A 72,089-nucleotide genomic window follows, 5' to 3' on the forward strand; every position below is an offset into this window, starting at 1 on the left:
TTCATAAAGAAGATAGGAGAGTTGTAGTCTGATCAGTTTGAGAGAGTTGTAAAATTCTCTGTGCCCAAGTTTCTAAGTACCACTTTTCCCTTCAGGGAACTTGCCCAGTTAATCTACGGAAAGAGGCTGAGAATTTGAGGAGAGGGTTGCTGCTAAGAGTCACAGAATCGGAAGACTTTACAGCAACCCCATATGACTGGGAAGCAAAACTTGCATTTCTGGTCAAGGCATCCAAGATGCAAGAGCCCAACATCCCAGAAAGAAGGGAAGTGAGAAGTGAGTGCAATATTTTTGGACTCTTTTTCTCTAAACAGTTGCTGATACTTAAGTTTCCCAGGGCAAGAGGCCCTAGAAGCTTTTCAGACAATGGTTGACAAACAGAGCACAATTTCAGCAGTCTCACAGTGCTGGGGATTGAAAAAAATAGAGTACAGATCCCGGCAAGAAGGGACCCAATATATCCACCCAGTTCTCATTTGGAATCCCTGGTGGATTAACAATAGAGTTAAATCAATGTAGAAAGAGTCTTATCAGTACTGCAACTCTTACACAATACTAAATGAGAACACAGTTGGAAGAGCGGCATTACCTGATGTTAAGACTTACAATAGGGGAGACCTTCAAGATGGTGGAGGAGTAAGACGTGGAGATCACCTTCCTCCCCACAAATACATCAGAAATACATCTACATGTGGAACAACTCCTACAGAACACCTACTGAATGCTGGCAGGAGACCTCTGACTTCCCAAAAGGCAAGAAACTCCCCATGTACCTGGGCAGGACAAAAGAAAAAAGAAAAAAGAGAGACAAAAGAATAGGGAAGGGACCTGCCCCTATGGGAGGGAGCTGTGAAGGAGGAAAAGTTTCTACACACTAGGAAGCCCCTTCACTAGTGGAGACGGGGGGTGGCAGAGGGGGGAAGCTTCGGAGCCATGGAGGAGAGCGCAGCAACAGGGGTGTAGAGGGCAAAGCAGAGAGATTCCCACACAGAGGATCGCTGCCGACCAGCACTCACCAGCCTGAGAGGCTTGTCTGCTCACCCGCTGGGACGGGTGGGGTCTGGCAGCTGAGGCTCGGGCTTTGGTCAGATCCCAGGGAGAAGACTGGGGTTGGCGGCGTGAACACAGCCTGAAGGGGGCTAGTGCGCCACAGCTAAACAGGAGGGAGTCTGGGAAAACGTCTGGACCTGCCTAGGAGGCAAGAGACCATTGTTTTGGGGTGTGCGAGGAGAGGGGATTCAGAGCACCACCTAAACGAGCTCCAGAGACGGGCACGAGCCACAGCTACCTTCGAGGACCCCACAGATGGGGAATGAAATGCTAAGGCTGCTGCTGCAGCCACCAAGATCCTGTGTGCAAACACAGGTCACTATCCACAACTCCCCTCCCGGCAGCCTGTGCAGCCCACCACTGCCAGGGTCCCGTGATCCAGGGACAACTTCCCTGGGAGAACGCACAGCGTGCCTGAGGCTGTTGCAATGTCACACTCGTCTCTGCCATCACAGGTTCACCCCACATTCCGTACCCCTCCCTCCCCCTGGCCTGAGTGAGCCAGAGCCCCCTCATCAGCTGCTACTTTAACCCCATCCTGTCTGAGTGAAGAAGAGATACCCTCAGGCGACCTACATGAAGAGGCGGGGCCAAATCCAAAGCTGAACCCCAGGAGCTCTGCAAACAAAGAAGAGAAAGGGAAATCTCTCCCAGCAGCCTCAGGAGCAGCAGATTAAAGCTCCACAATCAACTTGATGTACCCTGCATCTGTGGAATACCTGAATAGACAACGAATCATCCCAAAATTGAGGCAGTGGACTTTGGGAACAACTGTAGATTTGGGGTTTTCTTTCTGCATCTAATTTATTTCTGGTTTTATGTTTATCTTAGTTTAGAATTTAGAGTTTATTATCATTGGTAGATTTGTTTATTCATTTGGTTGCTCTCTTCCTTTTTTATTTTATATATATATATATATTTTCCCATTTTCTCCTTTTGTGAGTGTGTATGCTTCTTTGTGTGATTTGTCTGTATAACTTTACTTTTACCATTTGTCCTAGGGTTCTGTCTGTCTGGATTTTTTTTTGTATAGTTTTTAGCACTGTTATTATAGGTGGATTTGTTTTTTGGTTTGGTTGCTCTCTTCTTTCTTTTTTTGTTATTACTTTTAAATTATTTTTAATAATTTTTTATTTTAAAAACTATTTTATTTTTTTCTTCTTTCTTTCTCTCTGTTTTTCTCCCTTTTCTTCTGAGCCATGTGGATGACAGGGTCTTGGTGCTCTGGCTGGGTGTCAGGACTGTGCCTCTGAGGTGGGAGAGCCAAGTTCAGGACATTGGTCCACCAGGGACTTCCCAGCTCCACATAGTATCAAACAGCAAAAGCTCTCCCAGAGATCTCCATCTCAATGCTAAGACTCAGCTCCACTCAACAAACAGCAAGCAACAGTGCTGGACACTCTACGCTAAAAAACTAGCAAGACAGGAAGTTCTACTTGGAGTTGTACTCCACCCATTAGCAGAAAGGCTGCCTAAAATCATAATAAGATCACAGACACCTCAAAATACACCACCAGACACGGTCCTGCCCACCAGAAAGACAAGATTCAGACTCATCCACCACAACACTGGCACCAGTCCCCTCCACCAGGAAGCCTACACAACCCACTGAACTAACCTTACCCACTGGGGGCAGACACTAAAAACAACGGGAACTACGATACTTCAGCCTGCGAAAAGGAGACCCCAAACACAGTAAGTTAAGCAAAATGAGAAGACAGAGAAACACACAGCAAATGAAGGAGCAAGGCAAAAACTCACCAGACCAAACAAATGAAGAGGAAATAGGCAATCTATCTGAAAAAGAATTGAGAGTAATGATCGTAAAGATAATCCAAAATCTTGGAAATAGAATGGAGAAAATACAAGAAATGTTTAACAAGGACCTAGGAAAACTAAAGAACAAACAAACAATGATGAAAAACACAATAAATGCAATTTAAAAATCTCTAGAAGGAATCAATAGAGGAATAACTGAGGCAGAAGAACCTATAAGTGACCTGGAAGATAAAAGAGTGGAAATAACCACCGTAGAGCAGAATAAAGAAAGAAGAATGTAAAGAACTGAGGACTCAAAGCTTTTGCACAGCAAAGGAAACCATAAACAAGACCAAAAGACAACCCTCAGAATGGGAGAAAATATTTGCAAATGAAGCAACTGACACAGGATTAATCTCCAAAATTTACAAGCAGCTCATGCAGCTCAATAACAAAAAAACAAACAACCCAATCCAAAAATGGGCAGAAGACCTAAATAGACATTTCTCCAAAGAAGATATATAGACTGCCAAGAAACACATGAAAGAATGCTCAACATCATTAATCATTAGAGAAATGCAAATCAAAACTACAATGAGATATCATCTCACACCAGTCAGAATGGCCATCATCAAAAAATCTACAAACAATAAATGCTGGAGAGGGTGTGGAGAAAAGGGAACCCTCTTGCACTGTTGGTGGGAATGTGAATTGGTACAGCCACTATGGAGAACAGTATGGAGGTTCCTTAAAAAAGTACATACAGAACTACCATATGACCCAGCATTCCCACTACTGGGCATATACCTTGAGAAAACCATAATTCAAAAAGAGTCATGTACCAAAATGTTCACTGCAGCTCTATTTACAATAGCCCGGAGATGGAAACAACCGAAGTGTCCATCATCGGATGAATGGATAAAGAAGATGTGGCACATATATACAATGGAATATTACTCAGCCATGAAAAGAAACAAAATTGAGCTATTTGTAATGAGGTGGATAGACCTAGAGTCTGTCATACAGAGTGAAGTAAGTCAGAAAGAGAAAGACAAATACCGTATGCTAACACATATATATGGAATCTAAGAAAAAAAAATGTCATGAAGAACCTAGGAGTAAGACAGGAATAAAGACACAGACCTACTGGAGAATGGACTTGAGGATAAGGGGCGGGGGAAGAGTAAGCTGTGACAAAGCGAGACAGAGGCATGGACATATATACACTACCAAACGTAAGGTAGATAGCTAGTGGGAAGCAGCCACATAGCACAGGGAGATCAGCTGGGTGCTTTGTGACCACCTATAGGGGAGGGGTAGGGAGGGTGGGAGGGAGACGCAAGAGGGAGGTGATATGAGGATGTGTATATCTGATTCACTTTGATATAAAGCAGAAACTAACAGACCATTGTAAAGCAATTATACTCCAAAAAAGACGTTAAAGAAAAAAAGAAGACTTACTATAATGCTACAGTAATGATGACAGTATGGTATTAATAAAGGAATAGACAAACTGATGAATGGAATGGAATAGAGAGCCCTGAAATAGATTCACGTAAATAAAGTCAACTGTTGGGAGATTGGGACTGACATATACACACTACTGTATGTAAAACAGATAACTAATAAGAACCTACTGTATAGCATAGGGAACTCTACTCAATACTCTGTAATGGCCTATATGGGAACAGAATCTAAAAAAGAGTGGATATATGTATATGTATAACTGATTCACTTTGTTGTACAGCAGAAACTAAAACAACATTGTAAATCAACTACACTGCAATAAAAATGAATTAAAAATATAACTGATAAGAACGTGCTGTATAAAAAATAAATAAAATAAGTACATAAAAAAATATATATATATAGTCAACTGATCATTGAACAAGGAGCAAAGGCAACACAATGGAGCATTACAATGTAATGGAGTTGTGTCTTTTCAAAAAATAGTACTGGAACAACTAGAAATCCACATGCAAAAAAAAAAAAAAAGAATCTCGACAATCCTTACACTCTTAACAGAAGTTTACTTAAAAATTCATTGAGATTACATGAGGAACTTGACAAAATTATTCTATAGCTCATCTTCAAGAAAAAAATAAAAGATTGAAATTGAAACTTTGGGAGTAAGAAAGAAGAATGAGGGCAGAATTTGGTGCAGAAAAAAACAAACAGAGCAGTGAAAATGACTATGCAGTTGAGAAATAGATCCAAGAACTTATTATAACAACTTATTACATGATACAATTGGAATTTCAAGCAATGGGGAAAATAATTCAGTAAACTGTGTTTGGACAAGCTGAGGAGGTATGTTAGAATTCTATCTAACATCAAATTAAGTATAGATGTATTAATATCCAATTGCAATAAAATATATTTACAAATAAAGAAAGCAGAGATGTAATTTTGGATTGCTGAAGGTATTTCATATTATAAGAGTAGACTGTGAAATCATAATATAAAATACTGATAGATTTTATCACATAAAAACTAACACTTCTCTTAATACAAAATGCTGTGAGCAAAATTTAAAAGCAAGTGACAAAATGAAAGATATATTTAACAAAGAAGGGTCAATGTCAGAGAGAGATTACATGATATATTTGTGTATATATGTATGTATGTGTATATACAGATGTACATACACACATATACAATCTCACACATTTATTTTTTAAAAAACAGGACTCTAGTAGAAAAAATGGTGAAAGGATTTGCAGGAGTAATTAACTAAAAATAACTGTAAATCACTGTTAAGTTTACAATGATATTTTCTTACTTATAATAATTCAAAAAGTAAAGCTTCAAAGAACAAAGCCGCCCCATGTTCAGTTTCTGACTTTTGGCTAAGATATAATTATTATTTTTTATTTTTTATTTTTATTTTTTTTGCGGTACGCGGGCCTCTCACTGTTGTGGCCTCTCTTGTTGTGGAGCACCAGCTCCGGACACGCAGGCTCAGCGGCCATGGCTCACGGGCTCAGCGGCCATGGCTCACAGGCCCAGCTGCTCCGCGGCATGTGGGATCTTCCCGGTCCGGGGCATGAACCCATGTCCCCTGCATCGGCAGGCGGACTCTCAACCACTGCGCCACCAGAGAAGCCCAGATGTAATTATTGATTAACCACTGGTGCCAGAAATGAAGCAAGGTCGTACACAGCCTCACATAAACTGAATTACAAACCAGTGCAAATTTTGTAGAAGGCAATTTGCTGAAATGTAATAGAAGTTTTAACATATTCCCTTTAACCTAAAGTTCTACTTCTAAGTTTACTTCTTTAAATGATGAAGCAAAATATTCTTTGAAAGACTGTATAAAATAACAAACAAGGGGGAAATCCCTAAAGTAAAAGTAAACACTGGATAAGAAAAATACATTAAAAATATGATGAACTGCTGTACTACGAGCCTTAAAAGTAAAGATGTCAAAAAAAATAAGTAAAATAAAATAAAATAAAGTGATGCTTACAAAAAAAGAAGATACACTGTTGTAAAAGGAAGTAGGCTGGTATAGAAAGAAATTCGTTATTTGCTATATATTTTTATGAAAAAAGGAAAATTAAAAATAATCTGTAATGTATATTCATATAAAGTATAAAAGAATGTACATAACAAATTAATGTGCTTATGCATGATAGTGGGATTGGCTGGACATATCTTTTTTCCTGTTGTTTTTGCTTATATATTTTAAAATATTTTTTCCTCCAAACTTAATTATAAAATACAATGCATAGAAACAAGGTTTAGCAAAGATTGAGAACTATCATCTGAAGAAATCCTATATGTTATGAACTGAGTTATCCGATCTCATGCTTATACTATTCAGTGAAAGCTCCGTACACTGGTCACCATGTCACAGTGACTTCCTAAGACCTGATTGAACTTGCTGACATGGAAGACAGAAGAGAGGCACAATTGATTCATCCATGTTTAAAACATCCAGGGTAGCCAATAATTAGTAACCCAAGAATTCTGTGGTATACCTGACTGCCACGGAAGCAAGCCTGAGAACTAAAATAACTCCAAGGATAAAGTCATTATGATAGCCAGTATCCACATTCACACAGGAAGATACGCTTTCACTGATTCTGAAAACAGTGTCCATACATTTCATGCTAGTATCTGGTGTGAGGATTTTTAAGAATTTCCCTTCACCAGCTTATAGCTATGCTCTTCAGTGGGAATGCTGAGTCCCATCCTACCTTTATAATATATTGTGAAATCAATACAAATCAAGCAGAACATCATTCTCAGGAAGCAGAAACATCAATCATAGCTCCAAATTTGAAGTTTTCTGACATTTCTGTCTCTATAGTTTCCCACTGAAAAGTCCCTCTGGTATAGCTTTTCTTTATTCTTTGAGTCTGTGATTTAATCCTACTGGCCACCCAGGACAGAATGAATGCAAGAGTGGAGAATGGCAGGTAATTGGAAGAGAAAGAAAAAAGGAAACTGAAGGCACATCACCTTGTTATTTATAATTCAGCCTCCTGGTTACGGGATGTAGCTGAAATGCTTCCCAGTGAAGGACAAAGGGGACCAGATCCCCAGAAAGTCACCAGATCACAACACAAGCTTCTATAACTGGCTGGGATTCTTCATGAGACTCACAAACCATCCAGGCAGCAAAATCCCAGAGGAAATGTGTCTTCAGAACAGAGGGCATACAAGATTTGATATGAAAGCTTTGGGCAACTAACCACCCTGTAGGTTTCAGACCATTCCAGCTCACACTCCTGCATTCCCCACAGTCTTTCCCAGCATGTAGCTAAATACCCCAATTGCATATTTATAATGAACAAAATGGTATCAGCACAAGACCTATGCACAGACGTTGACATTTATAAAAACCAGAAGGAGAACAAAGACATACAGATGGCCAAAAAGCACATGAAAAGATGTTCAACATCACTAATTATTAGAGAGATGCAAATCAAAACTACAATGAGGTATCACCTCACACTGGTCAGAATGACCATCATCAAAAAATCTACAAACAATAAATGCTGGAGAGAGTGTGGAGAAAAGGGACCCCTCCTACATTGTTGGTGGGAATGTAAACTGGTACAGCCACTATGGAGAACAGTGTGGAGGTTCCCTAAAAAGTTAAAAATAGAGCTACCATATGATCCAACAATACCACTCCTGGGCATATATGTGGAGAAAACCATAACTCGAAAAGATACATGTACCCCAGTGTTCACTGCAGCACTGTTTACAGTAGCCAGGACATGGAAACAACCTAAATGTCCAACGACAGAAGAATGTATAAAGGTGTGGCACCTAGATACAATGGAATATGACTCATCCATAAAAAAGAATGAAATAATGCCATTTGTAGCAACATGGATGGACTCAGAGATTGTCATAGTGGGTGAAATAAGTCAGAGAAAGACAAATATCATATGATTATCACTTTTTTGTGGAATCTAAAACAAGGATACAAATGAACTTACCTAAAAAACAGAAATAGAGTTACAGATGTAGAAAACAAATTTATGGTTACCAGGGGGTAAGGGGGGGGAGGGATAAATTGCAAGATTGGGATTGACATATACACACGTCTACATATAAAATAGATAATGAATAAGGACCTGAACTCTACTCAATACTTTGTAATGATCTATGTGGGGAAAGAACCTAAAAAAAAAGTTGATATATGTATATGTATAACTGATTTACTTTGCTGTACAGCAGAAACTAATACAATATTGTAAATCAACCATACTCCAATAAAATTTTTTAATAAAAGAATAGTAAAAGAGTAACTACTAAGATAATGGAGAGAAAAAAATCAGAAGGAGAAAAAGATAATGAACAAAATAAAAGGGTAAGCATACATCAGGTGAATAATAATTACTCCAGGAGACAAATGAGTTTTCCATAGTGCCAGGAAAAAGTAATGAAAACACATTTTTCCTGAAAAGGGAGATAAAATAAGAGATGTTGATAAATTAAAATAAGATGATGAGACAACCAAAAGTGATCAAAATGAGTTCCACAAGATCTGGAAAGAAATGGAAAAGAAAAATAAATCCACTACAAAGATGAAAGTGACATCAGAAAAAAAGTAAATGGGGAAAGAAGTTTTTCACCATAGTCAGGTACATGCTGGAAAGGGAGAGACAGAAAGAATGAATAGATAAGAAAGATAAGGAAGAAAGACAAAGGAGAAGAAAAATAAGGATACATGACATTATTCCTGGGAATGAAAATTAAATAAATAGAAACGAGAACAGAAACTTCAAAATTATAAGACAACACTTATGTGAGAGAGATTTACATCCACACATCAAAGAGGAACATGGTTTCCTAATAGTAACTGGCAACAAAACCAAAGTGTGACATAAGAATTTTGTATCTAATGGAGTAATGCTTCAATTGTAGAAACTATGATCTGACAAGGTCAAACATGAAGGGTTTAGGGAGTATGCTATCGATGAGCCTTTCTTGAATCATAATAATTTTAAAATACACTATAAAATGAAGTCAACAGAATCAAAAGATGAATAAAAATAAGGAACTCAAAAATGTCCAAGTCATGGTAAAAGAACTAGTGTGTAGTAACCCATTTAAATATTAAACTGAAACTAACATACTCTGTGAATGTGGGTAGAAAACCAAATGTAAATTCTATAAATCACAATGCTGTTAAAATAATAATATCAGGCTTCCCTGATGGTGCAGTGGTTGAGAGTCCGCCTGCCGATGCAGGGGACACGGGTTCGTGCCCCGGTCCGGGAAGATCCCACATGCCGTGGAGCGGCTGGGCCCGTGAGCCATGGCCGCTGAGCCTGCACGTCCGGAGCTTGTGCTCCGCAACGCGAGAGGCCACAACAGTGGGAGGCCAGCGTACCGCAAAAAAAAAATAATAATAATAATAATATCACTAAACAAAAACTAGTGGAGGAAAGAAGGCTAGCAGGGGGTGGTTCAAGAGTTATTATTATTATATTATAATTATTAAGGGATCAATAAATCTTCTGGCATTGAAGCAGAAAAGAAGATACAATGACCCTAATTCCAGATTTTACTTTGAGCTATGTATTTTAAATTAAAAAGTAAAATTTGGAAAAATAAACATTACATCCGTATCTATCTGTCTGTGTCTACCTACCTACCTACCTACCTATCTATCATCTATCTACCTGAAGCAAGAGGAAAAATCAATATGGATTCTATACTTTTTCTATCATGAAGTCTGGAGGGCGGTAGAATGGGGCGGAATTCTATTCAAACAGCTGCGTAAAGGTTTTAAACTTGCACTCTGGTGAAGCCCTTTCTTGAAGAGTAGGAGAAGGGTCTGGGTCTGGTTCGCGATGGTTATTCTTCTCCACCTCTGCCATGGCCATAAGGGGATTTCTCTTTCTTCGCCTGGAGGACCTGGTGGAATTCCTGATGGAGGAACCCACACATGTATAGACGCTCTCCTAACACTGCTTCCTCCAGAATTTACCCACTTTCACTCTCTTGCACACTCAGCCTCCAGCAATTCATCAGAATGACCATTTAAGTTTTTATCAGTTAGTGGCTTCAACAGCTTTCTCCAACAGCTTCTCCTCCAGCTAAGCAGATCTCGGTGCTGCATCTCTCTGGATGCACCTGTCTTCCCAGCTTTGGGGGTAACAATTAGCTTTGGATCTTAGTTCCCTGAGGGACCCAAGAAATCTAAGGACAAGACTGCCAACTCCCAGGCATTGCAGTAGCCTGTTACATACCAAAAGGAATACAAAAAACTGCTGTTTCTTTCCTTTATCTACTTTTTGAAGGTCATTGTTGAAAATTTTCTATATTTTTAGAGTTTGCAATTCACTCTAATCTCTAATGGAGCCATAATCCAAAAATCAATGGGAAATAAACCAAAAAGACTATGCTTTGTCATGTCTGGTTGACATAATTTGGTCTGTTCTTTTGGTCTTTTGATCCAAGTAGATTGGTGGGAAAAAAAACAAACAAAAAAACCTTCAGAAATAAATTCTTAAGAACAGGGAGGATTTTAAAGGAAGATAGGTACTTATCCTTGCATATGCGAAACGAACCAGACTGGCTCCCACTATACCCACAGAGCCAGTTCATGGTACGATAAATAACTCTTGGATCCATGAGTTTGTGACACATGGAAATGCTGATTGAACACTACACATGGGATCAACTCCAGGTTCATGCAGAAAGACAGCAAAACATCTGGTACTTCAATTATAGTTGCAATGACCGTATAAATGATATTGGGGAGACTATTCATCTTAAAACTATTGAGATAGACTCTATGAACCCAATATATCTTTCCATCTATTGTTTTCTCTTAATAGTGTTATTTCTAAATGGAATTGTGGTATCCACCTTATGTATCTCTAGATTAAATTTAGATTGGCATGCAGTTTTCCTTTCTTGTAATATATTTACTACATTTTTGTATCAAGGTTATATCGGCCCCATGAAACAAACTGGTCAGTATTTCCTTTTCTTTTCTTTCCTAGAAGAGTCTGTGGAGACTGTTGACTTAACTGTTTGATAAAATCCACCAGTGAAGTTCTGGGGCCCCAAACTGGTGTTTTACTTTTTATGTCTGGATGGCTCAGGAAACATTTCTTTAACCTTGAAATTCAGTAGACCTCTGTGTCATGTTTCATTTTCACAGATTCATTTTTGCCTCACGTAGGTGGATAATCACTGTGATACAGCGAGTCAAGGAAACATTCCAAAAGTCATGTTTATCACCCAACAGATAAAGTGTAAACAAAGTCTGATGCCAGTGTCTCCCAGTTAGGTACTCTTGCCATGTACTTTGAAACTTCAGGAATGAAGCGCCTTAAAGAATACTTACACTCGTACACATAAGCCCCCCCCACACACACACACAGAGTGTATCATAAGGTTCAGTACAAGCAGTGGCTTAAAAAGAGAGAGAAAAAGGTATGTACAGAAAGCAGGAAAAGCATCTGTTTTATTTCCTCTCTGATTCAAGGTTATTTTGGGGTAAAGGAAATGTCAGCAGGAGAAATTCCCTCTTTCTTTTATTCCAATTTTATATGAGTCTTCTTTACTCTGGTGGAGATACTAAGAAAAAAAGTCCCCCACACATACCAAAAGGCAGGGAATGCCAAGAAAGCATCTATTTCGGATGTTCACATATTACTCCCTTCCTCATTCTTCTCACCAGCCTAACCTTCTATACAAACCCACTCTCTTTTCTTTCAAACTCATTTTTTTTTTTTTTTAAAGCAAAGAAGCACACATAGAAAGAGGGTAAGAGGTCTTGATACAGTGGCAATTTGCAATACTGGCATGAGTCCCAGTCGGAGTCAGTGATGGACTGTGTTAGCTGATCACAATTCCAGAGTGGAGAGAGAAGAAGTTTGTTTTTGTTTTTGTTTTTTTTTTAATTGCAGGTGGCAATTCCAAAGTTCGCACTATTTGAAGTGTCTGGTTGCTCTTCCCGTTTTTTTTTAATTCAAAAGATTTTGCAAAAAGAAAATCTAAATTAGTTCTTCAAGTATTATGAGGTACTAAAATGTCAGCATTTTAATTCCTATGTATGTTTGCTGTGGGTACTGAAAAGAAAAATAACAAGCAAATTCTCTCCCTTTCTTTTCTCTCTTGAAATAATTGGAGATGGTCTTAAATCAATTACCATGTCTAAAATCCAGACCCAGATTGTACTGGGACATTTAATACTATGACATGAACTGTCAGAGTTAGATAATGATTGATGATAGAAAGTCTTAAAAGAGTCCTCCAGGTGTTGATTTCTATAAACGTGTATGCCTCATGTCCTGAGGCATTTCCTTGCACGCAGGATGTAACCAGAGATGTACGAAGCTGTCTGTCTTCATGACATGGAACCTCTATATGTGGGCCAGGCCATCAATCAGTTGATTAACGGGTAGTTGCTTCGTGCCTACTATGGACTAAAAAGACTATTCATTCCTATGTAGGTTACTGTTTCACAAGTCTCACACTTACTCTTTGAAATAGTGTATACTGTGTTTTCACAGAAGAAATTTTGGTTTGTTTTGGAAAGTTATCTTACAGCTTAACCCCAGTATGGCTAATAAAAATATAATCCAAGATCTGTAAAATAAAGTCATCTAAAACGAGTAAAATAATAAAAATAAACAAATTCTATTAACCCTTTTAGATATTACTAAAATATAACCAGATACTCATCTCAAATCAGACTATAGAGTAGATACAGCAAAGCTCTCTTCCCCTTCCACTGACTTCAAAGAGAAAAATTTTAAAATAAGTTTATGGAAGATGTTTTGAGGGGTAGGGATTACATGTGTTTGCAGATTTTATCTCAATGGCCAGTGTGTGCATCTTCATATGCTTTCTAATATAGATCAATGAGAGCATCCTCTTCTGAGGAAGGATTATAACATTATTTTAAACTACACATTTTCCACTATTTAAAGGTTGTTGTAGTTACATATTGCTGTGTAACAACCTCTCCTGCTCCGCAAATGCATTATAATCTCTCACGGTTCTGTGCATTGCAGGGGTCATCTGGGGGTTGACTGCTTGGGAGCTCTTATACAGTCGTCTTCCAATAGTCCCTGGGGCTGGCATCATGCAAAAGTTCTGTGGGGCTGGATGGTCCAAAGGCTGGGTGGGAGCTGGAGCTCAACTAGCCTGTCTCCTGGAGCGTCCATATAGGTATCCTAGGTTTCTCACAGTAAAATGGCTGAGATCCCAGAGGCAGCAAACCAAAAGAAGATAGGAGTGGAAGATTTTAATCCTGGACCAGGGAATTATCACGAAGTTGCATCTGTATTCTACAAGTGAAAGCAGCCACAGAGCCTTCTATCTTCATGGGGAGGGGAAGTAAATCCCAAGTCTTGATGGAAAGGCTGCCGCATAATTTGTGGTCATCTTTAATTCAACAGGCAGCTCATCTGAGCACCAGTTTGAATCTGGCACTTTCTAAACGACTACATTTGCAGATTGCAGCATGAAAATACCCCTAATAAGAAGGTTAACTCTACATCAGGACCTGAGACAGAGAAGGGCCAGCAGTTGTAATGATCATTGATCTTTCTCATGAGTTAGCTACTTTCTAACCCATGCTCCTGTGTCCTCTTACAAGTCAATTTAAACCAATTTTCTGGGTCATATTTCATGACACACTGTAACAGGCATTTTACTGATGTCAAAGTGCAGAGCTTCTACGATGTTCCCTGTTCTTTACATGGTAAGAAATGCTTTTAAGGGAACGACAGTAATTTGTGTTTGATTTAGACAATTAAATACAGTCAATCTAAGTCTTCCCATTATTGCTTCTGCACACAAGATATTATTTTTTATCCTTTACTAACTGTCCACAACTTTTCGTGTCTAATTTTGTTTTCACAATGGAACTTTCATTACATTAACCCTCATGAAAAAATAGGGTGGAGGTTTTAAGTCAGTTTGGCAGATTTAGAAACAAAGAAACAAACAAAAAACTCCATTTATCAACTGTACTGACTAGGTCCATTTTTTAACAGCATTTACCATGAGTTATCAGTAGCCTAAGGAATTTCATCCCCAATTACAACCCAAAGCAAGCATCATGAGTTAAGTGAAAATTTATTATGTTTATAGAAAACACTGCTTTTAATTTTTGAGATTTTCTTTCAAAATACTGTAGGCCTGTCCTCCACGGAAAGACATGGGATCACGGAGCTGTGCAAAATACCTGGCTGCGCATTCTACCTCTGGTTCAGAATAAATAATGAGAAGAGCCATGGTTGTCTCGTTATGAGCATATGCTTTGTAAGGGGGTATTGCTAGCTATCATTAGCGTATCTATAAGGGAAATAATAAAGTAGTAGAGGGCCCCAAAGGCCAATTACAAAGTGTACAGTGGGTCGTTTAAAAGTGAGAATGTCTAACACAGAACAAAGAAGTTTTACATTAGAAGTAATTACTATCTTTGTATGTTCTGAAGTGTCATGTGAACTTTCTGTGTGATTTCATAAGACTGAATGAATAAATATTTCAGGGGATAAACTTTTGACTCAAATTTAAATATATGTACATTGATATCTATATCTTTATGTATAAAACTACTAATCCAGTTCTAGAACAGCACAGAATGAAATCTTTTGAGAGTTACAAAGTTCTCTATTTTATGGAGTTTTCCATAAGAAAACTTGGGAGGGAAATTATGAAACAATGGATGCAAAATGCATCAACTGGATCAGGGGCCCTTGTAATGCCTCTTTCCAGCATGAGAGGGTAAAGTGCTGATGGGTTCCAATTAATATTATCAGTGCTGATTTCTCCCCAGAGCTGCAGAAACACATAGTGGATTACCTACTTAAACTTCCACTTGGATACAGGAAAAATAAAACACTCATATATTAAATTTTAAACTACAACTCTTGTCTTTTAAACCCCTAGTCTACAATCTGCTCTTTCTTCAGTGTTCTCCATTTTAGTAAACTGAACAGTTATGCAGACTAAAAACTTGTCTTCTCAGGTTCTCTCAGATCATACATCACATTTATCAGTTAATACATCTGGAGTAGTACCACATATGGCAATTCTACCATTATCATTCTCCTCCAGGACACCATTAACTCTAGCTTGGATTCAAACAAGAATCTCCTGAATAATACTCTTTATCTGTACAGTTTATTCTTTGCCCAGCAGCCTGGATGATCCCCTGCTAGACACCATCTGAAGATTTCAATCCCAGAGCCTTCTCTTGCCCTGAAGCCTCCATTAGTGCTTGACTTTCTCTTCTGACCCCCACCTTCTTCCACTCTCCCAGCTGTTCACAGGCTTCAATACTGGCCTCTTTGCTGTCCCTACGACACTACAAAGTGTGCTTCTACCTCGGGACTTTTGCACTTGCTGTCCACTCTGCTTAAATGCACTTGCTTATCTACCCCAACTGCTTGTCCCACTGTACTGGGTCTCTTTATTTCTTTATTTTTCCCTACCCCATCACTATAGCCTGGTCTATGATTTATCTCCATTATAGTTTTTAACACTATCTGACCAAATATCTGTGTGCTGATTTATTTTCTTTCTCCCCCACTAGGCTCCAAGCTCCATAAATGTGAGAACTTTTTTATTCACTGCAATGCCTGCTATGTCTACAGCAGTGCCAAGCCCACAGAGTTCGCTGATTATACATATACGTTGAATTATTTTAATAAAACAATGATGGTCGAGAGATATTAAGTGACTGCCTAAGATGCATGGCTTCTCAGTGGCCTCTGGGACCTGGCACTTTCTGCAATAATGCCTATTAATACACCTATTCTGCAAGATATTACATTCTACAGAATTGTTTTAAAGCAAGTTTGTGATGTATTGTTAACCAGAACCGAAGGCCCTCATGAATTCACCTCTTCCAAAATCTTGGTGAACCCCTTGCTTTTCTTCTCTTTTTTGGAGACTGGGACACTTTTAAGCATGAATAATGACACTATTAATACCCACAGAAGGACAATAGGTATAAACAGTGATTGTCCCAGGCAAACCAGGACATGTGGACACGTACTGTGTTGTATTATGAAGACTGAGAATTGATCATGGGATTTACCAATGTGGAGGTCAGTGATGAACTTGAGAAAAGATGATTCACAGGAGCGGTGGGGGCAGTCTGATTTGAGAGAATATAAGAGAAAAGATAGGAGAGATATAGTGGGTATAAAGGATTTGAGGCATTTTGTCTTAAAAGATGGCAGGGAAATGAGGCAGTAGTTATAAGTAGGATCAAGAGTTTTATACATACATACATACATATATATATATATATATATATATATATATATTCTTTTTAAATACAGAAAATTCCCAGCATGTCTGTATGCTTACGGGAATGAAGCAATCGGAAGGGGAAGATTGATGATGCAAAGGGAGAGTGAAAGACTGCTAGACTGATGTTCCGGAGGAAATGCTGGAAGGAAATGCATCCTGTGCACAAGTAAAAGGGTGGCCTAAACAAGGAACACAACCAAGGCATCCACAGTAATAGGAGGGGAGGCAGATTTTCGGTGTGTGGGTTGGTATGAAGGTATGGGTATATGCCTTGCAAAAAGTCTCTTCTACTTGGTTGCATTTTGTCAGTGAAGGAACAAGGTCATCATCTCAAAGTGAGGCTGAGGCTGGGAAGAAGATGGGAGAAAGCCAAGATTAGAGGGAGAAATTGTGCCTACAGGGCAGCATTACAGGTCCACTTCAGATTATTGCCTAAGACCAGTCAGCATACACCTGTATTTTTTCCTACCATACATAGCTATGCGAGTGGATGCATAGAATAAGTGGAAACTGCATTTTACTGAGGTTATTGGCTTTTCAAATAACCATAATAAAGAAAAATAAAGAAAAAAGTTAATTGAAGATATAACACTGACTGTGAAATCTATGTTATATAAGGAAGCATTTGAAAGCGTGAGAATGTACGGGTCATAAAAATAGGTGGTATGATCAGTAATGAATGTTTCATGCGTCCTGGTGGGGTTGAAGGATGATGCTGGTGCGTACTGAATTAAGTGAACTGGAGAGACAGTAGGTTAAGTTTGAGATTGTAGATCGGTTTTTATCACTGGCAATGAAAAGTTTCGGGTATGACCATGGCTCAGTTAGTGTGGAGGACAAGCTCATCTGAGGAGAGGTCAAGGAAGTGAAAGATGATTGTACTGGAAAATGACGTGAATGCTGGCATCACCAAGGATCGTGGCAGGCAGAGTATAAAGGAGAGTGACTGAGGTGCTGGAGCTAAAATCTTCAAGAAAGGGAGTGAAGGTCCCGAGTCTTGGTAGTTTACTCAACAGCTTAAGGTAATGGATGGTATATGAAGATCTTAAACTTAAAGCTGGCTTTTAGTGGCAGGGGAAAGAGAATGCTCAAACAAAGTTATGCGGGCCAAGAAGCTCTGATCTTAGCCATTTTACATCATTGCATGATTTTTCTAAGAAGTTATAGTTGCTGCTGACATTTCTTAGAGGAAGAATGTGGAACATTCTAGCACTATTAAAAAACCATAGGCTTCTCTGTTGAATCTCATATTAATATGGAGAAAAAAAAGCAATGCCCCCTTCCTTAGTTACCTTCCCACCTGCCATTTCTACCCCAACAAATAGAGAAGATTCCCCCCCGCAAAGAGCCAACTATTCCTACAGGCAGGCTCATTAGCTCTCACGCTTTCTCCATATCTGGTTCTTGTCCTGTCATCAGCATGTGCAGCTCAGATGTTATGAAAACGTTCTGAGTCACAATTTAATGGTTAGCTTTCCACATTCTGAACTCCTTTGGTGGTGAAGCTCATTATAAATAATATCCTTTTATCAGTAGAACTGAAATTCCCATTACTTGTTACAGGTGCTTAAATAGCTACAGTTTAATTAACTAATGATGTCTTTCTGAGGACAGTCAAATGGCATCTTCTAAATTGCGTTTTCACAGGTAGTCACTGGGGCAGCTCTGGGAACAACAGCATGAGGCTTGTGGCAGACTCAGCTTCTCTCTGGCTCAGCAGGGAGGGATGCTCTGTGTACCCGAGTGAGCTTTCTGAAGTTATGTGCTACCTGAAAACTTTGAATTTTATTCCCATTTCATTAAATTGTCATTTTGCATTATTTGTGCATTTCATTTTGACTTAAGGTTTTATGTTTTCTTCTCTGATTGGGGTATTATTAGTTTGTGCTGGAATTCTTCAGAGGATGCTTTTAGGACAGGTTTTTCCTAAATTGAGATGTTAGGAGTCATCAACTCATCCAAAAACATGTTCAGTATTATTTGAAAGGTGCTGAATTTCACCAGAAGATGCCAAAGTATGCCAGAAAGACCTCCAAAGATAAACATTAAATGCTGTTTTTTTCACACCTCTGGATAAGAGCACTCATTGTGATAATAAAGAAAGGGGGTGGGCGTGAATTTTAAGGGAGAAAAGCCTAATGCAATGTTTACATCTATATGAAATAGCTCTCTCTGAGCTAGTCTTGAGAAACTTAAGCCAAACCTACACTGCCAGCTAAATAATCCTCCCTACTTAATCTGCTAGGCGGAATGGTCTTACCTTGATTATAATACCCTGGAAACGCCATGATAACCAGGGGGAGAGAGGTTAATGTGTATAAATGGACATACATATTGACATCCTTGCACATAAGTGCCTCAGTTACTCATTACTTACATGTGCACAATTTTTGCACACGTCATTCACAAGTAATTTACTTAAATGGCTCTACTTCCTTGGCAGAAACAAGAATCACTGCTGAGTATTAGTTTCTGTGTTTATTTACACCGCTTTTATATGGTTACTACTGGATGAAATTAGGAACTCTTAGACCAGAGACCCATTGTTCTAGGACAGGGACCCATTTTCTATTCAACAATATTTTTGCCTCAAAATTTTAGGCTGCTGGATATTTTTGAACTGTACCTCTTTTGTATATTTTCCTTTTGCTCTTGAGATGTGGGTTCCCAATCTCAAGACTGCACTTTCTTGTTGGCTACTTGCTTCTAGGGGCAAGTCTCAGGTCTCTCTGGGCTTTAAAGTATCCAGACTGTCGGCTGACATTTACACACTGCTATATTTAAAACAGATAACCAACAAGGCCCTACTGGATAGCACAGGGAACTCTGCTCAATATTCTGTAATAACCTAAATGGGAAAAGAATTTGAAAAAGAATAGATACATGTAAATGTATAACTGAATCACTTTGCAGTACACCTGAAACTAACACGACATTGTTAATTAACTATACTCCAATATAAAATAAAAATTAAAAAAAAAACAAGATCAAGGGAAAAAATAAACTAAATAAATAACTTAAAAAAGAAAGAAAAAAGTATCCAGACTGTCAAAAATCCAGAAATAGTAAAAATTAAAACCAGATCAGTAAAATAGCATTTAGTAAGAGTGTATTGTGCACAAAAGAAGAGTTTGCAAACTATGAGTCTTCAAATCCCAAACTAATATGAAGCCCAGAAGCATAACATCACAGAATGGCTCATAAATGAGGATGAGGAAGTTGTTAAACCTTTACAATGACTGTTTATTACAGTGGGGGTTTCCAGACAGCAGAGGATTGGTTAAGAGATTATCTTAACACCAGTTTAGAAAATGACAAGTTTCTTCTGTGATTATGAGAGGCATTTACAAGAAATAACCTAAGCTGAGTTTTGCTTATGTTCATGAAATAAGCAAGATTTAGTTTTGCTCGCGTGGCTTATATGATTTTGTCTGTTTGGGGGATTTTCAAGCCTATTCTCCATTTTATCTTAACAACATCTAGCTGCATTGGCAAAAGCATCAGTGCTGCCACTGATTATATTTCTAGTCTTTTAAGTTCCACCTCTATCAGCTGTCCCTGATCTCAGAAACCCCTTGAGCTACACAGATTGTTCTTGACATTGACCATTCATCTGTGTGGACTCATGGCCAGGGTTGACGTGCACAAACTACTTTATCTTTCAGGGATTCTACTGTTTCCTGTTTCCTTCTATACATGGTAAAGTTTTCCATGCATGTCTGCTTCCTCAATTTGGCCCTTGGAAGAGATGTTCCCTCTTGGAACATCCTGGGATTTAGCAGGAGTGTCATTTCTTTTTTTTCTTTTTTTTTTTTTTTTTGCGGTACGCAGGCCTCTCATTGTTGTGGCCTCTCCTGTTGCGGAGCACAGGCTCAGCGGCCATGGCTCACGGGCCCAGCCGCTCTGCGGCATGTGGGATCTTCCCGGCCCAGGGCACGAACCCGTGTCCCCTGCATCGGCAGGCGGACTCTCAACCACTGTGCCACCAGGGAAGCCCAGGAGTGTCATTTCTAAGACTTTTCCCCCAGGAGAAACCCGGATCCATCTGTCACTGCAAGTGACCCTTTTTCCTCTCACACTTTTACCTGTTAAAATCCACACGTTAGGCTTGGAACCAGATTCACTTCAAATTGACAGAAAGTGAACACACATGCAGACAAACAAAACTTCTAACTAAACAAGAGAGAGTCTCGCGTCATCATGAGAGATGGTTTACAACATTATCAATATTAGAATCCTGCCCAGAAATATTTTTACCGAGGATCCCTTTACTACAGAAAGAGACAGAGAAGATTGTTTAGAACTACTATTTAATGTTGGTTAAATACTACAGGAGAGTAATTCAAGCCAAATTAAAACCCCCCCCAAATATCTAGATTTGTTGATTTTTAACCTTCCCTACTTGTTATATTTTAAAAGCACAGCTATTTTTATATGAAATTAAATTTCTCACTTTTTTTAACCTCACATGATCTTTTTTTTTTAATGAATCATAGAACTTTATGCTGTAAATGAATTCCAGTACCAGAAGCCCTTCAGAAAAATGGATTCAAATTCAAGAAATATATAATTTGTACATTTGGAGTGAAAAGTAGGCTCAGTTGAGAACTGCCCTGTGAATATTAAAAATTATGCTGAAAATAATTTTGAGACAACACAGGTAACACAGGAGCAACAGCTGATGGGTGCCTCTGTTTCCTTTTTCTACTACCAATACTATTAAACCTGGTTGTACCTACTGAGGTTTGCTTACAGCAGAAAACTGAAATGAAGGGAATTTCAGAATTCTATATTAGCAGCACTATTTCCTCCATTGTTGCAAATACTTTAGATATATCAACATTTTAAACTCTAAAAGGTAAGAAGAATTACAATCTAGGAAGATCAGATCTAATCTAATGATCTATACTTGGATCATTAATCCAGTCCCTAGTCTAGAGACTGGATTAATGATCCAGGTATGTATATTCTACACAATACATTTCAAACAAAAGAACTGGGCATCTAGTTTTAAAATAGTGGCATAAAATCAGCATTCGCCTTTTTGAGAAATCCTCTCAAAATATCAAGGGGGATCAGAAATAAAAATGTAAATGTGGACTCAGCGAAACATGGAGAAAGCAAAAAATATGAACCGCAAGATAAGAGGAATGACTACCCCAGGTAGTTGAAACTGGAGGAGGAACTTTGGAATGTACATCTATGGTGGCAGAGTTCAAAGAGAGCCAGCAAATTACATTTCTACAGGTGAGGAGCATACCTGAGTGCCCAAGAGAGATCTCTCTTCTTTAACAGTGGAAATGAGACGCCTAGTGTCCAGGGAAGACCCTTCCTAGAGCTATTTTAATTCTTTAAATCAGAGGAGGGAGGGTGAATAAGTTTTCCACACATGAGCTAAATTTGAAGGAAGCAGTCTCTCTAAGTCAGGAGAAAGAAAGAGGCTTTGCCTAGAAAACTACCTTGCCGCCACCATCTCCCTTGACTGGGAAAAATGAAAGACTGAAAGAACTCACATGCATAAATATGTGTAAAAAATAAAATGTCTCCCAGGTTTGAATATTGCCTCACTGCAATTTCCTATATTCCTCTCGGCAAAAAAAAAAAAAAAAGTTTTAAGAAAGTATTACTTCCTAAAACTAAGAGAGGTAACAAGATCCATCCCCTCAAAATTACTACCATTAAAAAAAAAAAAGACAAAACAACAATAAAAAAGACAGAACAAGAGAGAAAAGCTGGGACTTATTTTAGTAACTATAGACTTATTTTAGTAACTGTATCTGGGCTGCCTTAGCTTTTCCTCTGCCGTAAGACCACAGAATAACCAATGACTCAAGAATTTTCTTATTCAGGATTTTCTCTTTAAAATGCTTTTGGCACAGTCCTTCAGTTCAGCAAATAATCTCATTTGGCAATTTTTGGAGCATTTAAAAATTCTGTGCATCTTTACCATATTTTCCAAAATTGTGCACATTTTGGTGTGCATCCCTAGAAGCAAGAGGTCACCTAGTGAAGTTGTGGATGATTTATTTTTTAGTAACACAAATATCATGAGGTTCAGTGAAGTTCCTGGCCTATTATTGTAGAATAAAGTTTATGTCAGCATTTATAATTTATATATATCTATGTGTGTATATATATATATATGTATATATCTAAAGATGTAAATATAGATATAGATAATGGATATATATCTGAAGCCTGGGTACCTCTATAGATATGCAGGATACGACTGAGGGGAAACCCAAGTCCCCGTAAGTATCTTTTCTAGTGATGCTTGGGTGTAGGATCTTTTGGTTGCTTAGGTTAAGAGGATATAACTTCTGCCACTCCCATAAGTAGCAAAGATTCCCCATGGTATATCAGAGAGCATGTGCCATATTAAGACTCAAACATGTGAAAGTTCTAGTTTAGTTCCAGGTTTCCACTAAACTTCCTTCCAGTGGCAAAAACACCCAAAGCCTCCTGGCTAGTTGCCTTAACTTCCGCACAAAAGCATCACTGTATGTTGCTGTAACACTCTCCCTGGCCACCCTTCTTCCCTTACTCAATAAGGACAACCATGTAATTTTTACTTCCGTTAAGAATAAACTATTCACACCCTGCATAGACCTTGAGAGACTTTCCTGGATAACCCTGGTTTAATTTTGCAGGTTGATAGTTCATATTTAAAGAGAAAAAATAAAGATGTCAAGTAGACTATGTTATTTCATATCTAAATTCACATTTGAAATAATAAGCCTTTCCCCCAAATTAAACAGTTTCAGAAAGCAGTTAACTGGTTTTTTTGCCTGAGCCTACTAACTAGAAAATTTTAAAGGGCAAACATTTCTGCTAATCGTGGCTATAATTTTCAGTTTGTTCACAATTGTGTAACATTTAGGGAAAAAGAGGTTTCTTGACCTCTACAGGAATCCCTCTAAAATAAGACATCAAGTTGAAGAATATTTAGATGCTTTGCTACTGGAGTAGTTACTGATTACCGGGAGCAGCCTGACTGTTTGGTTCTGGCTCAAAGTCTTTCCTGAGCTACAGTGAAGCTGTCAGCTGGGAATGTAGTCATATGAAGACTTCCAGGTTCATGTGGTTTTGGCAGGTTCCAGTTGCTCTCCGGCTATAGGCTGGAGACCTCATTTCCTTGCCACATGGTCCTCTCCATAGGCTGCCTGGATGTCCTGAAGACATGGCAGCTGGTTTCCCTAGAGTGAGATATCCAAGAGACGGAGAGAAAGAAACCCAAGATGGAACCTGCAGTCTTTGATAATCTAGTATCAGAAGGTGTTACCGAGTCCAAGTTCATACTGCTTGCTGCAAAACAGGTCAATAAATCGAGAGATGAGTTGTTGAGGCAAGGAATAGCGGCTTTATTTGGAAAGCCAGCAGACCAAGAAGATGGTGGACTAGTGTTCCAAAGAACCACCTTACTCAAGTTAGAACTCAGGCTTGTTTTATACCAAAAGGGGAGGGGGGTTGGTTGTTGCAAACTTCTTCATGTCAGAAGCCTTTGTTCCTGCATCTGTCCATGTAGAACAGGTCATGATGCTCCTGTAACCCTCCAAGAAGACAAATGTTATTCTCTGTTCTGCAACTTTCTATCTCTATATGATTGGGAAAGTGTTATACCTTTAAAGGTCAGAGCCTTGAGAATGGGCTATCCTGTATATTTCAGGCGATAGGCAACATTCTTAACTTGAATACCAAGGTTAAAGTAAAAGAAACAGATCCGAGGACTTTCCTGGTGGCGCAGTGGATAAAGACTCTGTGCTCCCAATGCAGCGGGCCCGGGTTCAATCTCTGGCCAGGGAACTAGATCCCACATTCATGCTGCAACTGAGTTTGCATGTCACAACTAAGGAGCCCACGTGCCGTAACTAAGGAGCCAGCAAGCCACAACTAAGAAGGCTGCCTGCCACAACTAAGGAGCCCAAGTGCTGCAACTAAGGAGCCGGTGAGCCACAACTAAGAAGCCCACCTGCCACAACTAAGGAGCCCACGTGCTGCAACTAAGGAGCCAGTGAGCCACAACTAAGGAACCCACCTGCCACAACTAAGGAGCCCAAGTGCTGCAACTAAGCAGCCAGTGAGCCACAACTAAGAAGCCCACCTGCCACAACTAAGGAGCCTACGTGCTGCAACTAAGGAGCTGGTGAGCCGCAAATAAGGAGCCTGCCTGCCGCAACCAAGACCCGGTGCAACCAAATAAATAAATAAATAAATATTAAAAAAAAAAAGAAACAGATCCAACATGGAGTCATATTTGTTCTTCCCTATTACAAAACAAAGGGACATGCCATCACTTCTGCCATATATGTAGTGACCATTTTATATACATAGTATGTCCACCATACAGTTACAATATGCTTTAAAGTATAGAAAATAATAAAATGTAGTAAAAATATTTAGGAAGTGATAAATTTTGAGTATTCATCACCTTTGTACTATAATTTAATTAGCTAATTTATATAATTTAATATTTAACAATGGCTATATTTATATAGCTTAATATTTAACAATGTGTTTAACACCAGCTGTTGAAATTTCTAACAATTTAACAGTCAACTCTCACAAGGCAATGTGAATCATCCCTACACACCCCGGATTCTTCTCCAAAGTGAGCACTTTCAGTTCCAGGTCAGTTTTGAAAGATTCCTATTATCTTCTGTTTGCGTTTTCAAATGTGATTTCTTGCAATATATTGGAAGTCAATGTGAGATTTCTGAACGAGGTCAGGCTTTAGTGTCAGGAAATGTATGTAGGGTCTGATGTGTTACGAGTGTCAATGAGTGTCAAAACAGCCAGAAGGGAAACCTCTGTTTTGCAACCTTCCAGCTCTGCAATGTTAGACAGTTTACTTAATGTTTACTGAACCTGAACTCTCATCTGGAATTGAGAGTTAAACACACACACTTACACACACAAACACACACACACACACCCAAAAAACTGGTCTACCCTCCCACTGGTATTGTAAGAATGAACTGAGATAATGCAGGTGGTTCCCTTTCTAAGTAATGAGGCTCTTTCACATTCACTATATATGTAATCCTGACAACAACTCTGTTTAGCAGGCATTAATAACTGCTTAATAGCAAAAGTCACAGGGGTTAAGTGACTTGCCCAAGGTCACAGGACTAATAAAGCTGTTGTATAAATACAAAGTCACGATGACAGTGTTGGCTCACAAACAATAACATTCCCTGAGAACTGAAATTCAATGGATGGACTTTAATTATATCAGGAAAAAGTTATTGTAGGACTTAAACAACGACAAAGCTTTTTCAGCATCCTCCCTTTATCAATGAGGTACCTTGGACAGATAGAAACTCAGATTTAATTAAATGAAAAATCCTACACCAGCAAATACTATACATGCTGCTCCTCATTTAGCCACTGCAATGAACAATGAGATTTCTTCTGTGTTCACTGCACAGGTGACGGAAGGTTACAGGCCAAAGACTTAGGTCTCCCAATGCCACAGCCTCCTCAATTACATGACAGATATATTTCCATTGATGCCCCATCAGGGACAGGATCTGTTGTTATTTCAAGCTTGCTGAATTTCAAATGGAAAAGAGTAGGCTAAGTGCAGAAAAGGGTGTTATCTAGCAAAAAAAAATAAAAAAGTAAAAAAATAAATGGACCTTTCGTGGTGTGCTCCATGTGACAGCCAATTGAGCAAACAGGAGAGGCCTCTCAGGTGTCCACTAGATGGGTTCCTAGTTGTGAGAGATTAGCCTCACATTAGTGTCGAATCTGGGAGTGTGCGAACATGAGGAGGGTACCTCTTAAATGCAATTGTTATGTATCTATAAATAAGCCCCCCAAAAGATGTTTTTTTCAGCTGCAGCCTAGAAATGATTCTAGAATCCATGGAAATGGAATACAAGGCATACAGCCAAATGAAACAGGGCTGGAGTATCAGAATAGCTAGAGAGATAAACAGCCTACATAAAGACATCCGAGACAGCTTTTCTTGAACTTTCCATAGACAATAGGGCAAATGACATTTGACATCAAAATATTCCTCATAACAGTGTGTATTCAGATGAACTGTAAGTCTTGAGTCTTTCTTTTCTTCTGAGTCATATAGTCGCTTAGCAATCTAGACAGTGTAGTATGTGAAAAAACAGACAAACAGATCAGTGGAACAGAATAGAAAGCTCAGAAATAGACTCACATAAATAGAGTCAATGAACTTTTGACAGAAAAGCAAAAGTAATAGCATGAAGCCAAGACAGACTTTTCAACAAATGGTGCTGAAACAACTGGACATCCACAGGCAAAAAAAGAAAAAGTATCTAGATACATACTTTACATCTTTCACAAATAGGTCAAACCTAAATGTAAAACACAAAACTATAAAACCCCCAGAGGATAACATAGGAGAGGACCTAGATGCTCTTGGGTATGGTGATAACTTTTTAGATACAATATCAAAGCATGATTTATGAGAGAAATAATTGATAAGCTAGACTTCATTAAAATTAAAAATGTCCGCTCTGTGGAAAGCAATGCCAATATAATGAAAAGGGAAGCCACAGACTTGGAGAAAATATTTGCAAAAGACACATCTGATAAAGGACTGCTATCTAAAATATACAAAGAACACTTAAAATTCAATAGTAAGAAAGCAAGCAATCTGATTTTAAAATGAGTCAAAGATCTTAAGAGACACCTCACCAAAGAAGATATACAGATGCAAATAAGCATATGAAGAGATGTACCACATCATATATCACTTGGGAAATGCAAATTAAATCAATAATGAGATATCACCACACACTTATTAGAATGGTCAAAATCCAAAAAATGGATAACATCAAATTCTGGCAAGGATGTGGAGCAACAGGACCCCTCATTCCTTGCTGGTGGGAATGCAAACTGGCACAGCCACTTTGGAAGACAGCTTGGCAGTTTCTCAGGAACCAAACTTACTTTCACCGTACACTCTAGCAATTGTGCTCCTTGGTATTTACCCAAAGTAGTTGACAACTTACATCCACCCAAAAACCTGTACATGGATACAGCTTTATTTATAATTGCCCAAACTTGGAAGCAACCAAGATGTCTTTCAGCAGATGAATAGATAAACTGTGGTACATCCAGACAATAGAATACTATTCAGAGCTAAAAAGAAATAAGCTATCAAACCATGAAAAGACGTGAAGGAAACCTAAATGCATTTTACTAAGTGAAAGATGCTAATGTGAAAAGACTACCTACTGTATGATTTCAACTATATGATATTCTAAAAAAGGCAAAAGTATGGAAATAGTAAAAATGCCAGTGATTGCCACTGGTTGGGGGAGAAAGGGAAGGATGAATAGATAGAGCACAGAGGATCTTTGGGGCAGTTAAACTACCCTGTATGATCCTGTGGACGTTGGATGATTATGATGTGTCAATGTAAATTCCCCATTGTAACAAATAGACCATCTGGTGGGTGTTTTTGATAGTAGTGAAGACTCTGCATTTGTGGGGCAGTAGGTAGATGGGAAGTACCTGCCTCTCAATTTTCTGTGAACCTAGAACTGCTCTGAAAAATAGTCGTAATTAAAAAAAATTAGAAAACAGATAAATAATGAAAATCAACTAAACACAGCCAACCAGATAAACACACTACCCTGTAAAATGAAAGCTGTCCAGAAGAGGAATTTGCTATTTGTTACATGAGGATTTAGTGAGCTCATGGCACTGGAGACTGCCACGTACATATTGATCAGAGTGTGTCTGCTTATTGAAAAGGGCACTTATCCATCTGGGAGAAATCTGGACCAAGTGACGTTCAAATAGGTTCTAATGCTCAGACTCCAGGAACCAAAAATGTCCATTTTGTAGGGAAATGTGGCAGAAGCATTATAACGTAGAAAGGACATTGCAACATGTTTAAAGTGTGATCACATATTATGTAAGTCCCCACAATCTACCGCTAACATATTTAAATGAATAAAGCAGTCATAAATAAATAAACAAAGTGGGCAAAATATGAAATTGGATATGGCAACTAAATACAGGTTGTAAGTAAGGTAGAAATAACATTGACTTTGAGGTTGGAGTTGGGTTGCTTTGAAAAATAGCAATGTCCTAAAAAATAATAATGCACTTATTATTATATATATGTATATGTCCAATTGTTCCACTTGCTGGCAATGATGCCTCTCTATTTTTGTTCGATTCCCTCCCACAGAACCCAGTGAAGTTATCAATAAGGGTTTGTTGAACAAATGAGAATACATATTACCAAAATATCTAAAGTCAACATTAAACAAGCCATGGCTATTTTGCCAAGAATTAAGAAGTCTTTTTCTCAAGTTGGCCTTTGTGTTTGATCTTTGGTTGATTTGTTCCTGGAATCTCTACTGCAGTGAAGCCACTGCTTCTCTGGGTCTTGTCTGACAGGGGCAGAGTTACAGGGAAGGCACACAGCCAGTTGGGCTGATCTGTCTGCCAGATTAGGTTGCAGCAAACACATATTCTTCCACTGAAGCCGTCTCAGCACTTGAAGAAACCAGGCAGATTTTTCAGGAAATTAGAAAGTTGTCAGCATTTGAATTTGATACTAGTATTAATGTATTGCTCTCTATTATCTGTACCACATACATCAGGGTTTGGACGTGCATTACGATATTCATGAGTGTTTGACATTCATTTAACATTCATTTTGGGGGGCCAACAAGGCATCAAATATGGGTGTTATGAGTCTATTCTACTGGGAGATGAGTGAACTATGTTCACTCTTAAGTTAAAACCAAGGCAAAAAAGCCCTTAGAGAGAATCAGATCAGATGAAATGAATTCAGAGGATGAAAAGATTGCTTCTGGTTGAAGAGGGCCAGGTTAACAGTATAGAGTAAGTGATGTTTCATTAAGCTTTAAAAACAGGTAGACCCTAGACGGGCAGATATTGCAGTGAGGGCAGAGTGGAAGGAAGGGCATTTGGGGAGGAAGGCAATGCCTGCACAGGGGTGAGGGCGTGCATGTTCTGTCTGTCTGTCTGTCTGTCTCTCTCTCTCTCATATACACACACACACAGGCAGCAGTGAATTTTTGAGGATTCACACAGTGCTTTGTCCGGTCTACCTGAAGAGTTACAACAGATGTTTGTAACTCAGACGACTCTCAACCTGATCCACTTTAGCAACAATGCCAGAGAACAATCGCAAGCTATTTTAGTGGCATGTTACTAGTTTCACTGAATCCAGTGTAGAGCCTGTGTAAAAATTTTGCTTTTAAAATTTTGAAAGGTTCTCTTTCCCTGAGTATCACTAGCATACATTCAGCCCCCTGCACACACACAGCATAAATAACACTGAGAATTCAACGGTCATTGCAGAGAAGGAAGACATGGGTCAGGTACCCTCCATGCAAGTATCTTGGCCAAACTGGCATCAGAGGAACTTGAAACATACTGTTCCACTCTTGAGGCTCTTTGCTGTCATCTGTTACTGACAAACAATCAGTACTTAGGACTTCACCACCCTTCTCAATTGTTGGTGCTGACAAAAGAAAAAATATTGTCCTTCAAAAGGTCTATGGACAGATTTTACATCAGCCAGCTGGATAAGAACCACAGTTTATAAAGCTGAACATGGGAAAGACATCTCCGGGTTTCTCCTGAGATTACCAACGAGGCACCAAATGGGATCTAATAGCAAAAGCTGCTTGGAGCACCCAAATGTATGGAATGTATAAATCAAAGCACTCCACTAAGAGAGCTCTGCCTAGTGGCCATCAGTGTGTGACGATTAAGACCACCAAGAAATGCCAGGGATGGCTGGGGACACCTGACCTCCCGTTTACTTGAACATGATCCCAGGTGGTAGTTATCTCAAGAGGAAAGAGGGGAGATGTAAAGTAATAATAATGATAATCAGACCGTTGTCTGCTACATTCCAGACAGGCAGTATTTCAGTGGAGATAGTGTATCAACAGCTAGAAGTAATTTAAATTTAAATAAGTCTGTAGTATTGTTTTTCTCTCCATGGGCAAATACAGCTAGTATTAAAGGGACAGGATGGGCTACTAAAAAGATGTTCTTTCTTTGTTTATAGTCTCTCTTGCTCATATTATCTTTGGTGAGTTTGAAACCTGGAAGAAGATGGCTATCTATTACTATTACTTTGACTTTATGGATCCCTCTCCACGCACTCTGGGGATTAACATCCCTGCTTTGGCCTAACAGCATGAACTCACATTTCTCTTTATGCTCATGTTGTTGACTGCCCCGCCCTCTTGCCCCCACCAGCCCTGTGGATCAGAGAAGGGCTCTGGGATTGATATGGCATGTTTGTTTACTCTCATCAGTTGCAAAGCCAGCAGGAAAATGCACCAGGGATGGTGGGTATTAAAGATGCCTTTACAGGAACCAAGGAAAGGTAACAACGTATGTAGAAAGATTTGAATGGATTTCAGTTTCGTGCAGTCCTACCACGTTGTAATTATTTTTAGATATATCCAACAATAATCTTAAAAATCTAGGAAACAGCATTATTCATATAATACATTTTGACTGGACAAGAATGCTATACTATTTAATTGTTCACCGTGAAATATAATCCTTATGTGGTCCTTTGCTAAACAGATCATCATGTCTTAGCACCTTTATCATTTATTACATCTTGATTTGTCACGAACATCTACATAGTATGTTAAATACCATAACACGCAGAATTTTCGCCCCATTTTCCTTAACCAAACTCCAGATAGCTCTAGGAGATGGATAAACCATAATCAAAAGAGACTTGTAAGACTTTGATAGTAGCTACAAATTTGTGAGCGATCGAATCAGTCCATCCTATTTCATGTAGATTGTGTTTTCTCTTCTACAACAGCCTAACAGTCTCATAAGGGAGATGTTAGTATCTATTTTTACAGACAGGGAATCCAAAGCTCAGAGAAGTTCAAGTAAGCAAGGTCGGGCAGGCTGGGATGAGAACTTGAATCCCGATCAACCAGACACCACAGACCCCTTCTTTATGCTACACCAGGCCACTTATTATGCATTTTGCCCAGGCACAGATTATGTATCTCCATCCACCAATTCAGTTCAACACCAAATGTTGAACCAGCACACCTTTGAGAATGCAGACGTGGAAATGTCATGATCTCTGCCCTTATGGACAGTGTAACTTGGCAGAACTAATTACACCCAAGGCAGTTCTAAGCGTCTGGAGAGGAGGCTAGACTAAGTGTTACATGGGCTTCAGGAGGACATCTGTCCGTTCTGGTTTCAGAAGCCAGAAGTGCTTTCGAAAGAAGGCTGCCACTGCAATAATATTCTGGCCTATTATCCTGGATATTGGTCAAGGTAAAGTGAATTTTGACTAGTATCCAGTAGTTTTATTTTTTAAATAAAGACAAAGATGAGGACTTTATTTCTTAATGTCGAGATTTCTCTGTGTTATTGTCAGATCATCGTTCCAAGCTAGTCTGAGTATAATGTTGAAAGCGAGCTGTGGAGTCAGAGCCCATTAACTCCTTCTTGTCTCAATTTAAATGCATGTGCATATTCTTCACAGAGTCTACCTTATGGCAAACAGGTGCCTGTGTTTTCCCCTCTCAGAGTGTGCTGACCTTTTCCTTTGGAACATCACAACTTGTAACAGTATAATGAGTCGTGATTTTATGCTCATGTTTTGTGCATCTCGTTTAGTGGACATTTTACGAAGAAAGAAACTCTGCTTGCCTTGTTCATCACTGTGTCTCCCTTGCCTGGCTCAGTGCCTGGCACATAGTAGGTTTTCATGACCTAACTGTTGAATGAATGAAGAATTGGATGAGAGTCCTACCTCTTAAGAGCTGAAGTGGACTTGGGTCATTTCATTAACTTGATGAGTCTCAGTGTTCTTATCTGTAAAAAGAAAGAAACATCATTCATGACACATAGGGCTGTAAGGATCTACTGGAAAACGTAATGATGAAAGCACTTTGTCCATGTTCAAGTGCTAAGCCAATATTTATTACTGAGTATTTGCACTGTGGTTATAATTTGGGATGAACATAGAGCCAGGAGCATATGCTAAAACCAAAGTTAATGCAGAGTGTAAAACATGCCACCCAATTTCTGAAATGACACTGCAGATCCTTCTGAGAAGATCTGTGCTAGAAAGCATTAAGCTGCAGAGAGCTCAGTGGAAACCTTTAATAACCCTGTATTTACGTGCCATCATGGCTTCCCCCAAAATTATATTCTGCGACCATGACAAGCCCTAGTCTAAGGGTCTGGTAATTGCTTTTGCCCAATCTGAGCAAAATCTGTTCCGCTACTTTTGACTTATGCAAGGGTAAAATAAATATAGAACAAGCTTGCAAGCGACGTTAAAGAAATTCAAGACGTGTTTTGCACACCGATAAAACTTAAAAACACCTGAACTTTCAAAGTCAATCCAGACAAAACTATAATTCGAAAAGATGCATGCACCCCTATGTTCATAGCAGCATTATTTATAATAGCCAAGACATGGAAATAACCTAAATGTCCATCAACAGATGAATGGGTAAAGAAGATGTGATACATACACACACACACACACACACACACACACACACCCCGGAATATTACTCAGCCATAAAAAAAAAATGGAATGATGCCATTTGCAGCAACATGGTTGGACCCAGAGATTATCATACTAAGCAAAGTAAGTCAGAAAGGGAAAGACAAATACCATATGATACTACTTATATATGGAATCTAAAATATGATGCAAGTGAACATATCTATGAAACAGAAACAGACTCACAGATACAGAGAACAAACTTGTGGTCACCAAAGGAGAGGGGGGATGTGTAAGGGAAGGATTGGGGGTGTGGGATTAGCAGGCACAAACTATTATATATAGCATGGATAAACAGCAAGGTCCTATTGTATAGCACAGGGAACTATATTCAATGTCCTGTGATAAACCATAATGAAAAAGAATATGAAAAGAAATATATATCTCTGAATCACTTTGATGTACAGCAGAAATTCACAAGACATTGTAAATCAAATATATTTCAATTAAAAAAAAAACTTTTACAAGGAAGAGTTTCAGGAGTTAAATTTGGAAAGCCTAGTGGAAACATCATGGAGTGCTCTGAATGCAACGTGTGACATTATGATGTCCTCCAAGATGATTTCACAAGATGAAGCTTGCCTCCCACTCCCACATCACAAAATACAGAAATAAGATGAGTCTTAAGTAGTTCTCCCCCCAAAGAAGAGCTGCTCCTCCAAAGGAATATCTACTGTACTTTTATTTTTTGCCTATCAAGGACAATGTAATAACTAAACTAATCACATTTCTCTTCTTGCTCAAAGCAAAATGAAGAGTCCAGTTTTAATAATTTGCAGAAAGTTTTACTCATCTACCTAAAAGTGTCCTAAGTTTTTATATCATTCATATTATCCATATCGTCCAGCATGTTATATATTTAGTTATATCATTTGTTTCAATTTGATTCCATTCTGACCTTTTTTATGCATTTCATGGTATACAGAGTATTTTAAGAAAATGTAAAAAATCATTTCAATCTCAGAATGTTAAGCAAATCAAACCCAAGTAAAACCTGAATTAAAGTAGTAAGCTGGTGACAATGATCTACTCTCAGGAAGAATCATAAAACAATGACTGAGAAGGTGTGACAAAGTCTGTGTCGGTTAAAGTGCCCAGGACAAAATCTCAGGAAGGTGAAATGCATCAACATATCTGAAGGTGTAACTAAGAAGGCTATTATTTAGGCAGTTAAAATAAATGAATAAAAATGGACACCATCATGATCAATTCTAATAATTGGGCCTGAGGAGTCCCTTATGAGTGACAGTAATAATATTAATATATCAAAAGCATTAACAATAGGAACAACAATAACTCTATCCAGCTTAAAATACATAGGTCTACCATCACCAAACAGAGATACGGAAATTACAGAGTGCATGATTAAATTTCTGAGACACTTAGCACATAGGTATCTGTGATTAGATTCTGGAACTAAACTAATCTCAGTCACTTTTACTAAATGGCACTGTGCATAGATGTGTTTCACAAGTAAACTCTGTGTCTCAGAATAGACCAAAAATTGGACAGTGAGTGATTTGAGTGAAAATCTTCCTTCTCAGCAACCTGTAGCATGTTGTATATATTTGCTGTTATTAACCTGAATCCCCAATATCTAGCCTTACATGGAGCACAGTTGTGATACATTTTTCTCACATTTTGTTTTTCCTTGTTGATTGTAGTTTGTTGACTGTTCACGTCTAGCACCTCTCCTTGATGAGCCTGGTGTTATTTCATTATTCTCTGTATTTCTGATTGTTCTTTTTTCTCTTCTAGGATTGTCTGACCTTCACTGTGCTTAGTTTCCTTTGAGAGTCATGGTCTACATTAGTTCTCTTAACTTTGTTGGAAATTCTTCTGGAGTTTCTCAGACTTCTTACACACTTTTGTAACTCGTAAAATTTAAAAACACTTAAAGAAATGTTCACCCAACAATTCATATGATATTTCAAATTTTAATCTCTATTAATTTCAAAACAGTTGATATACTGAACAAATTAATAACATTCAAATGCATGCAATTCTTAGAGTCGCTTCTGACCTGTCACCTGTCAGTATCAGCATGTGATCACAGGAAGCTAGCCTGTTAATTGGGTTGAATGACCATAAGAAAACAATGCACAGCTGAGTCTAGGGACAAACTAGCAGAACAGGAGAGAGGGAGGGTGGGAAGGAGGGAGAGAGAGAGAGAGAAAGAAAGAATGGCCTAAACAGAGAAAACAGCTTTTATGTCTAACTGGGAGTCCACTATGTGAGAAGCATAGAACTAAGTGCATTACTTCTTTTATCCTCACAATATACCTGAAGACTAGGTATTGCTTTTCACATATAATGAAGCAGGCTAAGAAAGTAATCAATTTGTTTAACTTGTTCAAAGTCACGCAACTCATAAGTAAATGCTGACCTATCTGACTCCCAAACTTATCATACAGTGCATTTTATACGTTCATGTGCTTTTGACTACAAATAAAGAAGGCAATTTGAATTGTGCTCAAAGAAAGATGAGCAAAGAAAAAGTAGTCAGTGACTGGAAGACTGTCCAAGGGAGATCCACTGGACAAGGCAATGAACATCTGCATCCTGGAAAAATACTCTGACGTGGGGTAAAAACATTTCAGCTGGCTTTGAATGGGTGAGTTATGCCCCAAACCTTCCTTCCTACTGCCTGTGCCCTGATATCATGCTTACCAGATGCCTTCTGCTCTAATATGGCTTCTGCTTACACTAGAGAGGTGTATAATTTTTTTTTTTTTTTTTGCGGTATGCGGGCCTCTCACTGTTGTGGCCTCTCCCATCGCAGAGCACAGGCTCCGGACGCGCAGGCTCAGCGGCCATGGCTCACGGGCCTAGCCGTGCCGCGGCATGTGGGATCTTCCTGGGCCGGGGCACGAACCCATGTCCCCTGCATCGGCAGGTGGACTCTCAACCACTGCGCCACCAGGGAAGCTGGAGAGGTGTATAATTTGATGGACATGAAAAATTGGGTCAATTCAAAGCCATGAAAATTAAATTAGTTTCCTGGTTTGTTTATAACCCTTTTGGGAATTCAGTTACGATAGTCACTTCCTCTGAGTCAGCTCTAGCACTAGGACAACATCAGATTTCCTAACCAGTAAAGCTGAGTTCCAGATCCAGGACTGCAGTGACCCAGATAAGGAACTGCTTTGGAAATTACCTTAGCACTTAAAGTGTGACCCTAGACAACATCTCTTTCACTCCTGTTCTCTTCTGTTCTTTCTAAATACAAACTAAAGTCTAAACATGAGGACAAGGCATGAGGAAAGGACTTTGAATCATAATTTCTTTGGTTTGAGGCTTTGTGCCTCTCTTTTTATAAACATCCTTATCACCCTGGAAGCTCCTAATAATGGTCTGTGGAGAAGACTGACGTTTTAGAGGGCCATCTCTCTGAACGTTTTAACCTGCCAGTTTCGGTTATACTCTTTCATACAATGAAATATATCTCCTGAGCTAATCCCAAGCACTCAACAATGTTCTAACTATAAACCCCCAACTCTTATTTTTGTTTTCCCTTTAGTGTATTTTTCTCTGAATTTTAAAGTTGATAATTCCTTGTAAAGACTCCGTTAATCTTCATGACGAAACTATGAAACCAAAGGATAGGATAATTTGTCCAGGTTTGCACAGCTGATTTAGCCAGGATGCAAACCCAAGATTTTGAACTCCAAATTTCATCTATATAAAAATATTTCTGTTATCTTCTTATGCACAAAATTATTGAAAAGAATAGATGTTCTGTGTTGGGGTAGGGTGTGGGGAGGCAATGTTCACTGGTGTAATAGTATACACATTTCATACCAACAGATGCAGTGCACCAGCAAGTCCTGTCGGCTCTCCATTTAAAATGTTTCAAGAGGTTGATGTGTTCTTGTCATCTTGCCTGTTACAATCTTGAAACAAGCCAATTATCACCTTTCATCTGTCTCACTGTTTCCTAATTGGTCCATCAGAGCTGTCGGTTGCTCAACCAATGTCTCCTCCTGTTATATTCTCAAAATAACAGCCAGAGAAGTTTGGATAATATGTAACTCAAAACATGATCTCATCTGGAGTAAAAGCCGCAGTCCCTGAGGGATCTTAAAGGCTCTACAAGATACGCTACTTCCTCTTGCCTACTTCTCTCTACACTCCTTGCAGTTTGTTGAAATTACGAAGCGCATTTCCACCACAGAGATTTTGTATTCACTCTTCCCTCTGCCTGGAATGCTCTTCTCCCAGATCTCCTCCCATCTCCTTCTTCCCTAAGTGTTCCATTACCTTGTTCTCTGAAACAACCACTCCTGATACCAGTAGGGACTTAGTATTTATTACACACGTCCAGAGGGCATCAACACATGGAATGCAATGCATGTCAACCCTGAGGTCTAACAAAGACACTCTCTATTCTCTGTACACTGTTTTATTTTTTCACAAAACTCATAAAACCTAATGTTTTGTATAGTATTTGTCCATTCCCCTAAAAAGTAAATTCCACAAAAGAAGAATTTGTCTCTTTTGTTCTCTTCTATCCCCATGCCTAGACCAGTGCTCAGCATGCAGTAAGTAGGTAAGAAAAACTGAATGAATTTATAAATGAATGTAAAAATCAAGGAACTAGGGCTTCCCTGGTGGCACAGTGGTTGAGAATCTGCCTGCTAATGCAGGGGACACGGGTTCGAGTCCTGGTCTGGGAGGATACCACATGCCACGGAGCAACTAGGCCCGTGAGCCACAACTACTGAGCCTTTGTGTCTGGAGCTTGTGCTCCACAACAAGAGAGGCCGCGATAGTGAGAGGCCCACGCACCACGATGAAGAGTGGCCCCCACTTGCCACAACTACAGAAAGCACTCGCATAGAAACGAAGACCCGAAAAAAGCACGAGGGGGCTTCCAGAAAGATGGCGGAAGAGTAAGACGCGGAGATCACCTTCCTCCCCACAGATACACCAGAAATACATCTACACGTGGAACAACTCCTACAGAACACCCACTGAACGCTGGCAGAAGACCTCAGACCTCCCAAAAGGCAAGAAAGTCCCCACGTACCTGGGTAGGGCAAAAGAAAAAAGAATAAACAGAGGCAAAAGGATAGGGATGGGACCTGCACCAGCGGCAGGGAGCTGTGAAGGAGGAAAGGTTTCCACACACTAGGAAGCCCCTTCGCGGGCGGAGACTGCGGGTGGCGGAGGGGGAAGCTTCGGAGCCGCGGAGGACAGCACAGCAACAGGGGCGCGGGGGGCAAATCGGGGAGATTCCCGCACAGAGGATCAGGGCCGACCGGCACTCACCAGGCCGAGAGACTTCTCTGCTCACCCGCCGGGGCAGGCGGGGCTGGGAGCTGAGGCTTGGGCTTCAGTCGGAGCGCAGGGAGAGGACTGGGGTTGGCGGCGTGAACACAGCCTGCAGGGGGTTAGTGCGCCACGGCTGGCCGGGAGGGAGTCCGGGGAAAAGTCTGGACCTCCCAAAGAGGCAACAGACTTTTTCTTCCCTCTTTGTTTCCTGGTGCGCGAGGAGAGGGGATTAAGAGCGCTGCTAAAAGGAGCTCCAGAGACGGGCGTGAGCCGCTGCTAACAGCGCGGACCCCAGAGACGTGCATGAGACGCTAAGACTAATGCTGCCGCCTGTGTGCAAGCACAGGTCACTATCCACACCCCCTTTCCAGAGAGCCTGTGCAGCCCGCCACTGCCAGGGTCCCGGGAACCAGGGGCAGCTCCCCCAGAAGAACGCACGGCTCGCCTCAGGCTGGTGCAGCGTCACGCTGGCCTCTGCCGCCGCAGGCCCGCCCCGCACTCTGTGCCCCTCCCTCCCCACCGGCCTGAGCGAGCCAGAGCCCCCGAATCAGCTGCTCCTTTAACCCCATCCTGTCTGAGTGAAGAATGCCCTCCGGTGACCTACACGCAGAGGCGGGGCCAAATCCAAAGCTGAGCCCCGGTGAGCTGTGAAACAAAGAAGAGAAAGGGAAATCTCTCCCAGCAGCCTCAGAAGCAGCGGATTAAAGCTCCACAATCAACTTGATGTACCCTGCATCTGTGGAATATATGAATAGACAACAAATCATCCCAAAGAGAGGAGGTGGACTTTGAGAGCAAGATTTATTATTTTTTCTCCTTTTCCTTTTTTTCCGTGTGGATGAAAGGCTCTTGGTGCTGCAGCCAGGAGTCAGTGCTGTGCCTCTGAGGTGGGAGAGCCAACTTCAGGACACTGGTCCACAAAAGACCTCCCAGCTCCACATATCAAATGGCGAAAATCTCCCAGAGATCTCCATCTCAACACCAGCACCCAGCTTCACTCAACGACCAGCAAGCTACAGTGCTGGACACCCTATGCCAAACAACTAGCAAGACAGGAACACAACCCCAACCATTAGCACAGAGTCTGCCTATAATCATAATAAGCCCACAGACACACCACCAGACGCGGGCCTGCCCACCAGAAAGACAAGATCCAGCCTCATCCACCAGAACACAGTCCCCTCCACCAGGAAGCCTACACAACACACTGAACCAACCTTAGCCATTGGGGACAGACACCAAAAACAACGGGAACTACGAACCTGCAGCCTGCAAAAAGGACACCCCAAACACAGTAAGATAAACAAAATAAGAAGACAGAAAAACACACAGCAGATGAAGGAGCAAGATAAAAACCCACCAGACCTAACAAATGAACAGGAAATAGGCAGTCTACCTGAAAAAGAATTCAGAATAATGATAGTAAAGATGATCCAAAATCTTGGAAATAGAATAAACAAATTGCAAGAAACATTTAACAAGCACCTAGAACTAAAGATGAAACAAGCAATGATGAACAACACAATAAATGAAATGAAAAGTACTCTAGAAGGGATCAACAGCAGAATAACTGAGGCAGAAGAACGGATAAGTGACCTGGAAGATAAAATAGTGGAAATAACTACTGCAGAGCAGAATAAAGAAAAAAGAATGAAAAGAACTGAGGACAGTCTCAGAGATCTCTGGGACAACATTAAACGCACCAACATTCGAATTCTAGGGGTTCCAGAAGAAGAAGAGAAAAAGAAAGGGACTGAGAAAATATTTGAAGAGATTATAGTTGAAAACTTCCCTAATATGGGAAAGGAAATAGTTAATCAAGTCCAGGAAGCACAGAGAGCCCCATACAGGATAAATCCAAGGAGAAACACGCCAAGACACATATTAATCAAACTGTCAAAAATTAAATACAAAGAAAACATATTAAAAGCAGCAAGGGAAAAACAACAAATAACACACAAGGGAATACCCATAAGGTTAACGGCTGATCTTTCAGCAGAAACTCTGCAAGCCAGAAGGGACTGGCAGGACATATTTAAAGTGATAAAGGAGAAGAACCTGCAACCAATATTACTCTACCCAGCAAGGATCTCATTCAGATTTGATGGAGAAATTAAAACCTTTACAGACAAGCAACAGCTGAGAGAGTTCAGCACTACCAAACCAGCTCTACAACAACTGCTAAAGGAACTTCTCTAGGCAAGAAACACGAGAAGGAAAAGACCTACAATAATGAACCCCAAAAAATTTAGAAAATGGAAATAGGAACATACATATCGATAATTACCTTAAATGTAAATGGACTAAATGCTCCCACCAAAAGACACAGATTGGCTGAATGGATACAAAAACAAGACCCATATTATTTGCTGTCTACAAGAGACCCACTTCAGACCTAGAGACACATAGACTGAAAGTAAGGGGATGGAAAAAGATATTTCATGCAAATGGAAACCAAAAGCAAGCTGGAGTAGCAATTCACATATCAGACAAAATAGACTTTAAAATAAAGACTATTAGGAATGAGAGGAAGATGGCGGAAGAGTAAGACGCGGAGATCACCTTCCTCCCCACAGATACACCAGAAATACATCTACACGTGGAACAACTCCTACAGAACACCTACTGAACGCTGGCAAAAGACCTCAGACCTCCCAAAAGGCAAGAAACTCCCCACGTACCTGGGTAGGGCAAAAGAAAAAACTGAACAAACAGAGACAAAACAATAGGGACGGCAGCTGCACCAGTGGGAGGGAGCTGTGAAGGAGGAAAAGTTTCCACACACTAGGAAGCCCCTTTGCAGGCAGAGACTGCGGGAGGCGGAGGGAGTAGTAGTTTCGAAGCCGCGGAGGAGAGCACAGCAACGGGTGCGGAGGGCAAAGTGGGGAGATTCCCGCACAAAGAATCAGTGCCGACCGGCACTCACCAGCCCGAGAGGCTTGTCTGCTCACCCGCCCGGGGCAGGCGGGGCTGCGAGCTGAGGCTCTGAGGCTCGGGTTTCGGTTTCGGACGGAGCGCAGGGAGAGGACTGGGGTTGGCGGCTTGAACATAGCCCGAAGGGGTTAGTGCACCACGGCTAGCCGGGAGGGAGTCCGGGGAAAAGTCTGCACCTGACGAAGAGGCAAGAGACTTTTTCTTCCCTCTTTGTTTCCTGGTGCGTGAGGAGAGGGGTTTAAGAACGCTGCTTAAAGGAGCTCCAGAGACGGGCGCGAGCCGCGGCTAAAAGCGCGAACCCCAGAGACGGGCGGGAGACGCTAAGGCTGCTGCTGCCGCCACCAAGGGGCCTGTGTGCGAGCACAGGTCACTCTCCACACCCCTCTTCCGCGGAGCCTGTGCAGCCCGCCACTGCCAGGTTCCCGGGACCCAGGGACAACTTACCTGGGAGAACGCATGGCGGGTCTCAAGCTGGCCTTTGCCGCCGCAGGCCCGCCCCGCACTCCGTGACCCTCCCTCCCCGCCGGCCTGAGTGCGCCAGAGCCCCCCAATCAGCGGCTCCTTTAACCCCGTCCTGTCTGAGCAAAAAATAGACGCCCTCCAGCGACCTACACGCAGAGGCAGGGCCAAATCCAAAGCTGAGCCCCGGTGAGCTGTGAGAACAAAGAAGAGAAAGGGAAATCTCTCCCAGCAGCCTCAGAAGCAGCGGATTAAAGCTCCACAATCAACTTGATATACCCTGCATCTGTGGAATACCTGAATAGACAACCAATCATCCCAAATTAAGGAAGTGAACTTTAGGAGCAAGATCTATGATTTTTTCCCCTTTTCCTCTTTTTGTGAATGTGTATGTGTATGCTTCTGTGTGAGATCTTGTCTGTATAGTCTTGCTTCCACCATTTGTCCTAGGGTTCTATCCGTCCATGGTTTTTTAAAAATTTTTTTTCTTAATAATTTTAACTTTAATAATGTTATTATACTTTATATTCGTTCTTTCTTTCTTTCTTTCCTTCCTTCCCTCCTTTAGACAACGAATCATCCGAAATTGAGGAGGTGGTCTCTGAGAGCAAGATTTATGATTTTTCCCCCTTTACCTCTTTTAGTGAGGGTGTATGTGTATGCTTCTGTGTAAGATTTTGTCTGTATAGCTTTGCTTCCAACATTTGTCCTAAGGTTCTATCCGTCCCTTTTTTTTCTAAATAAGAATTTTTTAATTCAATAACTTTATTATACTTTATTTTATTTTTACTGTATCTTCTTTCTTTCTGTCTTTTTTCCTTCTTTCCTTCCTTCCATCCTTCCTCCCTCCCTCCCTCCCTTCTTGCCTTCTTGCCTTCTTTCCTTCTTTGCTTCTTTCTTTCTTCCTTCCCTCCTTTCCTTCTTTCTTTCCTCATATTTCTACTAATTCTCTCTACTTTTTCTCCCTTTTATTCTGAGCCGTGTGGATGAAAGGCTCTTGGTGCTCCAGCCAGGAGTCAGGGCTCTGCCTCTGAGGTAGGAGAGCCAACTTCAGGACACTGGTCCACAAGAGACCTCCCAGCTCCACATAATATCAAACGGCGAAAATCTCCCAGAGACCTCCATCTTAACACCAGCACCCAGCTTCACTCAACGACCAGCAAGCCACAGTGCTGGACAACCTATGCCAAACAACTAGCAAAACAGGAACACAACCCCACCCATTAGCAGAGAGGCTGCCTAAAATCATAATAAGGCCACAGGCACCCCAAAACACACCACCAGACGTGAACCTGCCCACTAGAGAGACAAGATCCAGCCTCATCCACCACAACACAGGCATTAGTCCCCTCCACCAGGAAGCCTACACAACCCACTGAACCAACCTTAGCCACTGGAGACAGACATAAAAAACAGTGGGAACTACGAACCTGCAGTCTGCAAAAAGGAGACCCCAAACACGGTAAGATAAGCAAAATGAGAAAATAGAAAAACACATAGCAGATAAAGGAGCAAGATAAAAACCCACCAGACCTAACAAATGAACAGGAAATAGGCAGTCTACCTGAAAAAGAATTCAGAATAATGATAGTAAGGATGATCCGAAATCTTGGAAATAGAATGGACAAAATGCAAGAAACAGTTAACAAGGACCTAGAAGAAATAAAGATGAAACAAGCAATGATGAACAACACAATAAATGAAATTAAAGTACTCTAGATGGGATCAATAGCAGAATAACTGAGGCAGAAGAATGGATAAGTGACCTGGAAGATAAAATAGTGGAAATAACTACTGCAGAGCAGAATAAAGAAAAAAGAATGAAAAGAACTGAGGACAGTCTCAGAGAACTCTGGGACAACATTAAATGCATCAACATTCAAATTCTAGGGGTTCCAGAAGAAGAAGAGAAAAAGAAAGGGACTGAGAAAATATCTGAAGAGATTATAGTTGAAAACTTCCCTAATATGGGAAAGGAAATAGTTAATCAAGTCCAGGAAGCACCGAGAGTCCCATACAGGACAAATACAAGGAGAAATACGCCAAGACACATATTAATCAAACTGTCAAAAATTAAATACAAAGAAAGCATATTAAAAGCAGCAAGGAAAAAACAACAAATAACACACAAGGGAATACCCATAAGGTTAACGGCTGATCTCTCAGCAGAAACCCTACAAGCCAGAAGGGAGTGGCAGGACATACTGAGAGTGATGAAGGAGAAAAACCTGCAGCCAAGACTACTCTACCCAGCAAGGATCTCATTCAGATTTGATGGAGAAATTAAAACCTTTACAGACAAGCAAAAGCTGAGACAGTTCAGCACCACCAAACCAGCTTTACAACAAATGCTAAAGGAACTTCTCTAGACAAGAAACACAAGAGAAGGAAAAGACCTACAATAATGAACCCAAAACAATTTAGAAAATGGAAATAGGAACATACATATCGATAATTACCTTAAATGTAAATGGACTAAATGCTCCCACCAAAAGACACAGATTGGCTGAATGGATACAAAAACAAGACCCTTATATATGCTGTCTACAAGAGACCCACTTCAGACCTAGAGACACATACAGACTGAAAGTAAGGGGATGGAAAAAGATATTCCATGCAAATGGAAACCAAAAGAAAGCTGGAGTAGCAATTCTCATATCAGACAAAATAGACTTTAAAATAAGGACTATTAAAAGAGACAAAGAAGGACACTACATAATGATCAAGGGATCGATCCAAGAAGAAGATATAACAATTGTAAATATTTATGCACCCAACATAGGAGCACCTCAATACATAAGGCAAATACTAACAGCCATAAAACGGGAAATCGACAGTAACACATTCATAGTAGGGGACTTAAACACCCCACTTTCACCCATGGACAGATCAGCCAAAATGAAAATAAATAAGGAAACACAAGCTTTAAATGATACATTAAACGAGATGGACTTAATTGATATTTATAGGACACTCCATCCAAACACAACAGAATACACATTTTTCTCAAGTGCTCATGGAACATTCTCCAGGAGAGATCATATCTTGGGTCACATATCAAGCCTTGGTAAATTTAAGAAAATTGAAATTGTATCAAGTATGTTTTCTGACCACAACGCCATGAGACTAGGTATCAATTCCAGGAAAAGATCTGTAAAAAATACAAACACATGGAGGCTAAACAATACACTACTTAATAATGAAGAGATCCCTGAAGAAATCAAAGAGGAAATAAAAAAATACCTAGAAACAAATGACAATGGAGACACAATGACCCAAAACCTATGGGATGCAACAAAAGCAGTTCTAAGGGGGAAGTTTATAACAATACAAGCCCACCTTAAGAAGCAGGAAACATCTCGAATAAACAACCTAACCTTGCACCTCAAGCAATTAGAGAAAGAAGAAAAAAAAAAAAACCCAAAGCTAGCAGAAGGAAAGAAATCATAAAAATCAGATCAGAAATAAATGAAAAAGAAATGAAGGAAACAATAGCAAAGATCAATAAAACTAAAAGCTGGTTCTTTGAGAAGATAAACAAAATAGATAAACCACTAGCCAGACTCATCAAGAAAAAAAGGGAGAAGACTCAAATCAATAGAATTAGAAATGAAAAAGGAGAGGTAACAACTGACACTGCAGAAATAAAAGAGATCATGAGAGATTACTACAAACAACTCTATGCCAATAAAATGGACAATCTGGAAGAAATGGACAAATTCTTAGAAATGCACAACCTGCCAAGACTGAATCAGGAAGAAATAGAAAATATGAACAGACCAATCACAAGCACTGAAATTGAAACTGTGATTAAAAATCTTCCAACAAAGAAAAGCCCAGGACCAGATGGCTTCACAGGCGAATTCTATCAAACATTTAGAGAAGAGCTAACACCTATCCTTCTCAAACTCTTCCAAAATATAGCAGAGGGAGGAACACTCCCAAACTCCTTCTACGAGGCCACCATCACCTTGATACCAAAACCAGACAAGGATGTCACAAAGAAAGAAAACTACAGACCAATATCACTGATGAACATAGATGCAAAAATCCTCAACAAAATACTAGCAAACAGAATCCAACAGCACATTAAAAGGATCATACACCATGATCAAGTGGGGTTTATTCCAGGAATGCAAGGATTCTTCAATATACGCAAATCTATCAATGTGATAAACCATATTAACAAATTGAAGGAGAAAAACCATATGATCATCACAATAGATGCAGAGAAAGCTTTTGGCAAAATTCAACACCCATTTATGATAAAAACCCTGCAGAAAGTAGGCATAGAGGGAACTTTCCTCAACATAATAAAGGCCATATATGAGAAGCCCACAGCAAACATCATCCTCAATGGTGAAAAACTGAAACCATTTCCACTAAGATCAGGTACAAGACAAGGTTGCCCACTCTCACCACTCTTATTCAACATAGTTTTTGAAGTTTTAGCCTCAGCAATCCGAGAAGAAAAGGAAATAAAAGGAATCCAAATCAGAAAAGAAGAAGTAAAGCTGTCACTGTTTGTAGATGACATGATACTATACATAGCGAATCCTAAAGATGGTACCAGAAAACTACTAGAGCTAATCAATGAATTTGGTAAAGTAGCAGGATAGAAAATTAATACACAGAAATCTCTGGCATTCCTAAACACTAACAATGAAAAATCTGAAAGTGAAATCAAGAAAACACTCCCATTTACCACTGCAAGAAAAAGAATATAATATCTAGGAATAAACCTACCTAAGGAGACAAAAGACCTGTATGCAGAAAAATATAAGACACTGATGAAAGAAATTAAAGATGATACAAATAGATGCAGAGATATACCATGTTCTTGGATTGGGAGAATCAACATTGTGAAAATGACTCTACTACCCAAAGCAATCTACAGATTCAATGCAATCCCTATCAAACTACCACGGGTATTTTTCACAGAACTAGAACAAAAAATTTCACAATTTGTATGGAAACACAAAAGACCCCAAATAGCTGAAGCAATCTTGAGAACAAAAAACGGAGCTGGAGGAATCAGGCTCCCTGACTTCAGACTATACTACAAAGCTACAGTAATCAAGACAGTATGGTAATGGCACAAAAACAGAAAGCTAGATCAATGGAACAGGATAGACAACCCAGAGATAAACCCACGCACATCTGGTCACCTTATCTTTGATAAAGGAGGCAGGAATGTACAGTGGAGAAAGGACAGCCTCTTCAATAAGTGGTGCTGGGAAAACTGGACAGGTACATGTAAAAGTATGAAATTAGATCACTCCCTAACACCATACACAAAAATAAGCTCAAAATGGATTAAAGACCTAAATGTAAGGCCAGAAACTACAAACTCTTAGAGGAAAACGTAGGCAGGACTCTCTATGACATAAATCACAGCAAGATCCTTTTTGACCCACCTCCTAGAGAAATGGAAAAACAAAAATAAACAAGTGGGACCTAATGAAACTTCAAAGCTTTTGCACAGCAAAGGAAACCATAAAAAAGACCAAAAGACAACCCTCAGAATGGGTGAAAATATTTGCAAATGAAGCAACTGACAAAGGATTAATGTCAAAAATTTATAAGCAGGTCATGCAGCTTAATAACAAAAGAACAAACAGCCCAATCCAAAAATGGGCAGAAGACCTAAATAGACATTTCTCCAAAGAAGATATACAGACTGCCAACAAACACATGAAAGAATGCTCAACATCACTAATCATTAGAGAAATGCCAATCAAAACTACAATGAGATATCATCTCACACCAGTCAGAATGCCCATCATCAAAAAATCTAGAAACAATAAATGCTGGAGAGGGTATGGAGAAAAGGGAACCCTCTTGCACTGTTGGTGGGAATGTAAATTGATACAGCCACTGTGGAGAACAGTATGGAGGTTCCTTAAAAAATTACATACAGAACTACCATATGACCCAGCCATCCCACTACTGCGCATATACCCTGAGAAAACCATAATTCAAAAAGAGTCATGTACCACAATGTTCATTGCAGCTCTATTTACAATAGCCCGGAGATGGAAACAACCGAAGTGCCCATCATCGGATGAATGGATAAAGAAGATGTGGCACATATATACAATGGAATATTACTCAGCCATAAAAAGAAACGAAATTGAGCTATTTGTAATGATGTGGATAGACCTAGAGTGTGTCATACAGAGTGAAGCAAGTCAGAAAGAGAGAGACAAATACCGTATGCTAACAAATATATATATGGAATCTAAGAAAAAAAATGTCATGAAGAACCTAGGGGTAAGACAGAAATAAAGACACAGACCTACTAGAGAATGGACTTGAGGATATGGAGAGGGGGAAGGGTAAGCTGTGACAAAGCGAGAGAGAGGCATGGACATATATATACTAACAAACGTAAGGTAGATAGCTAGTGGGAAGCAGCCGCATAGCACAGGGAGATCAGCTGGGTGCTTTGTGACCACCTAGAGGGGAGGGGTAGGAAGGGTGGGAGGGAGACGCAAGAGGGAGGTGATATGAGGATGTGTATAGCTGATTCACTTTGATATAAAGCAGAAACTAACAGACCATTGTAAAGCAATTATACTCCAATAAAGATGTTAAAAAAAAAATGAAACACAGCAACACAGCAAAAATAAATTAATTAATTAATAAACTCCTACCCCCAACATCTAAAAAAAAAAAAAAATCAAGGAACTAAACCTTAAGGGTCTTTGGATCATATCAACTTACCTCAGAGTCCATGATTCACCTGTGGCAATGCCATAAACTCCCTTGCCTTTTCCTCTCACTTATTCAGCAAAATCCCAACCCTGCATTAACCCAAATCACCATTTTGACATGTGTATAGACAAGAATATTATCACTTCTAGAGAAAACCATCTAACAGCATAGACTAATTCCATTATCAGTTTCTGATCACCAATCCCAAGAGGGTATGCAACACTGCCTACTGCTCTACATATTTCTTAGCTTAATTTAGTATCTAATTCTTCACCCATGTAGTATTGCACTATCTTTTAGTAAAAAATAGTGTAATTTTCCAGGATTAATGAACAAATCTTTATGTATTTATTCTATTCATTCTCTTCTTTTAGTTGTATTGTTTCCATGCATTTCAACCAACTCAAGACTCTCCAATAATAATAATTTTTTTAAAAAGCAAACAAAAAGAAAAACTGTCTAGCTGTTACTCTTTACCTCTTTTTTTTCTTTTTTAAAAAAATAGATTTTATTTGTTAGAACAGTTTTAGGTTCACTGCAAAGTTGAAAAGCATATAGTATAGAGTTTGCATACACCCCCATCCACACACCCGTATAGCTTCACCCTGTATCAACATCTTATACAGAGGGGTACATTGTTACAGTCCATGAAACCACATCCTTGATACATCATTACCAAACAATGTCTAGGTTCCCTCTTAATGTCATGCATTCTATGGATTTTGACAAATGTATAATGATATGCATCCACTATTATAGTATCAAAGATAAAAAAATACTGCCTTGGAATGATAAAGAAAAAAGCAGAAATGAAAAAGAGTAAATGTGCTGACGTTAGGTGTGTTTGCTTATGAAAGACCAAGAGTCAGATTTGAAAATACAGGCAGAGGCTACCTGCAGTTCCATGTCCTATATATAAATCCCAGAATGGAATTTTACTTGGGGGTGGCAGCACTTGCAGAAATGACATCTTGGCCTATAAAGAACAAACAAATGGGTGTGTACAGAGAAGGCTCTCCTTCAGCTAGGGAACAGATAATCCTAAAGAGTCCTCCAGTCTCATCTGGGCCAACCACCTCAATCTGGAATTCATAGACACTTAATGACATACTGAACATGGACTTGCTTATGTCTCACTGTCTGTCTCTGGGATGCCTATATTAGTCCAACTAAAAGACTCAGGGGGCTACATTTGTTTTTAATATACATGTGAAGGGGGAATCTAATCCTCTCCCCTGTTTTGTCTTTCATTTGGGCTACGTTGTCATGGTTGCTCTGTATTGAACTATGTATGACAATGGGGACAACACAAACATGCACTGATATAAATTGGGGAAAAGCCTCATGATGATAGGAGCAGGACATCTTGAGACTCTTCTGACTCTCCGCTCAATGACTGAATATAGGCTTGAGTGTTAAGCTAAATGGATTAAAAGAAGAAAACAGAAGGGGATTTTCCAAAGTTAATTTGCTTTCTCTTCATATATCAGGCCTGCCTTTCCTCTCCAACCAAAATAGAAAGAGTTGCCAATATTACTGTCATAACCTTGGTTAGTCCTGTGCTCCTATGGGCGGAGTTACTGTGCCTTAAAGAAAGGAGACATGCTTCAGATTTGGGCACAATATACATCTTCATTGGGAAAGATAACCATCCTCCTGTGTCTCTTTTTCACTCCATGAGGTTTTTGTGGACATACACACTCAGGTCCTACTTTGATCCAAGCCAACTATCTTGGAAGACAAGGCTGAGGCTACTGGCTTCACATTTAGATTCAGTGCTTTTTTGTTGTTGTTGTGTGTAATCCGTTTGTTTCTTTACTGGCTTATTTTTCCTTCCTTTCTGGTGGGGGTAATGTGGAAAGTGAAGAGGAGAATAAAGAAGTATGGAAGACCTGCCTAGGCTTCTAAGTCTGAGCCACTTGCTCTTATTCTTTTATTTTTGTAACATCTTTATTGGAGAATAATTGCTTTACAACGGTGCGTTAGTCTCTGCTTTACAACAAAGTGAATCAGCTATACATATACATATATCCTCATATCTCCTCCCTCTTGCATCTCCCTCCCACGCTCCCTACCCCACCCCTCTAGGCGGTCACAAAGCACCAAGCTGATCTCCCTGTGATATGCGGCTGCTTGCCACTAGCTATCTATTTTACATTTGGTAGTATATATGAGTTCATGCCATTCTCTCACTTCGTCCCAGCTTACCCTTCCCCCTCCACGTGTACTCAAGCCCATTCTCTATGCCTGCGACTTTATTCCTGTTCTGCCCCTATGGTCTTCAGAAACACTTTTTTTCTTAGATTCCATATATATGTGTTAGCATGTGGCATTTAGTTTTCTCTTTCTGGCTTACTTCACTCTGCATGAAAGTCTCTAGGTCCATCAACCTCACTACAAATAACACAATTTCGTTTCTTTTTATGGCTCAGTAATATTCCATTGTATATATCTGCCACATCTTCTTTAACCATTCATCACTCGATGGACACTTAGGTTTCTTCCATGTCCTGGCTATTGTAAATAGAGCTGCAGTGAACATTGTGGTACATGACTCTTTTTAAATTATGGTTTTCTCAGGGTATATGCCCAGTAGTGGGATTGCTGGGTCATATGGTAGTTCTATGTTTAGTTTTTTAAGGAACCTCCATACTGTTCTCCATAGTGGCTGTATCAATATACATTCCCATGAACAGTCCAAGAGGGTTCCCTTTTCTTCACACTCTCTCCAGCATTTATAGTTTGTAGATTTTTTAATGATGGCCATTCTGACTGGTGGGAGGTGATACCTCATTGTAGTTGTGATTTGCATTTCTCTAATGATTAGTGATGTTGAACATGCTTTCATGTGTTGGTTAGCAATCTGTATATCTTCTTTGCAGAAATGTCTATTTAGGTCTTCTGCTCATTTTTGGATTGGATTCTTTTTTTCTTTTTTTTTTTTTTTTTTTGATATTGAGTTGCATGAGCTGCTTGTAAACTTTGGAGGTTAATCCTTTGTCAGTTGCTTCATTTGCAAGTATTCTCCCCCATTCTGAGGGTTTTCTTTTTATCTTGTTTATGGTTTCCTTTGCTGTGCAAAAGCTTTTAAGTTTCATTAGATCCCATTTGTTTATTTTTGTTTTTATTTCCATTTCTCTAGGAGGTAGGTCAAAAAGGATCTTGCTGTGATTTATGCCATAGGGTGTTCTGCCTATATTTTCCTCTAAGAGTTTGATAGTTTCTGGCCTTACATTTAGGTCTTTAATCCATTTTGAGCTTATTTTTGTGTATAGTGTTAGAGAGTGTTCTAATTTCATTCTTTTACATATAGCTGTCCAGTTTTCCCAGGACCACTTATTGAAGAGGCTCTCTTTTCTGCATTGTATATTCTTGCCTCCTTTATCAAAGATAAGGTGACCATATGTGCATGGGTTTACCTCTGGGCTTTCTATCATGTTCCATTGACCTATGTTTCTGTTTTTGTGCCAGTACCATACTGTCTTGATTACTGTAGCTTTGTAGTATAGTCTGAAGTCTGGGAGCCTGATTCCTCTAGCTCTGTTTTTCTTTCTCAAGAATGCTTTGGCTATTTGGGGTCTTTCCATACAAATTGTGAAATTTTTTGTTCTAGTTCTGTGAAAAATGCCATTGGTAGTTTGATAGGGATTGCACTGAATCTGTAGATTGCTTTGGGTAGTATACTCATTTTGACAATGCTGATTCTTACAGTCCAAGAACATGGTATATCTCTCCATCTGTCTGTATCATTTTTAATTTCTTTCATCAGTGTCTTATAGTTTTCTGAATACAGGTCTTTTATCTCCTTAGGTAGGTTTATTCCTGGGTATTTTATTCTTTTTGTTGCAATGGTAAATGGGACTGTTTCCTTAATTTCTCTTTCAGATTTTTCATCATATGTGTATAGGAATGCAACAGATTTCTGTGCATTAATTTTTTATCCTGCTGCTTTACCAAACTGATTAGCTCTAGTAGTTTTCTGGTAGCATCTTTAGGATTCTCTATGTATAGTATCAAGTCATTTGCAAACAGTGACAGCTTTACTTCTTTTTTCCAATTTGGATTTCTTTCTTCATTGCTGTGGCTAAAACTTCTAATTGAATGTTGAATAATAGTGCTGAGAGTGGAAAGCTTGTCTTGTTCCTGATCTTAGAGGAAATGGTTTCAGTTTTTCACCAAGAATGATGTTGGCTGTGGGTTTGCCATATATGGCCTTTATTACGTCGAGGTAAGTTCCCTCTATGCCTACTTTCTGCAGGGTTTTTATCATAAATGGGTGTTGAATTTTGTCGAACGATTTTTCTGCATCTAGTGAGATGACCATATGGTTTTTCTCCTTCAATTTGTTAATATTGTTTATTACATTGCTTGATTTGCGTATATTGAAGAATCCTTGCATTCCTGGGGTAAACCCCATTTGATCATGGTGTATGATCCAATCACTGTGCTACTGTATTCTGTTTGCTAGTATTTTGTTGAGGATTTTTGCATCTATGTTCATCAGTGGTATTGGTCTGTCTTTCTCTGTGACTCCTTTGTCTGGTTTTGGTATCAGGGTGATGGTGGCCTCATAGAATGTGTTTGGGAGTGTTCCTCCCTCTGCTATATTTTGGAAGAGTATGAGATAGGTGTTAGTTCTTCTCCAAATGTTTGACAGAATTCGCCTGTGAAGCCATCTGGTCCTGGGCTTCTGTTTGTTGGAAGATTTTAAATCACAGTCTCAATTTCAGTGCTTGTCATTGGTGTGTTTAAATTTTCTATTTCTTCCTGGTTCAGTCTCGGAAGGTTGTGCTTTTCTAAGAAATTGTCCATTCCTTCCAGGTTGTCCATTTTATTGGCATATAGTTGCTTGTAGTAATCTCTCATAATCCTTTGTATTTCTGCAGTACCAGTTGTTACTTTTCCTTTTTCTTTTCTAATTCTATTGATTTAAGTCTTCTCCCTTTTTTCTTCTTTTTTTTTTTAAATCTTTCCTGGAGTATAATTGCTTTACAATGGTCTGTTTGTTGCCGCTTTATAACAAAGTGAATCAGTTGTACATATACATATGTTCCCATATCTCTTCCCTCTTCTGTCTCCCTCACTCCCACCCTCCCTATCCCACCCCTCTAGGTTGTCACAAAGAACTGAGCGGATCTCCCTGTGCCATGAGGCTGCTTCCCACTAGCTATCTATTTTATGTTTGGTAGTGTATATATGTACATGCCACTCTCTCACTTTGTCACAGCTTACCCTACCCCCTCCCCATATCCTCAAGTCCATTCTCTAGTAGGTCTGTGCCTTTATAACTGTCTTATGCCTAGGTTCTTCATGACATGTTTTTTTCCTTAAATTCCATATATATGTGTTAGCATACGGTATTTGTCTGTTTCTTTATGACTTACTTCACTCTCTATGACAGATACCAGGTCCATCCACCTCACTACAAATAACTCAATTTTGTTTCTTTTTATGGCTGAGTAATATTCCATTGTATATATGTGCAACATCTTCTTTATCCGTTCATCCAATGATGGACACTTAGGTTGCTTCCATCTCCTGGCTATTGTAAACAGAGCTGCAATGAACATTTTGGTACATGACTCTTTTTGAATTGTTTTTCTTAGGCTACATGCCCAGTAGTGGGATTGCTGGGTCGTACAGTAGTTCTACTTGCAGTTTTTTTTTGGTTGTTTCCTTTTTTTTTTTGCGGTATGCAGGCCTCTCACTGTTGTGGCCTCTCCCATTGTGGAGCACAGGCTCTGGATGCGCAGACTCAGCAGCCATGGCTCACGGGCCCAGCCGCTATGCGACATGTGGGATCCTCCTGGACCGGGGCATGAACCCGTGTCACCTGCATCAGCAGGCAGACTCTCAACCACTGAGCCACCAGGGAAGCCCCTATTTGTAGTTTTTCAGGAACCTCCATACTGTTCTCCATGGTGGCTGTACCAATTCACATTCCCCGCAGCAGTGCAAACTGTTCCCTTTTCTCCACACCCTCTCCAGCATTTATTGTTTCTAGATTTTTTGATGATGGCCATTCTGACTGGTGTGAGATGGTATCTCATAGTAGTTTTGATTTGCATTTCTCTAATGAGTAATGATGTTGAGCATTCTTTCATGTGTTTGTTGGCAACCTGTATATCTTCTTTAAAAACATGTCTATTTAGGTCTTCTGCCCGTTTTTGGATTGGGTTGTTTTTTTGTGATTGAGCTTGTACATTTTGGAGATTAATCCTTTGTCAGTTGCTTCATTTGCATATATTTTCTCCCATTCTGAGGGTTGTCTTTTGGTCTTGTTTATGGTTTCCTTTGCTGTGCAAAACCTTTGAAGTTTCATTAGGTCCCATTTATTTTTTTTATTTCCATTTCTCTAGGAGGTGGGTCAAAAAGGACCTTTCTGTGATTTATGTCATAGAGTGTGCTGCCTATGTTTTCCTATAAGGACTTCATAGTTTCTGGCCTTACATTTAGGTCTTTAATCCATTTTGAGCTTATTTTTGTGTATGGTGTTAGGGAGTGATCTAATCTCATACTTTTATATGTACCTGTCCAGTTTTCCCAGCACCACTTATTGAAGAGGCTGTCCTTTCTCCACTGTATATTCTTGCCTCCTTTGTCAAAGGTAAGGTGATCATATGTGCGTGGGTTTATCACTGGGCTTTCTATCCTATTCCATTGATCTATACTTCTGTTTTTGTGCCAGTACCATACTGTCTTGATTACTGTAGCTTTGTAGTATAGTCTGAAGTCAGGGAGCCTGACTCCTCCAACTCCTTTTTTCGTTCTCAATATTGCTTTGGCTATTTGGGTCTTTTGTGTTTCCATACAAATTGTGAACTTTTTTGTTCTAGTTCTGTGAAAAATATCCGTGGTAGTTTGATAGGGATTGCATTGAATCTGTAGATTGCTCTGGATAGTAGTGTCATTTTCACAATGTTGATTCTTCCAAACCAAGAACATGGTATATCTCTCCATCTATTTGTATCATCTTTAATTTCTTTCATTAGTGTCTTATAATTTTCTGCATACAGGTCTTGTGTCTCCTTAGGTAGGTTTATTCCTAGATATTTTATTCTTTTTCTTGCAGTGGTAAATGGGAGTGTTTTCTTGATTTCACTTTCAGATTTTTCATCCTTAGTGTATAGGAATGCCAGAGATTTCTGTGCATTAATTTTCTATCCTGCTACTTTACCAAATTCATTGATTAGCTCTAGTAGTTTTCTGGTACCATCTTTAGGATTCGCTATGTATAGTATCATGTCATCTACAAACAGTGACAGCTTTACTTCTTCTTTTCCAATGTGAATTCCTTTAATTTCTTTTTCTTCTCTGACTGCTGTGGCTAAAACTTCTAAAACTATGTTGAATAAGAGTGGTGAGAGTGGGCAACCTTGTCTTGTTCCTGATCTTAGTGGAAATGGTTTCAGTTTTCACCATTGAGGACAATGTTGGCTGTGGGTTTGTCATATATGGCCTTTATTATGTTGAGGAAAGTTCCCTCTATACCTACTTTCTGCAGGGTTTTTATCATAAATGGGTGTTGAATTTTGTCAAAAGCTTTCTCTGCATCTATTGAGATGATCATATGGTTTTTCTCCTTCAGTTTGTTAATACAATGTATCACATTGATTGATTTGCGTATATTGAAGAATCCTTGCAATACTGGAATAAACCCCACTTGATCATGGTGTATGATCCTCGTAATATGCTGTTGGATTCTGTTTGCTAGTATTTTGTTGAGGATTTCTGCATCTATGTTCATCAGTGATATTGGCTTGTAGTTCTTTTTCTTTGTGACATCTCTGTCTGGTTTTGGTATCAGGGTGATGGTGGCCTTGTAGAATGAGTTGGGTAGTGTTCCTCCCTCTGCTATAGTTTGGAAGAGTTTGAGAAGGCTGGGTGTTAGCTCTTCTCTAAATGTTTGATAGAATTCGCCTGTGAAGCCATCTGGTCCTGGGCTTTTGTTTGTTGGAAGATTTTTATTCACAGTCTCAATTTCAGTGATTGTGTTTGGTCTGTTCATATTTTCTATTTCTTCCTGGTTCAGTCTTGTCAGGTTGTGGATTTCTAAGAATTTGTCCATTTCTTCCAGATTGTCCATTTTATTGGCATAGAGTTGCTTGTAGTAATCTCTCATGATCTTTTGTATTTCTGCAGTGTCGGTTGTTACTTCTCCTTTTTCATTTCTAATTCTATTGATTTGAGTCTTCTCTCATTTTTCTTGATGAGTCTGGCTAATGGTTTATCAATTTTGTTTACCTTCTTAAAGAACCAGCTATTAGTTTTGGTGATGTTTGCTATCGTTTCCTTCATGTCTTTTTCACTTATTTCTGATCTGATCTTTATGATTTCCTTCCTTCTGCTAAAATTGGGTTTTTTTTTGTTGTAAGTTTAGGTTCTTTATTTGACGTGTTTCTTGTTTTGAGGTAGGACTGTATTGCTATAAAGTTCCCTCTTAGAACTGCTTTTGCTGCATCCCATAGGATTTGGGTCATCATGTTTTCATTGTCATTTGTTTCTAGGTATTTTTTGATTTCCTATTTGATTTCTTCAGTGATCTCTTTTTTATTCAGTAGTGTATTGTTTAGTCTCCAAGTATTTGTATTTTTTACAGATTTTTTTTTTCTGTAAATGATATCTAGTCTCATAGCATTGTGGTCGGAAAAGATACTTGATATGATTTCAATTTTCTTAAATTTACCAAGGCTTGATTTGTGACCCAAGATATAATGTATCCTGGAGAATGTTCCACAAGAACTTAATAAAGTGTACTCTGCTGTTTTTGGATGGAATGTCCTATAAATATTAATTAAGTCCACCTTGTTTAAGGTATGATTTAAAGCTTGTGTTTCCTTATTTATTTTCATTTTGGATGATCTGTCCATTGGTGAAAGTGGGGTGTTAAAGTCCCCTACTATGAATGTGTTACTGTCGATTTCCCCTTTTATGGCTGTTAGGATTTGCTTTATGTATTGAGGTGCTCCGATGTTGGGTGCATAAATATTTACAATTGTTATATCTTCTTCTTGGATTGTACCCTTGATCATTATGTAGTGTCCTTGTCTCCAGTAATAATCTTTATTTTATTTAAGTACTGCGTGCTAACCGATTGCGCCACTGGAGCTCTAATAATCTTTATTTTAAAGTCTATTTTGTCTGATATGAGAATTACTATTCCAGCTTTCTTGTGATTTCCATTTGCATGGAATATCTTTTTCCATCCCCTTACTTTCAATCTGTATGTATCCTTAGGTCTGAAGTGGGTCTCTTGTAGACAGCATATATATGGGTCCTGTTTTTGTATCCATTCAGCCAGTCTATGTCATTTGGTGGGAGCATTTAATCCATTTTCGTTTAAGGTAATTATATGTATGTTCCTATTACCTGTTTCTTAATTGTTTGGGGTTTGTTATTGTAAGTCTTTTCCTTCTCTTGTGTTTCCTGCCTAGAGAAGTTTCTTTAGCATTTGTTGTAAAGCTGGTTATTTGATGCTGAATTCTCTTAGTTTCTGCTTGTCTGTAAAGGTTTTAATTTCTCCATCGAATATGAATGAGATCCTTGCAGGTTAGAGTAATCTCAGTTGTAGGCTTTTCCCTTTCATCACTTTAAATATGTCCTGTCACTCCATTCTGGTTTGCAGAGTTTCTGCTGAAAGATCAGCCGTTAACCTTATGGGGATTCCCTTGTATGTTATTTGTTGTTTTTCCCTTGGTGCTTTTAATATTTTTTCTTTGTTTTTAATTTTTGATAGTTTGATTAATAGGTGTCTTGGTGTTTCTCCTTGGATTTATATTGTATGGGACTCTCTGCGCTTTCTGGACTCGATTGACTATTTCCTTTCTCATATTAGGGAAGTTTTCAATTATAATCTCTTCAAATATTTTATCAATCATTTCTTTTAATCTTCATCTTCTGGGACCCCTATGATTTTAATGTTGGTGCATTTAATGTTGTCCTAGAGTTCTCCAAGACTGTCCTCAATTCTTTTCATTCTTCTTTGTTTATTGTGCTCTGCAGTAGTTATTTCCACTATTTTATCTTCCAGGTCACTTATCCATCTTCTGCCTCAGTTATTCTGCTATTGATTCCTTCTACAGTATTTTAAATTTCATTTGTTGTGTTGCTCAGCATTGTTTGTTTGCTCTTTAGTTCTTCTAGGTCCTTGTTAAACGTTTCTTGTATTTTCTCCATTCTATTTCCAAGATTTTGGGTCATCTTTACTATCATTACTCTGAATTCTTTTTCAGGTAGACTGCCTATTTCCTCTTCAGTTGTTTGGTCTGGTGGGTTTTTACCTTGCTCCTTCATGTGCTGTGTGTTTCTCTGTCTTCTCATTTTGCTTAACTTACTGTGTTTGCGGTCTCCTTTTCACAGGTTGCAGGTTCGTAGTTCCCGTTGTTATTGTTGTTTGCCCCCAATGGCTAAGGTTGGTTCAGTGGGTTGTGTAGGCTTCCTGGTGGAGGGGACTGGTGCCTGTGTTCTGGTGGATGAGGTTGGATCTTGTCTTTCTGGTGGGCTGTACCATGTCTGGTGGTGTGTTTTGGGGTGTCTGTGACCTTATTATGATTTTAGGCAGCCTCTCTGCTAATGGGTGGGGTTGTGTTCCTGTCTTGCTAGTTGTTTGGCATAGTGTGTCCAGCACTGTAGCTTGCTGGTTGTTGAGTGGAAATGGGTCTGTGGACCAACGTCCTGAACTTGGCTCTCTCACCTCAGAGGCACAGGCCTGACATCCGGCTGGAGCACCAAGACCCTGTCAGCCACAGAGCTCCGAAGAAAAGGGAGAAAAAATGAAAGAAGGAAAGAAAAAAATTATAAAATACAAAGAAAAAAGTTATTAAAGTAAAAGATTAAAAAATTATTAAAAATGTAAACAATTAAAAATAAAAGAAAAAAGAAAGAAGAGAGGAACCAAACTGAAAAACAAATCCACCAATGATAACAAGCTCTAAAAACTATACTAAAAACAGAAACAACAACAGACAGACAAAAGTCTAGGACAAATGATAAAAGCAAAGCTATACAGACAAAAATCACAGAAAGAAGCATACACATACACACTCACAAAAAGAGAAAAAGGAAAAAATATATATATATATTTTTTTTAAAAAAGGAAGATAGCAACCAAATCAATAAACAAATCTGTCAATGGTAATAAATTCTAAATACTAAAGTAAGAAAAAAATAAAACCAGAAACCAGTCAGTCATATACAGCAAACCCCAAGTCTACAGTTGCTCCCAAAGTCCACTGCCTCAATTTTGGGATGATCTGTTGTCTATTCAGGTATTCCAGAGATGCAGGGTAGGTCAAATTGTTTGTTGATATTTAATCCGCTGCTCCTGAGGCTGCTGGGAGAGATTTCCCTTCCTCTTCTTTGTTTGCACATCTCCTGGGGTTCAGCTTTGGACTTGGCCCCGCCTCAGCGTGTAGGTCACCTGAGGGCGTCTGTTCTTTGCTCAGACAGGAAGGGGTTAAAGTAGCAGCTGATTAGGGGGCTCTGGCTCACTCAGGCCGGGGGTGGGAGGGGTACGGAATGCGGGGCTAGCCTGCGGTGTCAGAAGCCAGCATAACTTTGCAACAGCCTGAGGTGCGCCATGAGTTCTCCCGGGGAAGCTGTCCCTGGATCATGGGAACCTGGCAGTGGCGGGCTGCACAGGCTCCCGGGAGGGGAGGTGTGGAATGTGACCTGTGCTCGCACACAGGCTTCCTGGTGGCTGCAGCAGCAGCCTTAGTGTCTCATGCCCGTCTCTGGGGTCCATGCTTTTAGCCGCGGCTCGCGCCCGTCTCTGGAGCTCCTTTAAGCAGCGCTCTTAATCCCCTCTCCTCGCGCACCAGGAAACAAAGAGGGAAGAAAAAGTCTCTTGTGTCCTCGGCAGCTCGAGACTTTTTCCCGGACTCCCTCCTGGCTAGCTGTGGCACACTAGCCCCCTTCAGGCTGTGTTCACGCAGCCAACCCCTGTCCTCTCCCTGGAATCTGACCTCTGAAGCCCAAGCCTCAGCTCCCAGCCTCCACCCATCCCGGCGGGTGAGCAGACAAGCTTCTCAGGCTGATGAGTGCCGGTCGGCCCTGATCCTCTGTGCGGGAATCTCCCCGATTTGCCCCCCGCGCCCCTGTTGCTGTGCTGTCCTCCGAGGCTCCGAAGCTTCTCCCTCCGCCACCCGCAGTCTCCGCCCGCGAAGGGGCTTCCTAGTTTGTGGAAACCTTTCCTCCTTCACAGCTCCCTCCCACTGGTGCAGGTCCCGTTCCTATTCTCTCTGTTTTGTCTTTTTTCTTATGCCCTACCCAGGTACGTGTGGAATTTCTTGCCTTTTGGGAAGTCTGAAGTCTTCTGCCAGCGTTCAGTAGCTGTCCTGTAGGAGTTGTTCCACATGTAGATGTATTTCTGATGTATCTGTGGGGAGGAAGGTGATCTCCACGTCTTACTCCTCCGCCATCTTGAAGGTCTCTCCCTAACTTATTCTTTACTCAATGATCTGCATTGGAGAGGCACCTGTATAGTATGTGAAAATGTGGAATTCTGAATCCCACTGTTATGTATTGCTTTGGAAGATACAGAAATTTTAGAGTCACTCTCTAAAAATGCCATTTATAAACTCTATCAAAATATAATCCTTAATATGAAATACAGGTAATCTCTCACTGTACATATCATCCCGGAGGCCAACACAGAATAAAGGTGAATGAGATATGGCCCAGTTTTGCATGGTCTTCAGCTAGATTGAATCAAGGATGTTCACTGGGTTTAGGGAGATCTGAGGTCTTGGGAATTTTACTTGGTCTGTAAGGTCCAGTATGGAAGGGTCCTCCAAGACAGTGGGATTATAGGATGGCCTAGGGAAATAGTTTACAGTTTGTCTCAGTCCTGTCAATTCCCTTCTTAGGTGAGTTTGCAATTCCTTAGACTCTGGGGCCTCCATGTCAAGCAGATTTGCAGGATAAGAGGTGCTCAGGATCCATATGACATAAACTGAGTCACTGGTAAGATTGTCTGATATCTCCATGACTTGAGGATTAGAAACAAAATTGCCAATCTACCTGGTTCTCCCTACCAGTGGCCTAAATAATGGTAAGCATCTCAGAGATTCTACAGACATGAAACAACGTTTTTTCCAGACCACACCCCTGTCTTCAAAATGGATGTTACAGGAATATTAAATAGTAAATAAAAATATTTCCCATTATATTATTGGTCATAATGACTGATTATGGAGTCTTGAGTCAATCTGAAATTAAGAGCAAACTTTCCTTAATCCGTTTCAGAAAATCTTAAGTGAAAAAAGTAGTGCATTGACTGAAAAGCATCATCTCTCACTTTAGAGACAAATGTTAGCATACTTAGAGATTCTACCCCTGCCAATGCTCAAACTGAGGATTTGTGTAGAGTAAGGAAATAGGAAAATTAGGGCAAGATCAGACCTGAGAGCAGCAGCAGCAGCTAAATCTCCCAAGAGCTGTGGATCCTTAAGCAGAAATGAACACCAGATTTAAATATTTCTGAGTCAATGACACAGAGAAATATTTAGGGAAAATCTGATTTGTAATGTGAAATTTCCATTGCAATTAACTTCAATCTGAGAGCTAACTTTACAGATTCATCGGAATAAATGGATGGAATAGAATTTTATCCTTAAAGTTCTCTACCTCCATGCCATGAATTGGGCTCCATTACCTGTTAAATATCCTCATGGTTGATTTCCTTCATTCTCCCTCTCTCAAAGTTCAGAGCTAAACTGATTGTTGCCATAACTATGTTTAGCTTAGGTTTTCTGGTACCATTTATGCCAATTCCTTCCCTTGACAAGGCACCTGCTTCTTTAACTTTGGCAAAGGTACTATTTAATCAATTCTCCACAGATTACTAATGTTGACTGACTCCCACATTTTAACCTGAAGCATTGGTTAATGAATTGGTTGGTTACATCACAAAAGAACAAGGTGGTACCATTTCTATAAAACTGTCTTGGGACTTCCCTGGTGGTCCAGTGGTTAAGAACCCACCTTCCAATGCAGGGGACGCCGGTTTGATCCCTGGTTGGGGAACTAAGATCCCACATTCTGTGGCGCAACTAAGCCCATGCACCACAACTACTGAGCCTGCGCACCACAACTAGAGAGTCCACGTGCTGCAAGTATAGAGCCCATGTGCTCTGGAGTCCATGTGCCACAACTACAGAGCCTGCGCACCGCAATGAAAGATCCTCCGTGCCACAACTAAGACCCAACACAGCCAAAAATAATAAATATTTAAAAAAGTAAAACTTTCCTGTTAGGTGGTGGGGCACACACAGATTCCTAGAGAATGTTTAACCTGTTCTTTATCTAACATTCAAATGTTAAATTATAAGCTACACATAGTCCAATGGATGCTGGAAATTTTGAAATGGCTCTGCCTACTCAACATACAGGTGCCTTTTCTCTCTCCATAGCATAGGACCTTCATTCTAGATTATTAAGGTACATTCCATGGCTGCAAGCCAGCAAGCGGCTCCACACTTCTTCTCAGGACCCCCTGCATCATCCTCCTTCCTTTACAACTCCCAAGTCCAACTCTTTTGGTCCAAGGTCTTCAAGATAAGATAGGGATCATACCTGCCATGTGTGATTTTAATCCTGGATGGAGGTAGGGGGTTTAAATTTGAGATTGGAGGAATGTAAGGACTGAGGCCTTCATGGAGGGGTGAAATCATACAGGAGCATCAGACATACGATCAGATATGCTGCACTGTGAAGATTAATTTTCTCTACCTGTCATTCTTGAATCTTAAGAAACTAGAAGAGAGTCTAGATTCTTCCCAGACTAGAAAAATGTATCAAAACCACCCCATCATTTCTTTAGCCTCAGAGAGGTCCAGGAAAAGTGAGGGGCAGGTGAGAGCTGGAGAAGCCACTTTGAGTGACAAGAAAGTAGGGAGACTGGAGTAGACAGACGGCCAGGCTGGGAGGCAAGAAAGTGGAGGAATCAATGCAGAGCCAGCAAAGAGCTCCCTGTTAGGATTTAGGTCCTAAGGAAAAGGATCTGAACTTTCATACCATTCTTAGCATGAGGCACTATGCTTGGCACATTTTAGACACTCAGTAAAGGGCTTTGAAAGTACTATTTTTAAAAAATAACAAGATACATGTAGGCCAAATTTCCATTCAGTATAAGTACAAACACTGACCTCACAGCTATTTTTTTCTAGCTCTGTATCTTTAATTCACTGTGTCACAAGCCATTTGATGAATCTGGGGGAAAAAAGGTATGAATCCCCTCTCCACAAAATGCAACTATAACATTTTGAATATCAATTCAGAGGCTAATAGAATTTTCCAAAGTCCAGCTGAAAATGTCATAATCCATGGGGATAGGGGGTTAGTATTTTCTTCATGCTTTTAAAATGCTACAGAATGTCTACTTTCTAATTTTATTCAAATAAAACATGAATCTTTAAGTTCCTCATAGATATATCATTCTAACTTATTTCTCTCACTTTTCACTGTACTAAATTGCTTTGAAATGGTTCATAAGCATTCACAGAGGTTAGAGTCACACAGCTATAAAAAAAGTGATGGCACGTCTAAGTGTATTTCTCAACTTCAATGTTGAAAGGAAAGCCATCCAACCCTCTAAACCCACAATAATCTGTGGGGGCATTGAATGGTTCTAGATTGATCTGACATTTTTCATTTTCTTAGGGTATCTGCTAGGATTGCAATTAATGCCTAAGATTTCTATAAAGAAGCCCAGGCTGGTAAGAAGGAGGAAAACACAGAGATCGAGTGTATGAGTCTAGCAGGTAAGGGATCAGAATGCAGCAGCTCATCACACTCAGACCTCATTTTTTGGAAATAGTGGTTGTCAACTCAAGAAGCAGAATGTACTTGCTGTCAGGAGATATCTGCTGATCTAGTCATGTAATGGTTGCACAAGTAAACACTGGAAGAAAATAGAGCCTTCCGAGATCCAAACAATTTTCAACCAAACTTGGTATGTTTGACATAATCATAAACTCCTAGGAGTGTTATAAACAGCATTCTTAATAGAACAAGAGCAAAACACCTTGTAGTCCCTCATGTTTGAATGACGGCAGAAGTCAGGAAGGCACCTCCTGAGAATGAGTGTTCTAAAACTGTGAAATGGGTTCACAGAACAAAAAGGCTCTTAATTTTGGAGTTCTGACAGAATCACCTGGGGAGTTAAAATGCACAAAGATCTGTAGTTTTCCTTTCCCTGCCCATAATGTGGCCTAAGGTTGGGAGGTAAGTCCTGGAAAAGACAAGGGGAAAACAACATTTACTGGGTCTTACTGTGTGCTTATTTTGCATTTCACCTTTATTATGTTCATATCACATAAGAGATATTTTACCTGGGAGGAAGCATAATTTGCTGGGTAAATAAATAGAAACCAGATGGCCTGGGTTCAAATGCTGGTGTCCTCCCTTAGTTGCAATGTGACCCAGATGGGATGATTTCTTTAGCTTTCCACATTTCCATTTCCCATCCTTAAAATGGAGATGGTTGTACTCTGAGTTACTGGGTGATTGTGGGGATTAAAGTGGGTGAATTCATGCAAAGTACCTAGAACACTACTTGTCACAGAGTGACCATCAGGTAAGTGCCAGCAATTACTCTCGGCAAAATCTTACAAGTGAGAAAATGGATGGTCTAAAAGGTTAAGTAGTAGTTAACCTAGGGTCGTGCAATGCTGGATATTTTCAAATGACTCTAACACATTTATAATTGTTCTGGGGCCCATGGAATACAGCCCTGAGGTGGGAGGATGGATTCACTACCTTTTTAAGAGCATGCCAGATTTGGAGTTCTGTGACTGACTTAGTGCAAGAGTGCAGGGCTGCACCATTTTTGACATTCAAATGAATTCCCCCTTCTGAATGTGCAACTAAGTAGCAAAAATAATGTAGCAATTATTTTTGTGAAAATCAACCGAGTTAATATGAATAGATGGGTTTTTTTTTTTTTTTTTTTTTTGGCTCGTGTGCTTCAGCCTCATATATGCACAGGAAGGAAGCGAGCTAATCATTTAAAAATGTTCTGGCTTATGTACAGTGAAAGAGGTGAGGATTTTCAAGAGCCCTCAAACCACCCCTTGTTCTGATTTCATCTGCCCAATAGTTCTCTTGGCCTTCTCCACTCAAGTTTGGAAAATATTGGTCACTACGATGGGCTACAACTAGTGCTGTGTACTCTGAATATCAGGGCCCCTGATTAGCATTCCTACCAAGTGACTAGACTATTATAAATGGTCTACTCTAATGACCCACCCCCATCACCATTCCTAACCAAGTGACTAGACTATTATAAATATTCTACTCTAATGACCCATCCCCATCACCTACAAGGTTTGCCCTGAGCTCAGGGACTCTAGAATTTTCTCCACACTCAAAATTCCAAGTTATTTTCTCCACACTCAAAATTCCAAGTTATTTTCTCATTCAGATGTGTCCTATGTGAAACTTTGCTTCTGATCTAACCCAACTCTTGCCTGGGACATAAATCTCATTTCCCCCTTGCTTCGGGTGCATCCCTTTTATATCCAAGATCAATCCTAAATAAACTTTCCTTGGACAGAGGTGAACACTCAGAATCTATTTGATTCCATTAGATTCAACTCAATTTAATTCAACACAATTCAAGTACTCTGAGCCCCTGCTTTGAGACCAGCCCTACTCAGGGCACCATTCTGCCTGACAAATGGAAGATAAAAATGCATAAGGATAAAATGTCACATATTCATATGAATCTTCTACCTTTCCTTTTCTCTCAACTTTAACTTCAAATAAACTCCATCTTCCCATTTTCTATTTTTTATTTTCCCCTAGAACAAGCTATCAGGCTTTTAAGAGTCCTTGTCACATAAAAGGCAAGGCTCTGGTTTGAGATATTACCAGAGATGTGACAATTGCTTTGGAAGCAGAGTTATAGCACTGCTTTCCCATGGGTGCCACGGGCAGTTTGATTTCTTCCACATATGTGTGAGAGAGTGTGTATGTGGGGGGGGGGACTTTGCTTAACAAGTGTGGCTGTAAAAATTAAACTATATCAGTGTGCACCGAATATCATGTCAAATCTCACCTTTTAAGCTCTGCTCCTGCTTTGTGGGAAGTGGATCTAAAAAACAGCATATGCATGCATCCGTAGTGATCTGCACACACACTCCCACACTCCCACATTTGGATTTTCACTCAGAGCCTGTACGCTGGTAAATACAACGATACCACCTCTGCCAAATGTCTGCAACCCTGACATATGATATTACCGTGCCAGTTACTTCACCGGACATGGGACTTAACACAGCCACCGACACAGTGAGCTCCGTTAAATCTCTCCTTTTCCTTTCCTGGGGGAAGTGAGTGCCCATTAAGAAACCCCAAGGAGTCTGTGAGCTTCTCTGAGCCATCACTTGCTCCTTCAGCTGGCTGCCTCCCCAGCTCGGCCTTGTGCCTCTCTCTCAGGGCTGAGGCTGGTATGTGTGCTGCACTTGGTCAAACATCCCTCACTCAAACCGATGCTGGTGTGACAGCTTGGGATCAGGCTGAATTCTACATGGCACTTGTGCACCACTGTCGTTGGCAGTGAACTTCTGGCTGCCATCCAGTCAGTGACAGTTAAACCTAAGATGGCAGAGCAAAATGAAACGTAACCTAGAAGGTGTGTTCCATCACAGAAGGATATTGCAAGTCAAATATCTTTGGAAAACCCTGCCCTCAAAATTCCTCTGTTAGACAATAATGGTTCACCTAAGCCTATTAAAGGCTCTGGTAAGGTTTGCAATGAAAAAATCTGTTTAACCTTGCTTGATATTGTCCTCCAAAATCTTTAACCTTGGAACTCTCCACTGTACTCAGACAGCTCCCCAAACACATACTGAAACACACATCCCACACATAGTACCTGTCTTGGTCAGCTCAGGCTGCTATAAGGAAATACCACAGACTAGGGGGCTTGAACAACAGTTACTGATTTCTCATAGTTCTAGAGGCTGGGAAATCCAGGGTCAAGGTGGTGGCAGATTCAGTTCCTGGGGAGTGTCCTCTTCCTGGCTTGCAGAGAACTGCCTTCTAGGTGTGTCCTCATATGGTGGAGAGAAAGTGGCTCCAGTGCCTCTTCTTATAAGGGCACTAATCCCATCATAGGGGCCCCACCTCCATGACCTTATCTAAACTTAATTTCTTCCCAAAGTCCCCACCTCCAAAACCACCACATTGGCATTAAGGGCTGCAACATATGAGTTGTGTGGGGGTACACAAACATTCAGCCCATAACAGCACCCATTAACCAAGATTCTTTGTTAACAATACTTGTTGGAATTTTCCTAAAGCACATTTTCCTTAATGTCTTGAGGAGTATATATTGCAGTGACTAGAGCGCAGATTCTGGAGTCTACCAAAGCTTATGACCTTATAACAGAGTGAACTTCAGCAAATCTAAAAATAGTGACTATCTTCTAAGGTTATTGCAAGAGTTAAATATAACAAAAGAACTAAGAGCAATGCCAGGCTCCTCACTAGTAGGTAATAAATGTTAATTATCGTTAATTTCCTGGGTAGACTAAATTTTAGGGAATGTTACACCAAATTATTCTTGCTGGTCACAATGTTCAGTTTTTCTCCTGTACTGAGTCAATTTTGGCTTCTCATTCTCAAGCTTCTACCAAAATGAGGTCTATTATCAGTATTAAGCCCAGCATTTATATTTTTTTATCAGCAAGGTAGCCAATGTAGTGATCCTCTGTGAACCTAGCTACAAACGTATCACGCTCTGACTCTAGCTGGGATGTTACTGGGCAAGAAGCACAAGAGCTCAGCTCATGCAGTGTCACCTGGGTTCCTCTCTACTTGTCTTGCATTTTGAGTTGATACTCTTGGGAAAATGGAGGAGGGGATGTCTAGGGCTCTGGACAACCCTGAGAAGCTCAAACCTTGCTGCCCTGAGATAAAGGATAAGGAGAGACGGGGCTTGTTGGGTCTGTTGTCTTATAAGCGCCATCTTTGGGGAAGTGATTGGCACAACAATATATGTCAGCTTTGAGGGAAGGGAATCCTCAACCGCTAATTGAGATCACTCAGAACTTGTTGCAAAAATAAATAAAAACAAAAAGCAAACAAACAGCCCCCACCCCGCCAAAAAAAAAAAACCCCAAAACACCCTGCAAACAATCAACCCAAACAAAAGCTTCCCAATTTAGACTCGGGCTTAGCAGCCCTTGTGTGCTGCCTTGAGATTTTCAATGTCATAGAAAAGTAGGAGGTTCTTTTACTACCTGGCTTGTAAGAGCCAATAGGAGAGGCCTCGCCTATTCTTTGAATAATTCTGGTATCTGCTAGCTTAAGCCAGATTTAGACTGGCCTTATACAGGTGAAAAGTGAGACTGGACATATAACAGGAGAAGGTGGGATGGCAGGGCCTGGACTGGGTCAGGCAAGTGAGGCACCTGGGTATAAAATTTAAGAGTGTATCAAAAATAATAATCAATAATTTTAATGTAATATTTAAAAAAATAACAATTCGTGTAAAAAATTTATGATGAACCAAATATCAAAATTTTAAGACAAGATCAGCATTACTGAATTTTTGTTTTGCCTTGGACTCTAATATGTGAGCAGGAATATGTGAGTGATAGGGAAAGATTAGGGCAGCAAGGAAAATTAATGGACAATTTCCATAAGACTATCTTATATTTCTCAAGATTAGCAAAACTCAATCTGTATCTAACAGTAAAAATAGTAACTGAATATCTTTCTAATTGTCTTAAAGCAAGATCAACATTAAAGATTTCTATAAGCAAAGAGAGGGTTTGGGGCAGAGAGGAAGAAAGATTTATTGGATACCTGTTATTGTTTTTTGATTCCATAATTTGATATTTTATTACTATTTGATTGCTGGGGGAACTGAGCTTGGAGAGTAAAGTCCAAACTAAAAGCTAATATAGGGATAAAGGTAAAATTTACGACAGATCTGCTTTGCTCCAAAACCCGTTTTTTCCTCCACGCTACTTTGTGTGTGCCCTGGTTATTTGTAAGGCGATAATAGCACTAATTCCTGCCACTTTTATTAGGGCATAGTGTAAGTGAACTACATTTACTTTAACTACAAAAACACTACCAAAATATAAGGTTCATTTAGTCTTTAATTCATTCATTACCTATTTATTGGGTACCAGGAAGTCAACTATTTTGATCTGGAATATTGCAGAGAGCAATAAAAAGAGCCTGCCCTTTGGACTTCAAGTTTTCATAGATTTGCAGATTTTGAACACTTGAGTGTTCTCAATTCTTGTACTTCATGCCAGAAATGAAAATGTGGCTCGTTTATTTCTGGTATACACTGTCTGGAATTGCTTAGGAAGGCAGGTAAATTATTCTTTAGATAATTGTCCAAATTTTTGCTTCTCCTCTGCTATCAGAGATATGACCCACAGGTACAAACAAAGCATCTTATCTTAGAAGCCCTATTTTTTTTCTTTTGGTTCCTCAGTTTACCAAATATAAGATGTCTACAGGTAGGGAGACTCGACATTCTGCACGGCTATTTCTAGAATGAGTAGACAGACTTCATTCTCGACCTCATGGCAACTGGACATTGAATCCTGGCGTCAGAAGAAGAGCACTCTGTTCCCTGAGCTTGTTTTAAGTTCAAGGGCATGGCAGGATTCCAAGAAATGCTGCTTCAGTTCTTCAGTTGGATAACTTAATTATATTTAATAACATATGCCAGCACATTTGAAGTGCGGTCTTTTATAGTGAATATTGCTGGTAGGTAGTTTATTATTTATTAATCTAATAACTTAAAATTCCACGATAAAAGCCTTAGTACAGAGATTGTCTACCCTTGCCCGAATAATTACTAATGGGATGTTAATAGCTGTTATACTGGTAACAGGTCTATTAAATTATGTAGACTGAAATTGCTTTGGTGACCTCAGGTGAGCAGCTCTCTGGGAATGGAGATATACTTGAGCAAGCAGAAGCAAAATCACAGTGCTCAGATAGGTTCTTTTAAATACAATATCTCCCCTGATAGGAGTGTTCAAATGAAGAGCAGAGTTTATATGAGAGTCTGGACCGTGATGTGCTTTTTGGGAATGTACCGTGTGAGGAGGTATAGCAATACTGTAGAGAAGTCAAAGCATAGGCATCGACATCAGATAATGTGTCTCTAAATCCGCATTTCTTCACTTCCAAGACAGTCTGCTAAAACTTGGGCAAGCAATTTGACCTCTCTGAGATTTGCTGTTCTTAAATGAAAAATATAGTTATGATATCAAACCCACAGTGTTGAGAGAGCTAAATGAGATCACACATATATGATGAAAACATATTAATGAGAACTTACTCAGAGATGTTCTCCTCCTTAAATTTGCCAAAGAGAATGTTTCAGTTGCTAATCCAACTTTCTGGTTTTAGACCCCCTTCTATAGAGTTCATCTCTGCCAAAGAAACCTTTTGCGATGCAGCAGAAGCCAAAAAGAACTGGACCTAAGACTCAGGAGTAAGATGGGAAGAACTTAGGAAAGAAGTTAAGTCAATAAGTAAAAAAAGTAGAGGTGGAAAGAGATTGTAGAAGGAGAGTCTGGAGAATGTGGGAAGGTCAAGAGCTGAGGAAGTGAGAAATGGAGGTACCAGAAGTTTCCATTTGTGTCCTTTGAGAGACTGGAATAAAGAAATGGGTTCTGGGACTTCCCTGGCAGTCCAATGGTTAAGGTTCTGTGCTTCCACTGCAGGGGGCATGGGTTCAATCCCTGGTTGGGGAACTAAGATCCTGCATGCCATGTGGTGTGGCCAAAAAAAAAAAAAAAAAAAAAAAAATTGGGTTTCTCATTTCATTTTGTTTTATTTTAGACTGTTGAGTTCTGAAGTTTTACACATGACCTTATTGAAGAAACTATCCAGAGGTCCTAGATTTCAAATGATTATATATGTACAGTGATTATTACAGAATATGGGACATAGGAAATAATGAATAAATTAGAATGTTTATAATAATAACTACAAAAACAATGATGAGGATGATGATAATTATAATCATTATCATATCTGAAGTGAAATGTCCATCATTAGAGATGCTCATGATGGGAGCATTTAGGAGAAATGATATTTAGTTATCCCTTTCTTCTGCAGAAATATATTTAATTAGAAAAAATACTGGAGGAGCTTTCCAGTTTTGATTAATTGGAAAATTAACATGTGCTGCTGGCCTCCTCCCCTTACATCAACCCTAGAAAAATTAGGGAAATAAAAGGATGAGAGTCTTTGGGGGAAATGTGGAGCCATTCTCATTCTCTGGTGTGTGTGTGTGTGTGTGTGTGTGTGTGTGTGTGTGTGTGTGCCATTCTCATTCTCTGGTGTGTGTGTGTGTGTGTGTGTGTGTGTGTGTGCGCGCGCGCGCGCACGCGTGTGTGTGGTGGAGTGGGCTGTGGACTTGAGGCGGTGGAGAAGCCAGGCATTTAAGGTGTTGTTTCCTGGCCTTTTCCCACATAAACTGCATTGGCCAGGCTGCTGGTGCTGAGTGGTTGGTATGAAAGCAGCACAAAATAACTGTTGGGGTGGAGGGCTGATAGAAACAACTCTTGAGGATTCATTACTTTAGCCCTTTCCCTCCAATGGC

Source organism: Orcinus orca, chromosome 10 (assembly GCF_937001465.1).
Source record: "Orcinus orca chromosome 10, mOrcOrc1.1, whole genome shotgun sequence".
In the NCBI taxonomy this organism is placed as follows: Eukaryota; Metazoa; Chordata; class Mammalia; order Artiodactyla; family Delphinidae; genus Orcinus; species Orcinus orca.